Here is a 72,089-nt window from a genome sequence, read left to right on the forward strand (position 1 = left end):
TGTACATGTTCCACCAGCTCTGACATGATGTTCATGCTTTTTCCAAAACTAGCCTGATCTATTATGTAAAAAAATATGTATTTATAGTGATGTCCAGTGTATGTTTCTGGTGTTTCATGAAGTAAGAATTAAGTTTAACGGTTGTTTAAGTGTGCAAATACTCTTTGGGGTCCCTGATACCATGTCCTTCCCCTTTACTTTGTACACAGATAACGTTATTATTTTCAAATAAAGCTATGCAGCACTGTTTTTGACCAAAAGAAAGTTTAGGGGAAATGGAGCACAAAAAAATGGAGAGGATTAAGCAATGTAGGGAATTGTGGAAAGGAAGGAAAGTGAGAGACACAGAGGAGTGGTTGGAGTCCACTTAGGCTTGACATGTTCAATATGCTGCGCTGGGTACACACCGTTCTATGCCAAGTTGTTGTTTTCCCCACTGAGACCCATCGAGCTGCCTGCAACTCAGTGTGCCTCCTTACTGCTTTAGAAAGGTCAAAGCGGACTTCACAGTACAGCTTCCTAGAGCTGGACCAAGACTGCGATAAGTATATGGATGTATCAACAGGTCCCAGGTGAATGAATTTTTTGGGCATTATTGAGCTGTAAAGCAAAAATGGAGAGCACAGGAAGATCAAACTAAGTGCAACGAAGGCTAAGTGGGGAAGCCTTACTTTGCACTCCAGGTGAGGACTGACCAGAAAGGTGTTGATGCTAATCACCAACCAATAAAAAATTCTGACATTCTCACAAGTCAAAGAAAAATTGTAACATTTAACATGTTTTCCTTCTTTATAGCTGAAGTCATCCTGTACACTGTAATGTAGTAATCAAATGGAGTCTGGTAAGCTTTTTTTCTTAATCTGAATGCCAGTTTTTGTTTGTTTGTTTGTTTGTTTAATCAGGTTTGTTTAGCCATAATGCTAAAAAAAAAAAAAAAGAGGAAAAACCAGAGTCAGACTGCAGCTTATCGGTCTGGTAACCCAAACAGTCTCTCCTCCAAACTGTCCATACTTAAAAAGTGCTTTACAAACCCTAAAATTAAGACTAACAGGTGGATTTAGCCATTTCAATTCAGCTAACAATAAAGAACCACTTACTGCTAAAGAAACAGACAGTGAAAGTGGTCAGCATAGATCCAAAGCATTTTAACATGAAAGTCTTTGTTGTAGCCAGGGGTGTTAGACTGCTTTTTATTTTTAGTCATGTTTTCCACGGCGTTATTAGCAATGTCACTTGTTAGCTAACATAACCCAATGTTAGTCTATTAGCCACACCCAACCAAGCAACCCTTTGACGTCACATTCTGTACCAACACAAGATGGGGCTAAACATGTTCTAAAAACTTCTTCCAGTTTTGCAGACAGTGTTAAACCTATGTCAGTTTTTGAGAGTAGGGCTCCATAGTGTAAATTATCATAGTTTAAATCCATTTTAAACCTGATAAGATAAGGAAGGAGAGGATCTGAACAAGATGCAAGACTAAAAAACCCAAGGCTACACTATTTTCCTTATTGATTCCAAGTGGGACCATAACATGGAAAATAGAAAACAGTCAAACTTAGAGACTGAGACCATGAACTCATCAGAAAAGAAAGAGGTCATACATCAATGAAGCCAAAACATAATTTTCCCAATTTCTTCGATTCAATAAAACTTTCTTATGCTATAAAAGCAGTCACGCCCGCAGGCTGTTAGTAAGAATTTACTAACAGATTTAAGACCTTCACACACTTCAAATCCATCTTTTATATAGTCTATTCTCCACACACTCGCATACAAGTACAGTGGCTAAATTACACCAGTTCCCCCCATCTCTATCAGACTGCCAGTCGTGACTCACTTGAAATTAGATTTTTGAAGGCATTTTAATTTTCATTGGGAAAAAGTTTTGATTAGATTATCATACTTGTTAGTATGTTGAGGGCTCAGATGCTAATACAAATTTACTGGCTAAGAAATGTGTTGTTGAGTTTAAACTAGGGACCTGATCTAATGAGGATGCGATATCATGGAATCAGATGGCAGTTTAAATTTCAACAGTAATCACTGGGAGAAATTTATTTATATTATAACACTCTGGACCACACAGTTGGTCCAGAGTGTTGTTTCCATAGCAACAGGTCATTCTGCCAGAAGAAAGGAGGTATAAAAAAGTGGCTGCACATTTTAAAAACTTTCTCATGTTCTCTGTTTTTCCTGTCTCTCCAGTGTCTTCTCACAATAGCGTCTCTCTTTCGTTCTGTCAGAATCTCCTCTCTGTTATTCTCGCACTCTATCAAGACTATCACACGCATCTGTGCTGAGTGTCTTCTGCTTGATCTTATCTCAAAAAGCTCATCTTGAGCCCCGTTTGCCTTTGGATCAGACTCCACTGATTCTTTGTTCTTTTTGCTTGGCTCTTTTAAAGCTGACTGGATAATCAAAACTCTCTTCCTCTTTCCTGACTTTTAGGGACAGTCACAGAGAGAAAAAGTTAGTCCGTGACAGCCATGTCCGTAATGAGGAGGCTGTTTTTGTTCTGGCTGGTGCCTTTTCTTTAAAGTGAAGCAGTCAAGGGTCATCTCTTTCTACTATGTCAGTCCTCTTAATGAGCCGTGGACACTAACCTCACATTGTTGTTTGCTTTCAAATGATGCACCAACCAATTATTTATGTAGCTTGAATTTTTGAAAACCATGGAACAGTTGGATCAAATTACTCTGTACAGGTATTGTCCTCCGTAGAGGTTTGTCAGGTTGAATCAAAAGCCTTTTTAACTCAAAAAGAAGTTGTAGAGATGGATAAAAACGCTATTGTTAAAATGTAAATTATTGACAGTGACACTGTCATTTTGTTTCCGTCTCAGAGCCATTAAAGCATGAAATTAGCCTTTTGTCCTTCTCTGTATTGTCATGTTATGTTAAAAAAAAAATGCAAAAATCAATTCAGTTGGGAAGCACAAAGATAAATATGTACAGTATGTTGACTCAGAATGGGTTTCCAAACAAGTAACTTAACACAGCTAATAGACTCCACAAATTTACTCAAATGGACACAGCCAGCTGTGCACATCTGTCTGCATGCAGTTTGTCAATAACATCTTTGACAATGAGTCAGTCATTGTTTTTGGAAAAACAAAAATGTTTTCTGTTTTTTAAGGGAATGGAGACAATGGATTACAAATACAAAGTGTTAGCCTGATTGTACTTGTCAGGAGCACAACTGATTGTTTTTCCATGGCTGTCCAACAAACCTGTATACCTTTTTCTACTTGCCAGTGCATTGAGTATCAACTTGGTGACACTGACCAGAGTCTTTTTAGTCCTTCTTGCCACACTGAAGCCATCTTTGAAATGCTACCTTGTTTTAAATGTTTCACCAGGTAGAGTTGGGCAGATTGATCCAAATAGCCATAGTATGGATACCAATGCTGGTATTGGTATTCGATTGATACTTGTGCAATAGGATCGATACTTTGTTTCTATCGTCTAAGTTCAGTCCAGTGTATTGTGTTAAAAAACATACCTCAAACATACAGTGGTCACTAAAATGTGTTCATTTGCAAATTACTGATGATACATCTCATACGCAGCCAAGTGGCGGAGGGCTTTCGCTTTGGTGGCCTCAGAATCTCATCTCTGATTTTTGCAGATGATGTGGTTCTGTTGGCTTCATCGGGTGAAGGCCTCCAGCTCGCACTGGAACAGTTCGCAGCCGAGTGTGAAGCAGCGGGAATGAGGATCAGCACCTCCAAATCTGAGGCCATGGTTCTCAGCTGGAAAAGGGTGGAGTGCCCACTCCGGGTCGGGGATGAGTTCCTGCCACAAGTGGAGGAGTTCAAGTATCTCGGGGTCTTGTTCGCGAGTGATGGGAGAAGGGAGTCGGAGATCGACAGACGGATTGGGGCTGCAGCTGCAGTAATGCGGACGCTGCACCGGTCCGTCATGGTGAAGAGGGAGCTGAGTATAAAAGCGAAGCTCTCAATTTACCGGTCGATCTACGTCCCTACCCTCACCTATGGCCACGAGCTGTGGGTAGTGACCGAAAGAACGAGATCGCGGATACAAGCGGCAGAAATGAGCTTCCTCCGAAGGGTGGCTGGCCTCTCCCTTAGAGATAGGGTGAGGAGTTCAGCCATCCGGGAGGGGCTCAGAGTAGAGCAGCTGCTGCTCCACATCGAAAGGAGCCAGCTGAGGTGGTTCGGGCATCTGACAAGGATGCCCCCTGGGCGCCTCCTGGGTGAGGTGTTCCAGGCATGTCCCACCGGGAGGAGGCCCCGGGGCAGACCCAGGACACGCTGGAGAGATTATATCTCTCGGCTGGCCTGGGAACGCCTTGGTATTCCCCCGGACAAGCTGGAGGAGGTGGCTGGGGAGAGGGAGGTCTGGGCCTCTTTGCTTAGGCTGCTGCCCCCGCGACCCGGCCCCGGACAAAGCGGATGAAGATGGATGGATGGATGGACATCTCATACCTCATGACACATTGTTCTCCCCAACATAAGCTGCCACTGTACGTTAAAAACATCTGTATTGGTATTGGCAATGCTGTCCCTGTATTGGTATCAGATCAATAGGAAGATTAGCAGTACAGTGGTCCCTCGCTATAATGTGGTTCACCTTTTGCGGCCTTGCTGTTTCGCAGATTTTTTTTGTGCAATTTTGCATGTTTTTTTTTTCCAGCGCATTGTGTTCTGCATCCTGATTGGCTGTAGACCGTTGTCAATCAGACTCCTCCATGCCATCCAGAGGAAGATAACCATTGCACAAACAGTTGGACTTCCGTATTTTTCGGACCATAAAGCGGATTGGATTATAAGGCGCATTACGCCTTATAACAAAACAGTCAGATAAGTTGAACTTTACTCAACTCCTCTTCTGTACCATCTGTATCATTAATTTTGAATTCTCTGGCAGCTGCTCTATCCCCATGTTCTGGACCTGAAAACAGGGTTTGATCTTTGGTTTCTTTCTATAATACTGGACTTATTTTTCTACAAAGGTTTGAACTTGTGAGCGTTTAAACAAGAGAGAAAAGTGTGAAAATGTTCATGCCTGTCTGAGAAAGTGTATAAAGTGTGTATGGACGGGTTTTACAGCCCTAAAACATCTATAATAATCGTAAAAAAAAAGTGGCATTCACCTATCGCGGGTTATTTTTAGAATTTAACTCCCACGATAAATGAGGGCCCACTGTATAGCACAGCACTAGTAGCTACAGTACATGAATGAGAAGAGCCAAAAATAATTTCCAAAAAGCTTCTTTTTTCTACACAAGTCATACTCCTACTGTACATGTACACAGTTACAAAACTACAGCTCAGTCTAGAGTGCCACTACAATTGACATCCTTGGTTATCTCATGAGAGCACTCAAAAAATGGCATTCTAATTTCTATATATAAAGTAAGGAAAGGGAAACGCACACTTATCATGACAAGCAGTACAGAGATACACCTGCCACCTCACAGCTGAAACTGTGGTGATCCTTTGTGTCAGCACAACAGCATGATTTTCCACTTCTTTGGGGCAGGAACAGGGCTACTGCTGTGGTTAACATGTCATAAGTGTCCCACAGATTCAAAAGCCAAGTATCCTGTGCTCATCAGGAGCAACACAGACTGGGCACCACCGTGTTTGACAGTTGGTATATGGTGTTTTTGCTGATGTGAGTTTTGTTTTTCACAAATGTGGCCCTGTGTTTTATGACCAAACGTCTCCATGTTGGTCTCGTCTCTGGAAGAAGCGTTCTCCAGGCAACCTTTCCAAACAAGCCATGTTAGTTTAGTCTTTTTATAAGTGTACTTTCATGAACTTTAACATTATTATTATTATTATTATTATTATTATCTAATTTCAAAATTTCTGGCATGTTACTGGACCTCAGCACCTGAGCTCAGTGACCTTTTTCAGCAGCTTTGGTGTTCTGCTGATCGCATCCTCTAAATCTACAAAGATGAGATACAAGTCAACAACTAATGTTTTCTCCCCAACGACGGTCTGACTATAGAGAGCAGTCACTGTCATTGTTGTCCACTCATTGGGTTCAAGTGCAATTTTGGAAAGCTACACATGCATTCTGTTGGCGAAATTTTAAAATGTGCTCTCAAGCTGCCCTCAACAGCTGGTAATTAAATGTTTGATGTGTGTTGTGTGTGATCCAGATTTTAAATAGGGAGCAGTTCACCACCTTGGTCAAGAGAGGAAAATGGGCTTCATGGCCAGCAACTGTGAAAGATTTAATAATATTGATCACGCAATAGCTTTAGAGAGAGGGGCACGTCCTCGAGTGGCTGCACTGGCATAGATTTGTAGTTACCATCCACTGTCCTAACTATAGTCACATGTAATGGTTTACACATTTGCCTACAAAGCAAAAAAAAATCCCAGATTAGATTCCAAGAGGTGACAGAGATCCTTTTGGGTTGTGTCATGAAGGGCATCTAGAGATCTGGTGAATCAAACATGTGGTGCTCCTGCTGCAGTGACCCCTGGTGAATAATGGAGCAACCAAAAGTAACTTAAGTCACAGTAGGTTGTTCAGGTGGCTGAAAACAGAACCCTTTTACAGCTTGTGTAGGAAGGAAACTGAAACTTCTCTTACATTACTCGATACTCCCCTGATTCGGCTTTTGGGAAAACTAAGCAATGCACAAGAAATTCACACTTCATTCTTTATAATATGTCTTAGAAAACAATGTTAGAACATACCAAACCTTCATTCAGCACTTGCAGTAAACATATAATCAGAATATTAACACTGTGATGGTGCTCACAGAGCCAAAAATACAATTAAATCTAACTAGCTCTCAAACTCTGCAAGAGAGTAAATTGCTTTATCTTAGAAGCAGTTGTGTATAAGAAAACTTAAGTGTTTGTTTCATTTTTATCTCTGTTGTTCATGGATATAGTGCAGGCCACAGCATCTCTTTTTATTTGTGGATAAAATAAATACTTGCAAAGCAGCAAGTATTAAAGAAAACTTCAGTAGTTAAAAGTACAAAAGAAAGAAAATACACAAGCCAAGATTAGTACATAAAATTGTACTTACATAAAATGTCACATTACATTCAAATGATTATCCTCTAAAACTTTGATGGAGGCTCTCTTATGGTGGTTATAATGGTTATAATTTTTTTAATCTGTGTTATTCAGATTAAAGTAGCACATTTTGGAAGGCATACTAGCCCACAGATCATTTAAATGGCAAGAAATGTGCCATTAAAATTGAGAAAATCCTCAACGAACAAATAAACAAACCAGAACAAGAACAATCACCCACCTACTTCTGGTCTCTACTTCTCTGTTTGTTACTTCAGCCTTACTTTAGTTTCTTTCTGCTTACTCTTCTGCCAGTTTTTCAGTTGCTCTTTTTGTATTCAACTGGTTCTTATTATACAAGTATTCTGCCTGTAATAAAATTCATTGGCATGCTGAGTTTTTGGCATCCGGATTCCCCTGAAACATGAAGTTCTCTTCAAAGGACAAATAAATGCTGTACTCACTGTGAGACCCTGAGCAGGTGTTATAGATTTTATACATAATGTTTTGTTTCCAGTCTTTTTTTTCAGACAACTTTTCAGTTTCCCCATGATGGTACTGAGGTTCTATCAGACTGCAAATTGTCTGTTATTTGACTCTCACCTAAAAATTGATCGTATCTGAGAAAAATGTCAGACAAAAAGTATAAAATCTGATATTTGGCAGATTACGGAAGCCACACTTGGATCCACTGATTGGAATTAGCTGCTTCATTCATGCTTTACAGTCACTGCTCATTCTTCAGCTGTTTGGCAGTTGAGTAGTAATATCCAGTCATATTCACGCAGGTGTAGAGCTTGGCTGGTTTTTGACTTCCTCCTAATGTGGAACAGTTTTGATCACCCTGTGGCTGATTTGTGGAATCAGTCAGCTGTCTCAGTCGTCATTCACTGCCAGGAATTTCTACAACAGGAAAAATAATAATAACTCAAGTTATATAAACAGTGTACTTACTAAATTCCAGAGAGGATTTGCATTTTTTTAAAAGAAGAAATAGGTGTAAATCATACACACTCCCCTTTCACCCCAACAGCACAATAGGTGTTAAAAGTAAACTCTAAACTAAGTTTACTGTGCTTCTGTAACAGCAGGGGGGAGATATGGAGGCTTTTTGCTACCTGCTCTCTAAATAGGTTTGTTTTCCTGCCTATAAGTGAAAATTGAAATTACAGTATAAGCAAAGTTGGTGGCTGATTTTACCGTTAGGACAACAATTAGCCCACACAAAGACTTTACAGTCAATCTCACCTTGTGGGTTTGTATTTAGCTTTTGCTTTGCTTAAAATATGTTATTATAATGCTAATGTTGTTTTTCTGCCACAATGTTTTAATAGAATTTTTTCAAAACAGCTCTTAGAGGCTTGACATTGTGAAGTGCTCAAAATGGAAAAAATAACTTTTCACTTCTGAATCAGCCACATCCACAATTAACTCGAATGGTGAAGAGGGGCTGGCATATAAATCTGAACTCAGCATTAGGCCTTACACCAAAAAATATTTACTGTGCTGCAACCACTGTGCAGTACAGCAGGTATGACGGACCTTTTGTAGATTTTTCAATGGGCAAATGTGACCTAAATGCAGGACTTGCGAAGCACAACATAAAAACAGCTTTATTGCTGAAGACATGCAAAACATAACCAAACATGAGCCGGTAACAAACACACAGAAGGAACACAAGCACTAACAAGCGAAGTGAACACGACAAAGGGCAAGGAAAGACTGAGACAATATATACTTAAAGAGGATAATGAGGGAAAAGGCCAAAGGTAGGAACACAGCTGACACTTATTACACACTAAAGAGACAGGGGAAGCAACACTGAACCTAAGACTGACAAACCAAATCAGCAAATACTAAACACTGAACTAAAAACTAAAACATAAACTTAAGAGAACTAAACAGGGACACGACTGGGGAACCAGAGAGGTAAATAAGTGTAGAGACAAGACTTACTTCCATTGGAGATGCAGATGATAAAACACTGAGACGAGACTAGGAATAGACTGGACGAACAAAGGAACTAAGGTCACAAAACAAGAAGCAGGAACCAGAAATGTTGTTAAAATGGCGCCGGTGAGGTCGGCTGCCGTGCTGGATGCTCTGCCCTAACTTCTCCACTTTTTCGTCACTTTTTGCTATATCTGCGATAATCTTGCATGGGCATCATGCAAAACACACAAATCCGCTACAGTAGAGACACTTTGGTTTCTATTGGTCTGCAGTACACGAACATTTCACCATGTTTAACTCCGGACCCAACCTGGCCAAAGGAGATCCTGAGAGAGAACAAAGGACGCGACCCTAAGCGACGGCCTCGAGGTAAAAGAGCCGGCATCAGGAACAGGCTACGGGCTCGCGCACATCGCGCACCCATGCCCAGTATCCTGCTAGCCAATGTTCAATCCATCGAGAACAAGCTTGATGACCTCAGAGCCAGAATCAAGTTCCAGAGAGACATTCGGGACTGCAACCTCCTCTGCTTCACCGAGACTTGGCTGAACCCAGCGATACCAGACCACGCCGTACAGCCGACGGGGTTCTTTTCGGTTTACCGCATGGACAGGACAATGGAGTCGGGGAAGAAAAGAGGTGGTGGAGTGTGTTTGATGGTGAACAACAGATGGTGCGACAGCACAAACATCTCCCCACTCACACGCTCTTGCTCGCCCAATCTGGAGTTTTTGATCGTTAAGTGTCGCCCTTTCTATCTCCCTCGGGAATTCACTGCGGTCATTGCCTGCACTGTTTACATTCCGCCTCACGCGGACTCGGACACTGCCTTATGTGAGCTACATGAGGCTCTCACACATCAACAAACACTTCACCGAGATGCCGCACTCATTGTTATGGGAGATTTTAACAGAGTGAATCTCAAACGGACATTTCACAACCTTCACCAGCACATCAACTGCCCCACCCGGGGCACGAGGACATTAGACCACTGCTACACCCCGTTCAAGAACTGTTACAAGGCTCAACCCCTGCCGGCATTTGGAAAATCGGACCATTCCGCCATCTTCCTCATACCTGCTTACAAACAAAGGCTAAAGCAGCAACCACCAATCAGGAGGGAGGTCGCTCGCTGGACGGACCAATCGGTGGCCGCGCTGCAGGACGCACTGGATGACGCAGACTGGGACATGTTTCGGCGCAGCTCTGATGACATCAACATGTTTACGGAAGCGGTTGTGGGATTTATCGGGAAACTAGCGGACGACACAGCAGAAAGAACTATCATCCGAACGTTTCCCAACCAGAAGCTGTGGGTGGATAAAAACATCCGCAACGCTCTGAGATCACGCACCGCTGCCTACAATGAAGGGCTTGTCTCCGGTAATATGGACCTATACAAGGCTGCGTCCTACAACGTGCGCAGCGCGGTCCGAAAGGCAAAGCGGAGCTACGGGGAAAAACTAGAGTCACAGCTACGACAGTGCGACTCTAGGAGCCTGTGGAAAGGACTGCGGACTATAACGGACTATAAACGACCAGCTTCTTCAATGATGAATGCCGATGCTTCACTGGCTGATGAGCTGAACACGTTTTATGCTCGCTTCGACGCCGCAGCAATTAAAACAACAAACGGCTGCGCGCGCTCGGAGTGCACCAGTGAAGAAAATGCATTCGTCATCACAGAGCATGCCGTGAGGAACACCTTCAGGAGGGTGAACACCAGGAAGGCAGCAGGACCAGATGCAATCCCTGGCCGGGTCCTTAGAGCCTGCGCTGATCAACTAGCACCGGTGTTCACGGAGATCTTCAACCTCTCCCTGGCCCAAGCTGTGGTTCCCACGTGCTTCAAACGGTCCATTATTGTCCCTGTTCCAAAGAAACAACAGCCCGCTTGCCACAATGACTACCGTCCAGTAGCACTGACTTCAATTGTGATGAAGTGTTTTGAAAGACTGATGAGAGATCACATCACTTCTTCACTTCCTCCCACCATCGACTCACTTCAGTTTGCTTACCGGACTAATCGTTCCACAGACGATGCCATATCTCACCTGCTCCACACATCCCTGAGTCACCTGGACACTGGCAGAGGGAATTATGTTAGGATGCTGTTCGTGGACTACAGTTCAGCATTCAACACAATAATTCCCTCTAAGCTTTTCACCAAGTTGACGGATCTAGGACTCAGCTCATCACTGTGTCAGTGGATCCTCAACTTCCTCACAGACAGACCCCAATCAGTGAGGGTAGGAAAACAAGTCTCCCCCTCCATCTCACTCAGCACTGGAGTGCCTCAGGGCTGTGTTTTAAGCCCCCTGCTGTACTCACTGTACACTTATGACTGTGTAGCCACATCCGACACCACCTCCATTGTCAAGTTTGCTGACGACACTGCTGTTGTGGGCCTGATCTCCAACAACATCGAGACGGCCTACCTGGAGGAGATTAGGAACCTGGAGACCTGGTGCCAGGAGAATAACCTCCTCCTAAACATCAGCAAGACTAAGGAGCTGATCGTGGACTTCACTACAAAGCAGGCGAGGAATTACAAACCCCTCATCATCAGTGGCACGCCAGTGGAGAGAGTGGACAGTTTCCGATACCTGGGTGTCCACATCACTCAGGACCTGTCATGGTCCTGTCACATCAACACCCTGGTTAAGAAAGCCCGTCAGCGTCTCTTCTTCCTCAGAAGACTTAGAGACTTCCATCTGCCACTGAAGGTGCTCAAGAACTTCTACTCCTGCACCATCGAGAGCGTCCTGACGTCAAACATCTGCACCTGGTTTGGGAACAGCACCAGGCAGGACAGACGAGATCTGCAAAGGGTGGTGCGCTTGGCAGAACGCATCATTCAATCAGAGCTCCCTGACCTGCTGTCCATCTACACCAAGCGGTGCAAGTCCAAAGCCAGGAAGATTATGATGGACCTCTCCCATCCCAACAATGGACTCTTCTCACTGTTGAGGTCTGGGAAGCGCTTCCGCTCCCTTAAGGCCAAAACAGAGAGAATGAAGAGGAGCTTCTTCCCCCAGGCTATTCGGGGCCTGAACCAGGTGTAGGACTGGACTCTCCCAAACACGTCACTATAAGACTGGACTCTCACACACGTCACCACACGCACCACCACACATTTCCTATAATCCTATAATTCCTATAATTTATAATCCTTATCTTTATAATCTCTTCTGCTATTTGCACATTCTTTACTGTAAATTCCTAAGTTAATTTGTAAATTTTTGTAGTAAATTGTAAATATTGTAGAACTTTTCTTCTGTCATTTAATGGTCGGGCATTGTACAGCTACAAGCATTTCACCCCCATGTCATACTGTGTATGGTTGTGTGTGTGTGACAAATAAAATTTGAATTTGAATTTGAATTTGAAATACCAAACTCAGATGCACCGGAGAGTAAAAACTACAAAACTAATACAACTAAAACCTGAAAATCTCTTAAATCCAAAAGAACAGATCACAAGTTAAAAAAACAACATAAGGGGCACATAAAGCATAAATGAAAAGCTTCCAGTTTTCAAAAAAAAAATTCTGTACCCACCCAACGACAGAGTATTTTCTTAGTCTACCTTTTTTCTAAAGGAAGCAATGCACCAATTTGAAAGACTGTGTATGCCACGATCCCTGGTCTGTTCCTATTAAAGTTTTAGAAGCAAGGTTGCACCTCTATCATTTTGCAGCAAAAGTCTTGCAGCAACTACATCTCTAATCTTGGAGGAATTTCTGTTTCAAATCTGTGAGGTTCTAGTTGGACTCTGTAAGTATTTAATAGAAACTTCTGTGAATGTAGAAGGCAACAGATTTGTGATTTGTGCTAGTTTATTACAGTTAATCACAGTATTATCACAAACAGATTGCATATAATTGCCATCTTGACCCCCTTCAATCCCAAACTGATGGCAGACTGATTCCATGTTATTGCTGCTTCATTGCTTTCTTCATGTTGCAAACTTGCTTTGAAAAAGGCAACTGACTGCGAGTGGTTGTAGGTCTGGTCCCTGTCTTTAAAGTAAAGAGAGGGAGCTTACAAGTTTATTGCACACAACCACAATAACTTTTTCCAGCCTCCATTTTAACTAGCCTAACTGTAGCATGATGTTTTGCATTGTTTAGATTTTTGGATTTTGGCATTTAGCTATTGAAGCTAATGTTTTGTTTCTGACCCCTGCCTCCTTCTTCTGGGTCTCATCTTAAAGGATATACTTGGTGGGAGGGCTTAGAAAATCTTAACCAGTGGTGTATTTGTTTTGTTATGAAACATTTTTTAGTGTTTAAGACTATTGTAGTGTTTAACGCTACAATTTAGCCTAAAACTGTTGGTTTTTTCAATGCTGACACTGTGTCTGACACTTCGTTAACACGCGTCCATGCTGTTTTTCCTTTATAAGCTCACCCCTTAGATCAATCCAAAAACCTCCAAATCATAGACTAACTCATAAATAATTTCTGGCTCAACAAAAAGTGTGCACAGTAAGACAGTTACTTGCATCTCTGACACAAACATTCATCAAAGCTTTGTGTTCTCACAACATCTATTGTGGTGTGTAATGTCAAAACAAAGCAGCTAATGAAGCTTGAGGGACCTGAGCTCACTTATATCATTTTTAATTTTCAAAACACTGCGATTTGTACTACAGCAAACTCCACAGATAAAAAGTAAAGTAGTTCATAGTCTACATTGTAGTACAGTGTGGTGTACTAAGGAATATTTCAGTTATTTAAGTTAATTAAGTAGTCATAATAACGGTAAAGTAAATATGTCAGTTAAATCATTTCAGTGGCTATGACTGATGTAGATTGAAAGAAAAAAGAAGAAATGAGGCACAAGACCGACCAGGTCTATTTCTTGGATGTTTGAACCTCTCATAATGGGCTTTTTAAAAATTTTCAGACATTGCAGGTAAAACGGTCGCGATCTGATGAGACCATTGTTGTTTGAATGAGTCAGCAAAGCCAGATGAGCAGGTAGTCCTTCAGTGTGGCGCAGGATATATACAGCTTCAGCTTCTCTGTACGTGTGTGTGTGTGTGTGTGTGTGTGTGTGTGTGTGTGTGTGTGTGTGTGTGTGTGTGTGTGTGTGTGTGTGTAGACAAATGAGCAATGCTTCTTATTTTGGCATTCTAACTCCTCAGGCTTTAAAAGAAAAATTGAGTGATACTGACAGTGACCATCCAATTAATTCAAAAGCTGATACTTATAACCTTTTATATTAATAGGGAAAAGAATCCAACGCATGCTGAACAGATGCTTTTGTGTTATTGTGAAAATGTGACAAAACTGGCCTCTAATCTTGAATTCCAACATTTTAGACATAATAACATTTCTGTTGAAGGAGATTCTGTTTGAGATTCTGAAGGAGAAACTTTTGCACTGTTTGACAAAGGTTCTAGTCATATAATAATAAGATTGTCTGAAATTCAGCCTCCAACCCAGATATTCTCTTTCTTTATACTTCAGAGTTCTGAGCTGCTGTCCAGCTTTCTGGAGCACTGTAAAGAAAAGCATTCGAGTGAAAGTACAAGACAAAAATGAAGCTTTATTTTTTTCCATGCAGTTGATGTATTTGACAGTGCTTCTCTCACTCCGCTTCTCAACCAGTCTCTATTCTTTTTCCACATTTCCTCTCTGCCTCAGGTAACATCAATTACAGGCTGAGATACATTTGTGCAGTATAATGTTGTTCCATTACTTTTGTGGAAATAATGCAGAGCAGGGTTTGTTCCCTGTGTCCAACGAGAAAGAGATAAATTTGAAGAAATCTGCGAAAATGCGAATGTATGCCTGTTGAAAAATAATGAGCTCAGACCCAGACTGGCTGATGGACCATCTGCCAGGAGGGTTAAAGAGCACTTTGATTCTCCTTAATCAGTTACCTCCTTCTGTGGCATGTTTTCCTAAATTGATAATCAGAAATACTGGAGATCTGGAGTTCTATGCTGCAGATATTCCCTTTGTCTCTCAGTGGCTCATCCAGCTGGGATTGGTACTGAGGCCTGACTTTTTCTGACAAGTTGAATTGTTTTTAATTTTTGTCAGTAAAGAAACAGTTTGTGGACTTTATATGTAGATTTACTGGTGTAATAGTAGAAGCAGGAATTAGTCTTGGGAACAGCAATCATTTCTTTATCGTGCATAGAAAGATTTATTTTTTATCTCAGTTTAAAAAAAATCAGAGATTAATGGATTATAATATTAAGCATTATATACTTTTAGTCTCTATAATCTTGGGATTTCAGGCTACCACCCTGTTGATGTTTGATAAAAATTCAGTTCAAGTCAGGTTTACTTATATAGCACCAAATCACAACAACAGTCGCCTCAAGGTGCTTTATGCTGTGAGGTAAAAACTACAAGCACTTTGAAACAGTAGGAAGGAAAAACTCCCTTTAACAGGAAGAAACCTCCAGCAGAACCAGGCTCAGGGAGGAGAAGCCATAGGGGTGAAGTGGAAACAAAAGAGAAGAAAAAAGACAAAGATAACATAGGGAGACAGAGAAATAACACACCAAGGGAGAAAAAAGACAAAAAATGTAATGTGATGTATAAACATAAAGGGAGTGAAGAGGTGCTCAGTGCTTCACGTGACGTTCTACAGCAGTATGAGCTGACAGCAGCATGACTAAGGGTTGATTCAGATAACCTGATCCAGCCTATAAGCATAAGGTAAACTGATGGCTTCGAACTGATGAAAACGCACAGAAAAATTCAACGGCCCTAACAGTTTAACCAGTCTAAGGCCTTACAGTGAATGCCATTGTATCTGACATTGTCATTGTCATATTGTATTGGTCAGGAATGTACATTCAACCTCTCGTAAGAAAGAGAATGGATTTATATGAGAGAGAGCTGGCTCTCTGACAGAACTGAAAATGAAATCATTCAACAGTATGCCAATGCTTTTCACAGTGACGCTATAAATAGTCTGTGGGCTCGCAGTCGATAGCACCCAGGATGCCAGTAAAGTAGGAAAAAAAACAAAAACATTGACGCTGCAATATACAGAAATATGCTGCAGTGTGTAGAAAAAAACATTTATCCTGATTCCCCTGAATTTTGAAATAATCCTAACAGCCCAGTTTATGTGTATTTATGTGAATATTTTTATGAACATCTTCCAAATAGGACCCAAGTTCACACAGAAATGATGTTGCTGTCAGCTGGGACTGCTATATTTGTCACAACTGTATTTGTCTGTTCCTTATGTATAAAAAAAGAAAGAATACCGTACTCATAAGTATTCATAGAATAGGCTGTAATTACATCTTCCAGAATAACTAAGACACTCTCATAGTTATGTAATTAATCTATAAAAAATACATAGGAGTCGGTCTATGGGTTGCGGAAGCAACCATGTTTGCTTCCCATTATCTTTAAATACAGTGGTCGGGAAAAACATCTCCCTTCTGTCTAATAGTGTTTTATGTATGGGGCTAGAGATCAGCCATATATATAATACTCGAAATGTGGAGGAGATGAGAAGTTGTAGGCATTTTCACAACATAGGGGGGTTATTTAAATTTGGTCCTGCACCTTCCACTTCAAGATATGAAGGCTATGTTTTATCATCTGAGACGGGGTCATCGTCACCAAAGAAGCAAAAAAAATGAAGGAAAGAGACAACGTGGCAAACATCTTAATAAAATGTCATCCTCCTTCTCCTCACTTCAAGCATCATCTCCTAAACTGAAGTTGGGGCTTTAACATGGCACATTTATACACATTTATACACATTTATACATGTGTACAAATGTGGTGATTTATTCTTGATATTGATAAACCTTGAGTGTCCTACAAATCACACTTTCCCACAAATACATAGTTTGATGATTTCACATTACATGAGAGTATATTTCCTAAGTTTAACTATCACCAGCACATAGCAGGTAACAGAGCTAACAGTAGCTAACAGCGACAAAAACAGTTTAGCGCATCCTCAACAATTCATCTCAATATGGTGGTCATTGCTCATTTAAGACCGATTTAAGACTCTGTTTACAAAGTTTTACAGCCTATTGCAGAGTAAATAAAGGTAGACACATCACCATTGACAGCTGAGGTAAAGAGTAGACTCATAGGGAAAACCCTGGGGCAGATCTGGTTTAAACAGTAGTAGAAACACTCCAGCCAACCGTGGCCATTGTTAGATACAGAGTCGAGGGGGGGTGTCATATTTTTCATCTCTCTTGGCTGACTAATCCATGTTTGTCCTATAGCAGTCACCTATCCTATAGCCAGGATTGTGCACTTCATTTGGGAGTGGTAGGAAAATCTAGTGGTGAGAATTTTACACACTGTAACATTATTCCAAGCATATCTGAATGAATAAAACTGTCATTTTTATATATTTCAGTTGCATTGCACAGGCTCAATACTACTGACATGATGCTAAAGCATTTCATAAGAGCATACACTACTGTATAGTTTGGAATACATTTAGCCATGTAATCAAAACTTTGCAAAAATTTCCTCATATTTATTCTCCTAGTCTTTGCTCTTCTGTATAGGTAAGTGATCCTGCAGGGATCTTCTTTATTGATAAATGCAAGTGAAGGAATTGCCAATGGTACAGAGAAGGTATCAAATGTGTGTTTGTACCCAGTGTGGTGTATCTTCTGCTTGTGTCTAAATGCTCTGCACCACACCCTGAAAAAGAAATCTTTCTTCTTCCATCTGGCTGGCTGTGCTGTGGGCTGAATGGCTGATGTATCTGGGTTTCACTTTTGATGACAGCAAGGCGGCTAGAGGCAGCCGAAGCTGGCAGGGCCTGAGGGTTAAGACAGAAGAGCTCCCACACAAAGATTCGCTTTCCTCTGGAGGGGCTCTACAAATGTTTTCCTCCTAAATTAGGCATTTGTTTAAAAGTCTTGGGGAAATCCTCTCAGAAACAATTACCTCTGCTGTCTGAGATACAGTCTGTGGAGGCTGGAGGAGGAAGAGAAGGCTCTATGATTTTTCTATTTAAAGATACTTAACACATCCCCTTAGATAGGTATTTTGAAAGAGCCTTGGGTAGGAAATCCTTTTCTTCCTTCAGTCCCTTTTATGTTTTCCTCCATTTTGTCCTTTCAGGTCCTCTCCTGTCACCTGCTCCTTTGAGGTTTTATTGAATAATGATCTTGATTTGACTTTTCAGTCCTTCATTTTTAGCATCTCTACCAACCTACATCTCCTTTGCATGGCATTTCAAAGACTGAATTGGTGCTTGGTGTGATTTACACTGAACGAGGAGCTCACCTATGTCAAACCTTCAAGGGTTGTAAGAGGTTCTTTCCATCCATGAAAGCATTCTGCTGCCTTTTACAAGGTCCAGAGTGGGGGGGGTTTCTCAAAAGCCTATCACTCCACATTTTTGTTGATAAAAGCTTCATTTGATATGTTAATTTTAGTTTGATCTTGTGGTTTTGTTTACCCACACCATGCCTTCAGTTTTAAACACACCTTCCTATTAAATGATATGCATCAGTCAGATAATCATTTTTAATTATAAGCAGCTGGTATCAAATTATGCTAGAAAGTGTATTTACATGAAAGAATTTTAAAAGCCAGTCCAATTTGTTGGCATCGTGCAGTCAGTTCAAAGAGAAAACAAAACTTTCTCCACAAACAAAGCTGAAACAACCAGACAGGGATGGAGGGTCAAGGCACCAAAATCAAGTTAAAAATAAAGTATAAAAATATTAAAGTATTGATTTAAAAAGTATTTCACTGATTAAAAAAATTGTCTGGGATGTGCCCTCCTGCTCGCCCTATGAGAACTGGAATAGGCCCCACCCCCTTTCAGTTCTTCAGGTCTTTATATTCAACCACGCCCGCCTTCAAAGTCAGCACCTTCTTCCCAAGTGATGCAAACAATAGTACACACTGTACAAAACATTTCTTCACTACTGTCTCAAGCAGCAGTAAGCGTCTACTGCTAACACCTCCCCTCAATGTATCCAGGAGCTGTCAGCAACAGCCACTGCAGGCAGAAATAAAAAAAAAAGAAAATGATTCATGTGATGTTATGTTGTGCTCCTCGGTAAATCAACCAAGTAAACAAATTTATGTTCCTTCCACAACATAGATTGTGACAACTGAGGGAAAAATATGAGTGAAAGGTTTTTATTTTATCCTCTTTGTCCTTCAGGAGTGTGAAAGCTGCTGATATATGGGTCTGCTGTTGTTTTTGGTGAGGCCGTGTGTGTGTATGTGTGTGCGTGTGTCTGTGTTTAGGTGTGTTTTTATGTGTGTTGTCAGAGGCTCTACCAGACAGCAAGGCTGGCATTGCTCTTTTCTAGCTAGTCCACTCGGTGAAAATAAAATACAAGCATGGTCAACAATGTTGGAACTCAGAGTTCTGCACCTAAAAAGAAAACACACACACACATAGAGACACAGGCATTAGACACACACGCAGACGCCTCAATTACCAGGCTGTACACATCCGTCTACATTCTCTGGGACTCTGTATTAACTCCCAGATTGTGTCTCACCGTTCCCAATTCTCTCTTCTACTATTTCATCACATTGTCTTTTGTCATGCCGAGCCCACACTTGTCACCATTAAAGCGGCCATCAGATTTAAATCCACTGTGAATAACGTGCCATCTCCATTCAAGCCCACATCTGGAGGAAGGGAAATTCCATTCACTCCTATATTTACAGTTAATGCTTCCCACAGCATTCCCCAGAGTAGTGTTGACATGCTGATATCCACTGCCCCCCACTGATTCTGCCTAGAATCACATGCGCTTCCTGCACAAGCAGACAAAAGGTCTGCAGTATGATTCATTGTGGAGAAAGAACGTGCACGTATTGTAATGTTCATGCTTGCCCAAGCACTTATGGGAGCAGTTTTTGAACAGTGATTAAACAAGGTATGTTAAAATTTTAAAGTGGTTAAAGTAAAAAACCACATAAAATATTAGGTTGGAAGTGGCATATAATTCCCTCAGTGTAGTGTTTGCAAATGTATGACTTTCATTAACTGAAGCAGACATGCACTATTTAATACCCTGTGGCAAGCGTGTCAAGTGTGCACGGGCACCGAGGGCAGAAAAGGGGAGGGGGCGGGGTTGTAATTAGCAGTTCCAGTAATTAGACTAAAGGTCAATGTTAACAAGACAGAGTATCTAATTTCTCATTGGGTATGAATCTGTACGCAGACCACCATCTGAGAAAACAGGCATGCGTGCGCGCGCTCGGACGCCCTATTAATCACGGCACAGATAAAAGTGAGACAACATTTCCATTCTAGGGGTGAGCTGATCTTGCGCATGACATTTTTCACCTAACTCTTAAACCCCCACCCGCTCTCTTCCTCTCTTCAGCCACTGCATCTCATTAATGGTGATAGCCAATTAACACGAGCAATAATTACTAACCTTTTCCATTTCTCTTCCATGCCACTAATGACCCCAGTGTGCTCTGCTCCTTATCTTTATCCTTGCTATCCAGAGACACGAGTGAGTTTATTTCTTTGCCTCAAGCTGAAGTTAATGCAGCAGCGCTCATGAGGAAGAAGATGAATAGAGTTGTGCTTCTGTTTATTGTCTTAAATGGCACCGCCACCTACAAGGGGGCTTCATGAAGATGATATCTAAAGGTGAACTACTCACCCGTGAGGACTCGCTTCCAGCCCGCCCGATCATTTCTTTTTAATGTCTTTCATTTTTTATGTAGATGGTGTCAGCCTCTGTGCCATAACCCTCCACATCTGTGTTTCTAGTTTCTCACAATAGGTTAGAACAGTAAGCTGGGCTCCGAATGAAAGGAGAGATGTTCAAAAATGTCATACAGAGAAGTGCTTTGCGTAATTCAGTGCTTTTAGAAGGGGTTTCAAAACCAGTTTCGTAGGTACAAGCTTTCAAGAACTCGGTGAATGATTAATTCAATTCAGTCTTTCTGAAAGAGCACCAATTTACAGCATAAGCAATCTCAAGGCACTTTATATTTTAATATGAGGACTTTACAATACCAAAAGTACAGCATTCACACTCTCCCTTTGACAAAGCTTTGTAGGAAGTGTTGGTAAAGCGTACTAAAAGCTCAGCACATTCTCTACATGCTTTGACACATTTTTCAGTCTCCCACACAAGCACAGAGAAAGAGACACACTCAGACAATAATAATAATAATAATGGATTGCATTTATATAGCGCTTTTCAAGGCACCCAAAGCGCTTTACAATTCCACTATTCATTCACTCTCACATTCACACACTGGTGACGAGGAAAGGAAGAGATATAGGGGCCAAGCCTTGCAGCCACTATCCATCACATCCTCAATTAACATTTGACTGGGCTAGATGGCCGTCTGTATCGACATTTCATTAGTAGCAGAGTCAGTACAGTACCATGTCAGGTATGTTAATGGCTTGACTGGGCTGGAGCCTTGCAGCCAACAGTACAATTTGAAGCGTAGAGCTAAGAGGAAGCCAAGAAATCTAATGAAGATATCCTCCTCTACTTACTTTATTACAGTGCAGTACTATGAAAGGTCTCCTTGTTGGCTACTGCTTTTATATTACAGTCTCTGGTGGGAGTAAAAATATGTTCTGTAACCTATAAGGACATATTTTGGGGCCCATGCTAAACACAATGCTTACATATTATTACTTCTTATTAGCACTTTTTAAGGTGATAAGATGCTGGCAAAAGAAAAAAAGAAAGACTGCAGACATACAGCGCAGAAAAGGTAGCAATGGTGTTTTTTTGTTTTGTTTCTACACAAAATATTGAGAAATGTTTCACAATTTTGCAAAACAGCATGTGGAATAATTTCATAGGAGTTGCTTGGTTAAGAACAAACAGCTGTTGCAAACATCATCATACAGAAATAACATGGGAAACCTCCGATCATGATTCCGATCATGTCTTGAGATAAAGACATGATAGGAATATATTTTAATATATCAGTTTATGTGAATCTCCCACCCCATCCCAAAGCTGCTTTGTTGGATAGAGGTGTGGTGACTGTGGAGGCTGTTTGAGTACCATGAACTCACCGTCATCTTCAAGAAATCAGACTGTGGTCATGTGGGAGTGACATGGTCAACAGCACTCAAGTCTGTAGTGTTTAAATGAGGCTAGGTTGGCCAAAGTGTGTCAGGAAAATATACACAACAAAAATTACAGAACCACCACCAGGAAGGATGGATCCATGTTGTTTACATCAAATTCTGACTTCCCATCCAAATGTCACTGCAGGATTCAGGACTCAACAGACCACGCAATGCTTTTTCCAATTTGCTATCGTCTAGCCTATAGTTTCTTGTTCTTAGCTGACAGGAGTGTCACCCGCTGTCGTCTTCTGCTGCTGCAGCCCATCTGCTGTGCACCTTACTTGTACTGTAACAAGTGGTTCTTTGAGGTTTGTTGCCTTCCTATCATCTTGAAGCCGTGTGTCCTGCTCTGACCTCTGTCATCACCAAGGTGTTTTCACCCAGAGTACTGCCGCTCACTATATATTTTCTCAATTTTTCCTGGGCTTCTCTGTAAATCCTACAGATGGCTATGTGGGAAAATCCCAGTAGGTCAGCAGTTTCTGAAATACAACAACCATGCCACGATAACAAGCAGTTGAATAGGTGTACCTAATAAACTGTCTGCAAATGTATATCCGTCTGTTGTGCTTCATTCAGCATGTTTTCAAGGCCTTTTCAACACAGATGAAAGAAATACAAATAGAGCAGCAAAGCTGTGGTTTACAATAAAGAAAAGAAAGAGCAGAAAGAATCTTAAAAAAAAGATCTCAGTGTAGATGATGAGAACGAAAAACCCGTGAAATAATTCTCAGAAATTATTCTCAAGGGTCTCGTCCCTACAAGCAACCACTTCATGTTGCATGTTGTTATTTGATCCAGGGCTGTTTTGAAAATTATTGATTATGGCTGCTTGAACAAAACAAATGGCCTTGATTTAATAGGTCACTGGGAAAGACAAACAGATCTATCAGAAGCCGGTTCGTTTACATAGCCATCATCTCGTGAACCACTCACCATTTGTCAATTCATCTGAAACCAAGTGTGAAAAGGCACCTAATTACCATCTACGAACGACAGTATAAGACTGTAAATTATCTGGCCTGTTCAATCAGCGATAACGATGTTTCTCTCAGTGACACTGGGAGCTCTTTCTGTGGAAAAGAAAAGACAGCCGTGGGTAACCAGACCCACTCTGAATGACACCAAAATGAAGACATCTGGAATGAGACTGGTGCAGAAGAAATAAGAGGTGGCTGGCAGGAGGAGAGTAAGAGAAGTAGGTGGGGATATGACCTTTACTCCCAGCACCTGCAGGCAGGGATATTACTCAGCAAGCCACTCAATGAGTGAATCGATCCAGACACACAGCTCAGCTGCAATCAATACTGGCCTTAATATAGTCCATACTAAATATTGGCTTTTAAATGAGATACCAGTGGCATTTTTTCACCTCACTTCTCTCATTAATACCCATCATGTTTCATTTTACTCCTGTTCCAACCTCAGGCAGCTCTGAGCAACAGCAAAACTGAAGTTAACAATTTAGTCCCGCTGGCACTAAAGCAGTGCGTTATTTCCACCTTTGGATTCTAAAATTATTGTAATTTACCTTTGCATAGCAACGCTGAATACCAAACTCCCTTCAAGGGCCCTATGTGAGAGTGTGTAAGCAATCCTGTGGGTAAATATGTGTGTGTTGACACTAAATGAATAGATCTCCTCAGTTATGTTTTTGTCTTCTGCTTCCAACAGCTATTTAATAACACATACACAGGCATGTGTCGCACGTCATTATTCGAACTTCATGTCATCTCAGCTGTTCTGGAAGCTGAACAGTTCATGCTGTATGACAGAGTGGCAACCATCTAACAATAGCTCCCTCATGTGGTGGAAAAGCTTCTCTGTTCCTCTAATATTACCTACATGTTCTTCTAATGTCTATTCAACAGGGAGAAGGTTTTTTTTTTTTTCCTTTTTCTTTTCAGTTACAAGTTCCTGCTTAAATTAAAGCAGCCATCTCTGTAGCTGGATCACTTTTACAAAACGTCAACATTTGTCCGGACCACTGAAGATTATTCAAGCTAAAATGTCACATTTGCATTCTTTTGGAGAGCCAATTCCCCTGCAGCCCTCTGCTAAGATACACCCTTTTACCTCGAGGCGAGACATTTAAAGGGATGGGCCTATCGCCAAAGCAAACCTTTAGTCAATAAATCTTCAGCATGCTGTGAAGTGATGTACACCAATAACGCTCGCCGTTCATCATAAGTGGACCGAACCTGCTGTGACTTTAAATGAAGGTGCTTGTCTTTAGCTAATTCGTCAATTCACTATGTGCAAATTCACCCCTCCCCTGCATGCACAAATTCTCATAAGGCCTTCAATAGTCTGCCTGGCAATCACAGCAAACACACAGATATTGTGTATGAGCGCATACAACAACGCCAACAACAACAGTCTACAAATACTTCTCCAGCAAGCGCTCTTAGGAATCACACTTCATATTTCTCAGGAGACGTCTGCTCTTTCAGTTCCTGGCTGAAGTTTGGAAAAAAGGGAGTCCGTTTGGAGGACAGAGTCTGCGACTTACCTCATTCTTCCTGGTACTTCCTGCCCTCCTGGCATGACCTGGATAAGGTCTGATCGCGCTGCCCTGCCCTGGGAAAGGGGAAGCCATTAACAGTCTCGTGAGAAGGACACATTCAAATAGGAAGCCATACAGAATAAACACAGTGTGAGTGCGCCGTCGCGTTCCCATGACCCAAAATGACTGGATGTGTAGGTGTGTTTGGGCATGTGTTCAGTGTCAGCCAGAAATCAGGAGTGCTGTGTGTTGACCCAGCCAATTTCCAGCGTGAGTTTAGACTACAGGTTATACCTTCCACCTGATTTTACCATGCAGAACTTTTGGGCTTTTAACGTGAAGGTAACCACACCTCCACATCAGAGAGTTCACTATAAAAATTTTGAGAACTTTGGAAGCTTATTTAAGCTCATCTTGCTAAATATCAACCCAAACAGGCCCTTTGGGTCTTTCCTGATGTACTGCTTAAACACAGCAGTGTTTTAAGGCTTTAAACAATAGTTATTTTCATTGCTGATTAATCTAATTTGTCAACTGTAGTCATCGTTGAATCGAAAACATGTCCGCAGTCACATAAGCCAAAGAAAAGCACATTAGAGAGTCTGAAACTGAGTGATTGCATCTAAAGATTTAGATGTTAGATGTAAATGATCAGTTAATTAACTGACAGATCCAGTAAGAATTAAAACTTTGCGCATTAAATTCAAGTATTTCTTTCATTACCCACCATTCTCTCATTTATGTGCTTTGTATCTTTTCCAATCTGCTCTCAGTTCCAGATGTAAAATTCAAATAAGCCCTCTCTGAACTGGGCGCTTACCACTGAGAGGCAGTAGAGTTCCAGTGTTAAGCGCCTCACCATACAGTCCTAAGTGCCACCTTCAACGAAAGCCAAGCAAATCACAAACACATTCAATATTTCTTGATATACTGCAGACAAAACTATATTTACTCAAGGCCCAAATTCACTTAAATACAGGCACGACATACCGAATCACCACAGTGAGCTGAAAAATCCTCACGGTGTCCAGAGTGTGCATTTACAGGGCATAAAAAGAGCATTTCTATCAAAAGAAAAACACACATTTTGTGCAAATCTTACACTTGTGCTTTGATTTACGGTCACACCTTGGAACAATAGCAGGTTGCTATTTATTATTTCATGAAGATTTACTATGTGAACAATTTTAAGTGCAGTGATTTCACTTGGTGATGAGCCAGGGTAGTTTGCCGGAGGTTGCCAACATTATTTCATCTCCCTCCCTGTTACACTTCAATGGATAGAGCAAGATTTGCACTCCTAAACATGGGTCACAACCTTAGCTGGGGCAATCTAAGTGCTATATAGATTGTATAAAAGTAAATGTGTGCCTAGACAAAAGTAGACGAGCAGTATTCAGACCTCGGGGGGCTGGGGGTTGTATTAGGAGCCTCTGATTATACAATAATGAAGGATAAGGTTGAGAGCAAGAAGGAAAAGGGTGGGTTTACCTCTTAGTGAACAATACTATTAAACAAAGAATCCCATTTGCATTTAAGTGGATCAAAAGCTTGGTTCTCTAGTAATGTATGATTTATAGAGTATATAAGAGAAATATGCTATTACAATGGCTTTATTCAATTCCTGCCAGAAATCCAAATTGAGCAGGCACAGACAAATTGATAGGGGGTTTACAGGCTCAGAGATGGTATTATCATGGTTATCTTTATAGGCCTGGTGTGTGTTTGTGTGTCTGTGGTCATGTAGCTATATTTCTGACTGCCTGCTTGTGTGTGAGAGGTTCTTCATACGTGAGTGCGCGCATGCATGTATTGTGTGTATACATAAAGAGGGAGGGGGTTGTCACTGAAAGCATGGTGCAGATTAAAAAGGGTTGGGGGTGGGGGGGGGGGGGGGGGGGGGGATGTGCGAAGGAGTAATGACAAGAAAGCCGAGGGTTCCCAAGGCAACCTGCTGCTCCCTGGCCCTTGGTGTGGGGGGGCCTTGTCTCATCTTGTGTTGTGCCTGAGCACCTGCATAGTGTTTGCACAGGCAACAGTGATTATTTTGATGATCTCTTGGCTTGCTAGAAGCCCACACTGCAGACCGTATCCACTGATCCAACATCCCCTCCTAGATGTCATCCATTTACTCAGCTGGAAATGTGCTGAAGAAATGCCTCATATGCGGAGACAAAAAAGATTGAGCCTAGAAAAAAGTAACAATGATGGGAGACCTTGAGTGACAGTTGTGACATGGTTGGTGCAGCCTTTAGCAGTGGATCCCCAGTTACATGTTACAGTCTAATTTCTACACTATCATCAAAGTGAGGTAATCACAGTGGGAATATGGCTGGATGATTTTGAACTGATTACATGTGGAGGGTATAAAAGCACTGACAGCCTTTGGTGAGTCGCAGTAAAGAAGCGGGGTGAACGATCTTTAAACCCCAGACTTTCCGGAGTTTCACTGTGTGAGCGCTGTGCTAGTGGTTATGATCCTTTTCAACAGAAGTTACATCATAAGACTCAAATGTAGGATGGTTATTTAGTGCTACTAAAGATAGGTAACATATGAGCTAGACAGGCAGACAGCAGACAGACAGAGAGAGAGAAAAGGATTAAAGCATGTTGTGAGAAATTAAACCTGCATTAACTTTTTTTTCACCTATTGTTCACAGTACTGTGTAACCATTTAAGCTGATATGGTTAGTTATGGGTAGTGCAAACTGAAACCTATAACTAATCATATAGGTTCATTTTGAGTTCAATCTAATTTGAACTAAACTTATTGCTCTGCTTTGTGTCTCAACCACCTCTTGATCAAAAGCTCCTCCGTGCTTTGCCAGCGAGCCAATGACTCACTGCCCACTGTTTGATTCCTAGCAGGCAGTGTTTGTCAGAGCTTTGTTTGTGGTATATTGATGCTGATGAGGCCCATGAGAGTCAATAAAAAACTACAAAGTTGCAAGCCATAAAAGCAAAACAATGGGCTGAAATGCTAAATGCTCCCTATAACTGAAGGGAACTTCTTCTGTGTCTTGGTCAGTAAAAATTCCCATTAGCATACACTAGATTGATTATTCTTTCCTTTCTTTTTTACAATTATGTTACATTGGTTTTTTTTTTTTTTTGCAAAAATGCAAATGCCTTCTATGTGCGATAACAACGAGCTACTGTTTACTGACCCAAAGTCTTATACACACACTTTACCCCTTCTGAAGACCTCTGCATTTCCTGTTAGTCCCGATAATGCAGGAACAAGCAGTTATACTTCCTGGTTCTCAGGCTGGCGCGGAAGGAAGCACAGTCTGGTCACACGGTGCTCCCTCCCTCCCCTCCCTTCATTCTTCAAACTTCTCCTTCATTCAGTTTTTCTCCCTCATTCTTCAGCTGTCTTATGTCATTTACTTTTTCCTCATTGCTCTCACCTTTGTCTCCTTCTACCTCCCAAGCAGGGCCACACAGATTCAGGCAGTGGGAAGAAAAAAAAGGGCTACCTCTTGAAGGAGAGGGCACTCGAACAAACAAATAAACTTTTCTCGGCGATGGCAGGATGTTCCCCAGAACGAAGGATATTTTCACATGTCGTGGAGATGGTTTGAGGAGCGAAAAACACGAGCTCTATCTTTACAGGCTGTGTTTATCTCCTGTTGTGGAAGTAGGACGTGGAAGTTGTATTTAAAAAAGACAGCCTTGTCCTATTCTAGGGCAAGGCAAGAGCTATTGATGGAGATGTGTAACAAGAGGGGGGAGAGAAAGAAAAGGTTAACTTTCAAAGTGCTGTTGCAGTAGAGTGCTAGGAGAGTGATCTACTGTACACTTTCCTGCTAAAAAAAATGGCCACTCAACACCCGAAAACTTTTAATAAATCATTCATTCAGGCCTCTAGAGCACCATATGGGAACTTGCTGATGCAGTTCCAGAACAAGTGCCGACAAAGTAGTGCACTACGCGGTTATGTGTCCCCACAGACGTGTTATAGCATCATTGTCTGGCTGTAAGCGCCGCGCTCTTTGCTCATACTCCCCGTGGCGTGTCCCATTAGTGGTCTCTTGCAGGCCACAACTCATTCCCGGCACAAGCCAAAATAATGCATTATTAACCAGCCTTGCTTGTTTTTCCGTATGTGATCAACCTTAGAAGCAACCAGCATGGTATGGCCACATACAGCCAGGCATCAATGCATTCACTGTGCATACACACACACACACACACACACACACACACACACACGTTATTTACTCTCAAATGCAATGCCCTCCAGTTCACAAGACCTATGTGAAAAATTGGAGCTCTGGTTACGGACAACAATGGTGGCATTTAATATGGGTCATGGTTACTAGGCAACCACAAGCCAAGTGGACTGGTGTTGGATTACTGATTGTTTCATAATTAATTATGGATTATGAATAATTGATTGAGAAGTGTTGGGTAATTTACAGTCGTGTGTAAATGGGACCTAATCCACCGCCTTACCCTCAGAGTGTGCGCGCGTTTGTGTGTGTGTCTGCATACAAATGGCATCAATTTATGCATGCAGCTATCATCTCTATTGGTGCAAGTAATATCTTGAGCGAAAAAAATTTATTTTATTTTCTTAATTTTCCATACAGTCTTTGTACATTTCTTTAATAATACAGTTCTCTATATTTCAAAAAGGAAGATGATATTTCTCATTTCCTTAATTGTTGTTAAGGAATACTGAACTGATACTGTCACCTGCAGTTTGTGGTTTCTTATGGAACCTAGAAGTTTAATTTTTTATTTTTTTTATTTTCTAAAATAGAAAGTTATAACTGGAAACTGTTATTTTGGATGTTAGCATGGACACATCAATGAGTAGCTGGTGAGAGGGGGTTTCGAGAAGAGCGTGTGTTAACAGATAGAAATAGAGAGTTAGAAAGAGAGGCAAAAGAAGAGAGGAGGATGTAGGTGAGAGGTAGATAAGCAGTGTGTAGGAGTTTGAGTGGGCTGGAGAGAGTGGGAGAGAGAGAGAGAGAGGAAGGGATGGAGCTGAAAGCAGATCTGGACGAAAAGACCAGCCAGGAGGGAAACTGTCCTCAATTCAAGCTGAATTTAAATCCAAGATTAGCTTTTAAAAACATTCACAACTCGACTTACTAATATCTGTCACAAGTTGATTAATGGCAGCACTTCAACATCTGTTACACAAAGGAAAACAGACAGGAATGACTGAAGGAACAGTGATTTAAAAGAAACTGATCTTTAAAAAAAATAAAATAAAAGTAATTAAAATTGTATAGTATTCAAAAAGATGCTGTTATTGGGGTGACCAGTAGGGGTCAATGACATCACAGAGGGTAAAGAACTACAGTGTATTAGATAAAGAGATGGAAAATCAATGGAAAAGAAAATATGTTATTGTAATAAAATGTTATTAAAACATGTGCAAACATACAGAGTATAAGGCAAAAAGTTTGTACAATTCTAAAAATATTCTCAAATGTACTTCGTGACATCGTCATTATGGCTAATCAGAATTGAATCAAGAAGAAGAAGAGGGATGAACGTTTATTGTCCCTTTATTTGTCTTAGACATAGAGTGCTAACATAGCAGCATTTACATAACAGCTCAATAATAACATCAATTAAATTAATTAATTAATACACATTTGTTTCCCATAATACGACTCCACCGCACATTCAAGTACATGTTGATGTGACTCCAGAGCTTTTAGATTTCCCTAAATAACAGTTTGTTTCACAGCTGCTTGCTCTATGATAGATAGATAGATAGATAGATAGATAGATAGATAGATAGATAGATAGATAGATATCCACTACAAGTCTATATACAGAATAACTGAAATAACCTCCATCATCATTTTTAAGTAATTGTGCTCAGTTGTTTTCAGTTCCATTGTGGTCCCCAAATAAAAATACTGTATTACACTCTAAAAATGTGAGCAGCTTGCTGATGATATTTGTTTTCCTAAAATATGTCAGTATTTAAAGTATTCAGTTGTATTCACACAGAACAGTACACGACTGCGCTAAATAAAGGCATATCAAATCTAAATGTACCGTATTTTGACAGCAATTTTTTATAGAGTCTTGTAACACCATTGTAACAGTGTTTGTTCTCCATGTTTTTACTACTTCTGAAACAACTGAAAACACCAAATAGAATTAACAGGCATAGACCAAATTATTATATATTTAAGAAAGGGCAACAAAGTAAAGGGTGGAGACAGTAACCTAATGGAAAGAAATGCACACCAGTAAGGGTGGTATGAGCGGGAGATGCATAAAAGGAGGGAGGGGGAGAAAAAAGAGCGGCAGCTGAATGAAAATAAAGGAGGGAAGTAAAATGAGAAGTTAGATTAGTGTGGTATCACTTTCCTCCTTGGACCCCCATTATCACGCCTTCAGATCCCCTCTTTTGGCCTCACACAAACACACTAAATCACGTTGAGCCTCCCTGTTATGAGTACTTGGTGACTGTTAAGATTACAAGCCTTTGTGTTACAGGGTACAGTAAGGGAACAAACACTCAGAGCCTCAGTGTTTCTTTGTGTGAAGTTAACAGTCTGTAGGGATCAGAAATATGAGACTGAACGAACAAGCTGATATAAACATTCAGAATTAACCTTTTCAATATGCAAGTTTTCCCGATTACAACACAGATAAACAAAGTTTGAGACTGAATTAGTACTGCTTCAGTTAATTAAAGTCTACTGGGACCACCACGAATGAGAAAATATACAGAAATTGTGGTCTGTAAGACAATAGCATAAACAGAAGCTCAGCAACAAAAGTAGAATAAGTAAGAAAAATCTGTTATAAAAAAGTATGTTCGTCCAGTTTAAAGAAAAAACACTGAGTAACACAGCTAGTGATCTTCTGAAGTCAAAAGTAGTTACAGATATGGGCGATAGTTCTCTTATACTAATGTTTCCTCATTATGAATGCATATGAATACTTGCATACTTGTTATCAAGAGTGTTGAATGTAACATGTTCCAAAGTAATGTGTGACTGTAATTACATTACATTTTTCAATAACACAGTAATGTAATGTGTTTCTGTACTAAATTCACTAACTACATTACAGCGACAATGATGTAATAATAATAATAATAACTTTATTTATAAAGCACTTTCAAACAAAGTGCTGTACAAGTATTTGAAATTAAAGAGATAAATAAAATAAAAGCGATACATAGCAATACAAATAAAAAACACAATACAATGTCATACTAACAACAACTTTATTTCTTATTCAATGGATTCCACTTTGTGTGCTGGGAGGTGGAAGATGGTGGAGCAGTCTGTAGCTTTTGAGGAGTCGTAATTTGGACGTTATTTTTCATTTTATTGCAAGAAAAGACAAGAGCACGATGACAAAATGCAGACTGTGTCCAGGACAGAAACAACTGCATTATACTCCAACACAACTTCTGCTCTTGGAAAACATCTGTACAGACAACATGCTAACACAAAGCCAGTGAAGAATGATGTTAAAGCTGAGTGTTGTTCAAAGCTTACAAAGTTTGCAGGATTGCGATAAAGTTCACAGTGATGCATTATGTGGGAGTGGCTACCCCTAAAGTACACTTACTAGGTTACATCAAGGGTTGCAGTTTAGGTTAGTTAGGTAGGTATAGGGCTAGGAAATCAGCAATTCTTTTCCCCACGCCTATACCTAGTCTTAGTGTCCCCCCCATTTGTTAAATCCCAAATTAACTCCTGCATGGAAAGAAAGAACATATCTGATGTTGATCTTTGCTTTTGTCATCAGAACAATGATTGGTCACAAAAACAAAGTAAAAATAAACATATACATATATATATATATATACATATATATGTATGTATGTATATATATATATATATATATATATATATATATATATATATATATATATATATATATATTATTTTTACTTTGTTTTTGTGACCAATCATTGTTCTGATGACAAAAGCAAAGATCAACATCAGATATATATATATAACACTTAATACACAGAGGATCCTTTTTTTTTTTTTTTTTTTTGCTAAACAATGCAATAAGTAAAGATTTGGCATTACTGCAACCTGCCAGTTTAGCTCACTGACTGAGCAGGTGCTTACATGCCGTATGGCTGAAATGTACCAGCTCAGTTTTGAGTCAGGCAGGGGGCCCTTTGCTGCATGTCTTTCCTGTCAGCTTTTCACTGCTGAATTGTTGAATAAACAAAAGTCCCACAATAAATCTTTTTTAAAAAAGAAATGAAACTGGACATACTGAGAAAAGCAATCTAAAAGATGCAAATACACTGATAGTTGGGGCAATGTCTGTGCTCTCTGGTGACAAGCAGTTGTGGTGGATAGAAATATAATTGGAGTGAGTTGCAGGTAATAATGGATTGCATTTATGTAGCGCTTTTCAAGACCCTCAAAACTCTTTACAATTCCACTATTCATTCACTCTCACATTCACACAGTGGTGGAGGCAAGCTACAGTTGTAGCCACAGCTGCCCTGGGGCAGACTGACAGAAGCAAGGCTGCCATATCGCGCCATCGGCCCCTCTGACCATCACCAGTAGGCGGTAGATGAAGTGTCTTGCCCAAGGACACAACGACCGAGACTGTCCGAGCCAGGGCTCGAATCTGCAACCTTCCGCTTACAAGACGAACTGCCAACTCTTGAGCCACGTAATAGACTGTGGATGTTTACTAAGCAGCAGTAAAGCTGCCAAAAGTCATACAAGAGGCATAAAATACTCTGGCAGCACCACAGATAAACTGCAGGCCTGCTGTTCTGCCTACTTATGTGTGTTTTGTGTGTTTGTTTATTAGCAAGGATCTGAATGTAATGGAAAGTATATATTGCGGACAACCAACCATCTTCATGTTTGTTGTTCCAGATACAAGCTTATGTAACATTCCCGTTAGGCAACAATCTAGAACAGATTCAAAAGTTTCACTAGTATGAGCTGGTTCCTCTTACCATGAACATGTTACACTTACTACTTTAATGTCAGGTATAAAATCAAAGAGGAGAACTCCACCTTTATTTCAGCGTGGCTGTATTTACCTTTGATGGGGAGCCATAAGGGCTGCCGTCCTGCAAACTGCATGCTCGTCTCCTTTTACAACCTATTAATTATAGTGCCACTATCTCAGAGCCTTTGGCAATCTTTCCATCAGTCCATCACCCACTCTGTCTCTCCTTGGACAAATAATCTCTCTTTCGATTTCTCTCCGTCTGACTACTTTAAGATCTCTTTCTGTTTCATTACACTGACATGACTCCCTGTGTTTTTCATTTTCATTCCGTTAAAACTGGCAAAGAGTATCACATAACAAAGCAGACATGCATCCACAAAAGAAACCACTACCTTTGGCAGTTTCAAATCCTTTTATGTCTCTCTTTCTTTCGTTCTTTCTTTCACACAAAGCGATAACCACATGATGACTACAGGTTTACTGGAAAAGTCAGGAAGGATATACCTGAATAAACATGTAGTGTGTGTGTGTGTGTGTGTGTGTGTGTGTGTGTGTGTGTGTGTGTGTGTGTGTGTGTGTGTGCGCTTGTGGTTTAATGTGTGTACATGCATCTACAAAGACCACACACTTTTGCAAAAACTGTACTGAAATGTATGTCAGCGTGTAGATGCAGTTCTGCACAAACAATGTAAGCATTTGCTCACATGCATACTGTGGTATATGACATTACGCTCTACAGCGAGGAAAGTATATTTCAGTTTTAGCTCATGAGTGTTGTGTTTGCACTGGACAGGTTGTAATTTACAGAAGGAACACAGTGGCTCACAAAGGGGCAGGACCCAGGGGGGCCATCAAGCTGAACTTGCTGTTCCCCGGGACGTGCCCTGGGAAGAGACCCGATGTCACATGGATAAAAACAACACACACGCCCTGTCAAACAGCAGGGGAGGATGGATGGATCGAAAGAGGAGAGGGGAGCAATAAAGAAGACGGAAAAGAGAATAATGGCGGCCAGAGTTAAATGGACAGTCGATAGAATAAGATGGAAAAAGACAAATAAAAAGGAAAAAAGTGACTGTGTGAATGGTGCAACCCTGGAAGTACCATGCTATCATCTGACAGTGAATGGAAGAGATTATAATACTATAACGGTAATGTATCACTTGAATCCCTGCTGGGTCTGCACTGTTAACAAGCAAAAATAGAGGCGTGGTCTGGCGATCTGGAAATAATATCAGCGTGACCCCCTCAAAAGCCACAGGGGAGTCACAAGTTGGTTTTGTATTTGAATGTCTTTGTTTTCACAAATGCAACCCTCTTGTTCTCCAAATAATTCTGCAATAGTGCAAACTAACAGTAGAGCAGCAATACAAGAATTCTAAAAAATGGACCTCAGTGACAGCTGAAGCGCATAAAGCGACAGCTCGGGATGAGTCAGTTTACTTGCTGTCTCTCTGGCTTGTCTCGCTTTATCGCTAAAGAGAACCAGTTGTGTAAGGAGGCATAAAAAGGCAACATCTGTAGAGCCTCCACTCTTAATGCTGGAATGTAAAGATTTATGAGAAGTATTCAGACAGATGACTCGTACAGCGTTAGAAGCCAGGCCTTGAATTTTATGTAGCTACCTTAAATGTGTGGAAAGGAAATTCTAATTTAGCTTTAAAACTTGTCCTATCTGCATTGAATTTTTGCCGCCCGACTGCACTTCAATTGCAGAGACTTGCTAATGGATATCCTCTTGTCTCTGCCCTCTGATGCTTTACTGCTCTTCTGGGGTGGAGCATGTTTTTCTGAAAGTGTGTGCGTATATGTGTTTACACTGCAGTGTCTCTGGGGCTGACCACTGCATGATCAGGTGACCTCCTTATTCGATGTGTAAATTGACCCTATGTTGGACACTGGCCTCTTTTCTTTCGATTGAAGTACTGTATACCACTTCTATACTACTTAATGTCTGTCAGTGAGGAAAAAACACTCAGTCTGTGCAGCTGGATATGCTGTGACTTCCAGGAAGAGTGATCAAAGCTTCTTCCTTTTCTTTGGGATCAAACGACAAGGGAATATTTACTGCTTTGTTTGGTACTAGGTCAGAGAACTGCATCATTAGATGAAGATGGGAAACTAGAGACACTTTAGTTCCACTGAAAAACAGAATGTTACAACAGAAACAAAAAGCATGTCCACAATTTCATGCATCCAGAATTATATAAAACAGGTGACAAGGACAAGCAATTATTTCCTGTATGTTATACAGATGCTGTATATCGATAGTAATATGACTTAGAATCTTACAGGGCACAGAAATGCTCATATACATACTGATAACTACTTCTACTACTACTAGTAGTAGTACTACTACTACTACTACTAATAATAATAATAATAATAATAATAAATATGAAAACAAATCTGTTTTAGCAACTGAATTAGAAGACCTGCCATCTCTTGTTTCCATCTTCAGTGTCTTTTTCTACTTTAATGCATTGTATACAAAAGTCAGATAACAAACACAAAGAGTAATCTGTTATGCCCTGTGCAATTCCTCACACATGTTGGTTATTTTGTCCAGAGGTCAGGTAGGCTACTGTTATCTTGGAAGATGTTGGCTCATTGCATAGTGGGTTAATACTGGTAGCATCTTTTTCATGATTCCAAAATAACCTTGATAATTTTGTTGCAACTCTTTGCTGTAACTCAAGTATCATTCCACCCCTCATCACCAGTTTTATGGGGTTGTGCTCACAAATGTTTACAAGTGTTGTTGAGTAAATAATTGCTCACTATTAATTACTGGAGTTAAAAAATATTACTTTTCGGTGGCCCTAGTCCTGTTCTAAACCTCTTGTGTACATGACCAATTTTACTTCTGTTTTGTCCTACCTGCCTGTTGCCAGCAAGATCTTCTCTTTCATTTGGCCAAACTAACAGTCATCACAGTGCAAAGCTGTCAAAGTTCAGTTTTACTGATCTTTGACTACAGTAGCCCCTGAGCTGGGTAGTGCACTTTGACTTTCCTTTCTCCAGGATCAGATTTTCATTGTACAGCAAAAGCCTTTCAAAAAAATGGGTGTCAGAGTGCAGCACGATGCGTACGAAGGCAATAATGTTGGGTAACATTACTACCAAGCATGCTGGGAGGAGTGTACATTAGTTGAAATCTAGTTTGGACAAAAACATTTACATTTATATTCAAGTTCTAATTCTCCCAAATTTTGACGTTTTTGGACTGTGGATGGAAACTCGTTTACACAGGCAAAACCCACTCAAAGCTAAGGTTCCAATGCTGTGGGTCTACAGAATGTTGCTCACAACCAAACCACTTTAACCACTTTATTGTTTCAGTGGTTTGTTCAACCCTTGAAACACGAAAGTTTTGCTTCATTTCTGGTCATTTCAAACAAACATATAATGTCAGCTGTAATTCTTGACAGATAGACAGTTGACTTCATAACATTTACTTAATCCTTCATATGTCTGACGTCACCTCGTTCATTGTAAGGTGGCCAACTAAGCACTCGCTATAAAAAGGTACAATAAAGAAGCAATATTTTGTACAAGAGTGAAAAGGAGCATATGGGCAGTAACATTTTAATGGATCACAATCAAACAAAACATCTCCATAAGTCCATTATGACGAGAAGAGATCAACAGAAACAGCTGTTTTATGGCTTGTGTTTGCAGTTGAAACACGCCAATGTGTTTTTCCAGATCGCAATTAGAGCACAGGGTGATCACTGCTGTTGGTCCAGTTTGTCATTTTATAATACATTTGTAAGAGACGTGACAGGTGTTTCATTATGTCTACATGGTCGGTTATTATTTCACTGAACAAACTGCATACAATAAAAAAAATAATAAAAATGTAGCACAATAAGGTTTTATAACTGCCATTTATCAGTGTGATGTTCCCTAATCTCTACAGTATCTTGGTTCTCAGATAAAGGCCTGGCTATCAGTCTGTTGTGTATATGCTGAAATCAAGCTCAAAAGACTTCCCAGAATTCAAATAAATTTTGAAAATGTTTGCTCTTGCTGAGAGTCTCCATAGGTTCAAGGGACAAAACATTCTGGTTAAAAAAAAAACTTCTAACAACACACAAGGTAATACTGATTCATTCGCAAGAGATGTAGAAGAAGCTGATTGGCTTTGCTTAGTAACAGTTTTTGTTTTTCAGGGTTTGTTTGTTTGTTCTTTTGTTTGTGTGCTCCAACTGTTGAATGGCATGAAAATAATGTCGAATCCTGAAATGTCTGGTATCTTAAAGCAACTGCTAAATCTAATTTAATACCATGCCTGAACAAGGAAATAAACATTTTATGGAGTCCTTAGTTTGGCGTTCTATATTAAGGAATTAACTGACAACATAAAATACTACCACACAGTACAAAAACAACAGTTCTGGGGCCATTGCTGTGTTTGTGATGGATATTACCATATTTTTATTTCATGAAAAAAAAAATTGGATGGATTACCTAAACATGTCTCTGGCTCGTGAATCCAGTCCTGCTCTGGCAACAGTTGGTGAGCTTGGCTGTAGTGGCCATCTCATCATCCAGCTGAATAGCAGCCGTTCCAGCAAGCAGTTGTGGGATGTGGGCCCTGGGCCCCAGGCCCCAGCTGCTGACTTAGCTTCACTGTGAATCTGCTGAGTTTGAATATTCATTAAGCTGGCCAGATAATCATAGACTCACCAGTGTTTGCGTTGCTACCTCAGGGGTTGAAGGCCCCATTCAGACACATGAGGTTTCGTTTTTTGCCAGCAGACACTTTCATGTGGGCTTAGACGTGACTCTCGTGACGCACTACATCATTGTACCATACACACTGTTTCACTGAAACCAATAAAATAACAGGTCATCACATGATGGGATAGTGGCTCATAATTATTATAAAGTGTTGTCCATGACCTTTGATCCAGTCTTAGAAAATGGAAATAAACCCACAAATTGCCTGGCATACTTATTATTATGATTATACTGAGCATGTGCTCAGCCTAAATTCTCTTGCAACATTTCCCCACTAAATTTCATCATGGGAGCTGGCTGGGCAGGCAGGAACCAGAATAAGTAGCTCTGGGTCTTTCTGGCTCTCATGAGGCTTTGTGATCCTGGAGTCCTCGATGGCACACGGAAACTGAACAACCTTGGTATCCTGCTCTACTGAACCAAGTAATTCCCTGTCAGTTGGAGGCTTATAGAGCAACTCTGCTCCCTGGGAAGATGCTTTTCATTGCTACAACACCCACAAATCACCATTTTCATGGTCTGACTTCCCCTGCAGAGCCAGGCCTTTTGCCCCCATTGTATACTTAGGGAGAGGGTTAATTTCCAGGTGTCCTTTGCCCGATGCTGTTAACAAAATTGGGACCTCTGACTGGACAGGAAAAGACTCTATTTTTGGGGACCAGATGGTCACATGCCCACAATTAGCTTTCCCCTGCAAATTAGGTTGGATGACATCAAGGCAGCTGCCGGAGAACCGTTGGGGATTATGTGGACACTGGAAGTTGATGTGTTTTCATACAACCAATAAGGGACACGCTAATTTTGAGAGAAAACGTTTGGAAATTTTAAGCTGACGCTGTAGTATCTAATTTCCTCTCAATCTTTTAGTGATTCTGAGAATTAGTCTACAGAGAATTTACAGATTTGGAGGTCTACAAATAGCATCTTTGGTATTATATAGCATCTTTGGATTATTCATTCAGGCTGTTTAAGGGAACATACCACAGAAACCAAGTGTGGTATCTTCTTTCCTGCCCAGTGGTCTCCCTTTCTAGTTGTTCTCCCCTCTTAGGAGCAAGTGGTGGTGAGCACGGTGGCAGAACAGATCCTCCAGGTGATTGAGTTTTCAGCCAAAGCACCTTGAATAATTAAGCACGTGTTGTGCGAGCCTGCTCAAGTTTCGCAGTCGATTCAAATTACCAAGTGTATACAAACAGATGGAAGCGCATACGTAAGCACATGTGTACTCATACAAAATCTTCTCTGTGTAAAGTATCCACACACACACAAATACAGACACACTCCCCAGTATAGAAAGGCCCTTGGCTATGCAGCTTTGTGGGAGGTTATCTCACTCTTATCTGGTCTTCTCCCTCCCTCTCACTATCTGCTGCACAATCAACTGTGGTTTCAAAACAACTTAATCCCTCTGACTGCACTGTGTTGTTGCTATGCCGGCTAGATGTCCTACACCAGGGTACAATTTCACACCACTGTATCCTACTCAGTCCGGTAGTTATGTTTATCCTTGAGGGCATTATGGAAATGCATTTTTGATTATGAATGATGGTGAAAAGCCAGGTGTAAGTCTTTTGGTTATTAATTTGGGTTCAGACTTCCACAGGTTTAAGTAAAACCTTTGTATGCCTACAGTATCGTTTAGTGTGAAAGCATGAGGAGAATGTGTCACAATTATGACGATGCTGCTGCCACTGACCCTTTTTGGGATAGTCTCCAGCATTTTTTGATTCCTCGCTGTTTAATGCCAAGAAAAGGCAACAACTGCCTTACAGCACAGGTTGCAAAAGATTCTTTCCTTATTTTATCTAATTTTAGGATCCAAAAAGTGAATTTCTCCATCTTCCAAATAAAAAGAAAATGTCCTGATGTCAACCAGCTTTCTTAACCAGACCTCATTTAAAAGAAATCTAAGGTGAGGCTTATGTGATTCGTATGAAGGACAGTCAAATCTACAGAATAACCTTTCATAGGAATCAATAGTGTAATTTTTACAGAGAATGAACTTTTCTAAAACACAGGGGTCTAAAATATTAAATGTTTACGTAGAAAAAGAAATTCAGAAAATGACGGTTTTGCTGAGCTACAAAAACAAAATAAGATAAAAACATTCTAAAACGGTCTCGGTCTTGCCCTCCTTCTTTCCCACTTCCTGCTGTGTTGCATGGCAGCCCGGCTGGCATCACCCATCTGGGCTGTGATACTCGATGATGTCATGCACCTGGCTGGGCTCTGCTGCCACTGCGACACCTGATCATGTTTGGCATGGTCCTGGAGCTGTTCATGGATGTTGGTACAAGTGTAATGTGACAGCTCATTCCTTTCACATTGCATGCATCTGATGTCGTCTCTGCACACACTGATAGACTTATGCTACTCAGTTACAGCGCTCTTCACATGCCAGGGTGCAGGAAATGCAGATCCATTTGGATCGCTCAAGTTGGATCACATGAGCAATTTGGGAAAAGCAAAAGATGCTAAGCGCAACATATGTGCTGCATAGAAGTTGGTGTGAGTGACTTGTGATCTCCAGCGGGACTTTAATTCATATATATAAACTGTTCTTATGACAGCCACAGTCATAAGAATAGAGATAGTCTACAACGCAGAGCTCACTGATAAAATAAAAAAGACAAATATTAATAATAAGAGGCAGCGACTGTACAGAACTAAAATCTGTATGATCTCTCACAGCATCTATAATGTACAAACAGATTGTTTTCAGCTTTCCGAGACAACATGGACAAGAATTCCTAAACAACTTTTTTGCTAAAATGAAGATATTGGTAGCTGTAGTTTTGCAAACCATAGCCCCAGTCTTATTCAATATATTTCAGATGCTTAAATTTTTAAGGACCTACATCTTTTGTGTTATTGTTTTATTGCACTAAATTTTATCAGTGTCCATCAGGTCTGGCCTGCAGGTGGGCCAGAGTTTCATTCTCTTTCTTTTACACTGGCCTCATGGTGTTATAATCATGGGTGAAAGTGGGATTTAATAAGTGGAGAACTCATGATATGTATGTGTCGGCAAAACCATTATTCAAAAGTAAGACATGTAAAACTTCCTATTGTGAGCTTCAGTAGATTTATTGACTTTGGTTGAAGTGCGTGATCAGCTGACCTCTGCTGCTGCTGCTCAGAGGTTTTCTGCTCTGTATGAATTTAACTGAATTCAGCAAGAAGCAAGCAAACAAATCAGTTTCAATTTAAATGGATGTGTCTTACCTTTGACATAATCTACAATTGACCATAAACACCACAGCGGCTCTGCACAAGTCGATCACAGTGCATCACTGTAAATTTAGCCAAATCTATTTAATAAGATATATGCAGATGTTATGCAAGCTATATGGCTAATATTCAACTGTTTGATACTATAAAGCTAGTATAAAAAGTAGAATTCAGTGAGTTAATTAAATTAACATATCACTACCATAAATATAAATGTCTGCTAACATTGAGACAACCTAATAACAGTACCCTAGATGTAAACAGTCCAACACAATACGTTAGTGTAAACTTCATCACAATACTGTAAACTAATCAGTGTAGTCTCCACTAAACTATATTAAACTGCCTAGTACTTTCATGCAACATCATTACACATCAAATTGTTTTTCAAGTATTTCACAACTTGATAAGAAAATCAGACACAAATATATGATTAAGCAATTTCCTGTTTGTCAATGTGACTGAGCAGTCCTCACCTTTAAAAATAATCTGTCATCTATTTCTCCTGGTAACTCCTTTTTACATCTTTCCTCCATCCTCACCATCACATATGAATGTATTTTTCTTGCTTTGGAAATACAGCCTCTGTAACTTTAGCTTGACATTATGGTCTAAATTGCAGTTTGTGTTTGGTATTATTTGTTGAGCTCTTTGAAGCATTTGAAATTGCCTTGAAAAGTATAAGCATCAATTAAAAATTCTCCATTAATGGTCAATAATCTTCTTTACTGCTAGCCAGAGTCCTCAGCGAAATGCTAATTCTGTGACAGCTTTATTGACATCTGCAGCATTAACGTATCACAGTCACAAGAAGGAAAAAAGGTTGTGCTGAGGGTATAAGTGGGCAATGGGATAACATTACTTTCTTAGTGAGAGAACAGTTAGTGAGCAAGCATCTCTATGCAATCAGCTGGAAGAAACACTGGGGTCGACACACAACAACCTGAGAGCATCATGTATTAAACTGGCTATCAGATTTGCTTACTCATTAATTCAAGGTGCCCAAAAGGCCCCTCCGTAGTCCACTTTAACTCCTGGTTATCATAGGTTTTACAGTTGGTTATACAGTTTTATTAAAATGCAAGCCTTCCCTGAATGGCGCATTATGTTGCTCCAAAATCTGTACATGTCACTTAACGTTAAAGGCGTTTCCACAGATGTGCACAGAATCATATCTTTTCTTAATGCAGTGCCAACTATGGCTCTGAAGGTCACAAATGTTCAAAACTGGCTTTTGGTCTTTTTCCTCACTTACAAAGATTTCTCCAAAATCTCTCAATCTTTAATAAAGCATAAATGATTGCACATCCAATTATGTAATTTTACATTGACATCAATGTCAATCAATATGTTAATCAATATTTGTTTAATTCAATATTTATATTTACCCAAAGTTTTCTTATATGTCTTCAAGAAAAAACATTGTCTGACTTAAGAGTTGTTTGATGTTGTACTTTTGTCACAATTCTTTCTATTGCAGCGTCTTGTGCTGCAGTATATCATAACACCCATATCTAACTGTATAACTTAATTTCATCAGTCGTGTTCACAGTCCATGCTGTCACACAGACAGGATGACAGAGTGGAATGACTTACACCTGTTAAGGAAACAACCATTGGCTGAATGTTGCGATGGGTATGGGAGAGCCTCTGGGCTTCCACCACCTGCTCCATTTCTCACATTCTGTCACACCTTAGGGGACATATCTCATCCGGTCCACAGCCCAATTACTCCACAACACATTTAACTGCCATCAAACGCTGCACAGCAGGGGTGCAAAAGAACCATGGAGAGCCAGGCTGTTGCCATGGCCACTGTCACTCAGCAGATTTCCAAGGATGGAAAAAGATACCGAGAGCTTTCTGATTGGTTGCTGGGCTATTTTGACCAACAGAGATATAGCCAGTACTCACAACAATCACAGACACTGTTGTTATATAATTGAACAATTAGAATATGCACATTTGTGAACACTGGCTGGTCCTATTTGTTCAGTTGGAAGCACGTCAGAAAAAGTGGTTGGACACCAATTGTAGTATCTAGTTCACATTTGCATTTCAGCTAAACTATGACTAAATACTCTGTGCTCTCTCATAGGATCTGTGAAATTACAGTTTAAGTAAAAGGACTCCTTGTTAATCTCAATGTTAGAAATGTAGTAAATGATTCAATTTGCACCTGTAGCATTTAAATAAATAAACAAAAGGAAGATTATATCTGAAAGGGTTCTATTCAATGCTATCAACAGGGTATTGCATTCTTGGAAACTTAGAATTACCAAAACTAGAAGACTAAACTGTTACAGTGCTTGATACCAAATACATAGAGGTTTTTCCACCTGAATAACAATCCTGCTGGCACTGGCAAATTGGGGAAGAACTGGTTGCTTAACGTTCTGTGACAATCCATCCATCCATCCATAAGCATGGGGGCACACCAAGTGTGCCAAAATCAAATAACTACATGCATCATTAAATAATTAATTAATGTTTAGCTAAAACAAAAAAAATAATAATAATAATAATTTCCTTCCATCACGCCTAACACATCGTAGTAGATGTTTGCCCCTCTTTAAGCCAGGCCCTTTTGGAGGTTTCTTCCTGCTGAAAAGGAGTGTTTCCTTTCCTGTGTTACCAAGTGCTTGCTGAAAGGGGGTTGTTCGATTATTGGGGTCTTTACCTCACAATATAAAGTACCTTGAGGTTCTTAGTTATTACCTGGCCAAGACACTAAAGAGTCCAAATTAAGGTATAGGAATATATAGAATTATGTAGACTTTCAAAACTTCTGTTTTAAACTGATGTTTAAAATACAAATGAATACATGTAAATAAAACAGATAATCTGACCATCTCTGAACCAGACTTGACATTACTTTTCTAGATATGTAGAAATAGTATCAGCATGTCACAAACACTAGTGAACCTGATTCATGGGTAACTATACATGCCGATGCCATAATATTGCCACCATCATGTTTGACAGATGATGTGATATGATTCATATCAAGAGTTGTTTCTCTCCTTCTCCATGTTTTAAATTTTCAGACAGCTCCCAGAAGTGCTCAGCAGGCAATTGGAAAGTCAGAATATAGAAAGACACAACTGTTTTATCAGCCGGAAAAGGGTGGACTGCCCACTCCGGGTCAGGGATGAGTTCCTGCCCCAAGTGGAGGAGCTTAAGTATCTCGGGGTCTTGTTCGCGAGTGATGGGAGAAGGGAGCCGGAGATCGACATACGGATTGGGGCTGCAGCTGCAGTGATGTGGGCGCTGCACCGGTCCGTCATGGTGAAGAGGGAGCTGAGTGTAAAAGCGAAGCTCTCAATTTACCAGTCCATCTACGTCCCTACCCTCACCTATGGCCACGAGCTGTGGGTAGTGACCGAAAGAACGAGATCGCGGATACAAGCGGCGGAAATGAGCTTCGTCCAAATGGTGGCTGGCCTCTCCCTTAGAGATAGGGTGAGGAGTTCTGCCCACCGGGAGGAGGCCCCGGGGCAGACCCAGGACACGCTGGAGAGATTATATCTCTCACTTGGCCTGGGAACGCCTTGGTGTTCCCCCAGATAAGCTGGAGGAGGTGGCTGGGGAGAGGGAGGTCTTGGCTTCTCTGCTTAGGCTGCTGCCCACGCGACCCGGCCCCGGATAAAGCAGAAGAAGATGGATGGATGGATGGATGGATGGATGGATGGATGGATGGATGGATGGATGGATAAATACATTTATGTACAATACTTTTTATACCACTGTTAAGTGTATGTTGTTAAATTATTGTGTATCTATTTGTCATAACTGTTAAAATTAAATTAAAAGCAAATCTTACCTGTGTTCTTGACATATTTGAAGTTTGTATTACCAAACTTCCAATATGAACCTGCCTGTATGAGCACAAACAGCATCAAATTTGAAACCCTGACTGATAGAAAGTGAAGTATAAACTATACGGAAGGTAGAAGGAGGCCAAAATCCTGTCAAACGGAGGACGTCATCCCTGTACAATGGTAATGAAGTCATGTCCATGTTCCTGCTTGCTTCTTGGTGGTCATGGTGACAATATTGACAACAGGAACAGGACCTGACTAACTCATTTCCCCCAAGCTTTGTTTTCTCTGACTCAGTGGCTTGGACCATGAAAGTATGACAAACACAAATTTACCTCCTGGGTATATATAAGTTTGTACTAACCAGTCCAACAACCAGCATTTGTGCCTCCTTCTAGCTCAGGGTAAAGAAAACAACTCTCAAATGGAGAGTAATAAGTCTATCCTTTCTCTAGCAGGAGACCTTGCTGAGCATCAAAGGACTGGAAACTCAGTGCAGCTCAATAATCATGGAGTGTTGAAGGGCAATGGCACAAATACACAGCTGAAGCCAGATGCCAGGCAAAACTAATGCAGAACGGAACCCGTATGGGTGTTTTAACTAGTGGACTCAGAGATACTCTATGAGGATAGGGGGGACTAATGGAGACCAAAGGCCTGTGGTCTACGTGATGCTGGCCAGAGAGACCAGACGACTGATGACTGATCTGGAAGGAGGAGGGAGTTGTCGTGTGTGTGTGTGTGTGTGTGTGTGTGTGTGTGTGTGTGTGTGTGTGTGTGTGTGTGTGTGTGTGTGGAGGCGGGGGGGGGGGGGGGGTAATTAAGGAGCTACTCAGGCTCTAATCATAGAATAACACTCCTTCTTTTATCTACATTTAGTTCCATCTCACAATGAGAAAAACCAAGAATGTAATCCAAGTCCCTGCTACAAATGTTGAGTTTTCACTGATGAGTCTTAGCAAGGAAACATCTGCAAACCATCCACTTGGAATGAAAGTCATGAAAAAACAGAGAGGGGTTCAAAAAGAAGAGGATCAGTTGGATTATTTCCAGGACAAGTTGTTTGCTCTAGTGATTACTTGAATCATTATTTATATTGTGCAAGAAAGACATGGCTGTAATGTATCATTTCATAAAGTTAACCCTTGTCCCGCTTTCCAAAAATGTACTTATAAATTATAATGTTAGTTTGACAGCTTAAAAAAAGCTTGGCGGCACATACCGTGGAGAACAGACATGCTTCTGTGCAGCCCCGAGAGGATGTGATTTTAAAAAACTTACTCTTAATACGTTAACTTTAATATAACTCTTCAGTGGAACTTCTATTTACCTTGACACAAAATGTCAAATTCCGATCTAAACCAGAATGCTTGAGAGGAGGCTGCAAAGCATCGCAACCTGTTGAGCCAACAACATAGTCGCTCTCACTCTCATGAAGCTATCCTCACTGCTGTGCTGCGTCAAATCATGACTGACTCTTTGAAGAGCAATGTATTTGGGAAAATTAATGCCCTGTCTATGAGCCTACATTCCGAAATAGCATCAGTGAGACATGAGCTGTACAATTCAGTTGAACCACTTGAGTGCAAGGTCAATGCACATGAACTTGCAAGATAAAAGTGGAAAAGCTTGAGCAAGTGAGAGAACTTGGGTAAGCAGCCTCCAAATCCTCGCGCTGGATGAACAGTGCCAGGATCTGGAGGCCAAGATATAATACATATATGCTTGTACCAGAAGGACTGGAGGAGCCCCAACCCACTCACTTTATTTCCCAAGACCTACTTGGTGTGGAGGAGAACCCCGTGCTAGACCATGCACATGCACCTTTGTGAGAAATCCAGGGAAGGCAGCCCACCGTGGCATTTTACTGCAAGAGTACACTATGTCTGCCACCAGTCTGAAATTCATTGCTGCAGCAAACTGAAAAGTCTTTTGTATGTCTACTGTTCCATGTTCCTCTTCATTTTTCCCCAGAGGTTACGTTTGGTCTTCTCCACCCAGCAATACTGAGAATAGCCGCACCAGTCAGAATGTCACACAGTTCTGATGACCCTGCTGCAGCCACTGTCTTTACAAAACAATATCCCTAAGCGATTAACCTTCCGGAACAGACTTATCTTCTTGTTTTGTTTGTGTTTTTTGTCATGCGTACCTGCCAAAGACAAACCTATTCAGATTTCTTTTGTACTGGACCCATATGGTTCAGTCTCAACTCTATCAACAACAAAGAGGAAATCCACTTTGGTTTGTAAACTGGAATTGTAAGGGGCTAAATTCCCCAACAAAATGTAGTAAGGCCCTGCCACCTTCAATGATTAAAAGCTCATGATGTTAATATACAAGGAATGCATCTGAAGCCTTCTGTAACTCTTAGTGTGAGAAGTTGATGGATCCATCCCAAGACAGAAGGCGGGGTAATCCCTGGACAGGTTGCCAGACTGTCGCAGGGCTAAAAGCTAGATCAATCTACTACAGAAACCTGTTTCCCCCTCACATTCAGCCAGGGTAATCAAAGCCTTTATGAATGAGTCCTTAATTTCAGACCCTTGAAGTATTTTCAATCCTAGAATGAATTCACAGTTACAACATAAATATAGATTATTTCCTGGCTATTTATACTGTAAAAAAAATTTCCTGGTTGATAGCAGGAAAAGGTGGAGTCATATTCATATTAAACCATAGTAATCTTTGATCACACCACTTCTTAGTGTTTTGACACATGGCTTCTCGATGCTGGATTTCATAGAACTGATTTGTAGTCAGATTGATATATTTTTGGGAAAAGCCGACATACAAGGATAGATCATAGCTTAGGTTATAAGAAAAAGTGTAAAAGAGATAAATTACATATGTAGAGAGAGACAGGGGGGGGGTTATATGTATTATGCCCTGATATGGTTGAAGAGTTGGATTGCCTTGTTGCCATTTGAAAATTCAATATATATAATTTTTTTATATACAAGCTTTGACGTAAACCTAATATGGAAACTGAAATCCACAAAACTGCATAACGTCTATAGTTGAAGAAAGACAAAAGGCTGCTTAACTTTTTATGTTAAGTCAATGTGTCATCAGCTTGTCTTGCAAATTTTATGCTGGCAAATAAAATGACAGCATAGCCGACAAACACAAAGAAAGCTATAGTGAACACACTGATATCCAACACACTTATGTGGTCAGAAAATACACATGGGATGTGTGAATCGGCTATTCAGATCATTTGCTTTGACATTTTTGTTCCTGAATGGTTAGTAGCTCCAACACAGATCTTAAACTGATTAAGCAAGCCGGGGAAGAGAGTGAGGAAAGCATTAGTTAAGAAAACAGAAGCAAGAGCTGAGCAACAGAGGTTTGGCTTATCGACATTGTGAGTTGGGGCACTCTTAATTCACTCAGAGCTAGGCGACCCATGTCGTTCCCTTGTTTATTTGTACAGGCCGTGGCACAAGCCTTTATCTGGCTAGCTAGCTTTGCCAACTCCTCCCAGGCTCTGACATCGACACTGTCTGCCTTAAAACTGAAAACTGAGTGCTGATGTGACAGGAAGGATAGGACAGATGGTCACTGAAAGCGGTTTTACAAATCAGACAGAAACATCCTGGCTCAGAGTGATGCTAAAAAGCTAGTTCATTAATTTATTACTTCTAGGCTGGACTATTGTAATTCATTATTATGAGGCTGTTCTAAAAGCTCCCTAAAAAGCCTTCATTTGATCCAGAATGCTGCATCAAGAGTACAGAGAGGTACTAGAAACAGAGAGCATTTTTCTCTCATACAGGCTACATTTTATTGGTTCTCTGCAAAATTCAGAATCAGATTTAAAAATCTTCTCCTCGCATACAAGGTTTTGAATAATCAGGTCCCATCTTATCTTAAAGACCTTGTAATACTTTATCACCCCAATGGAGTATTTCACTCTCTAACTAGAATATTTAAAAGTAGAATGGGAGGCAGGGCCTTTGGCTTTCAGGTCTCTCTTTATTGAAACCAGCTCTTAGTTTGGATTTAGAAGACAGACACCCTCTCTACTTTAAGATGAGACCAGACTGGATCAGGTGACCCTGAACCCTACCTTATTTCACTGCAATAGGCCTAGGCTGCTGGGGGAATCCAGAGAGGAGTGTTTCTTCTTCTTTCACCTTTTTTCACTCACTGTGTTTATATACCACTTTACATTGAGCAGTTATTATTAATGTCTGTATTGTATCTTTGGTCCTGTTGCTGAGCCAGGTTCTGTTGGTGGTTTCTTCCTGTTAAAAGGGAGTTGTTCCTTACCACTGTCACCAAGTGCTTTCTCATAGGGGGTTGTCAGATTGTTGGGCTTTTCTCTGTATTGTTGTAAGGCCTTACCTCACAATCTAAAGCACCTTGAGGTAACTGTTGTTTTAGCGCTACATAAGCAAAACTGAACTGAAGTTTTCTGTAAGCTTTGGTGGACCATCAGCAGTTACTGGACTGGGTAACTGACTAGCCCTGTGGGGAAAACCTGCCTGTCATACAAGTAGTTTTAACAGCCCTAAAATAAAGGAACTTCCCGCCGAACATCTTACCTCAAACTACATTACTTGGCCTTGGCATGACAGGCAAATAAGACTGTGATTTTTTTTTTTTTTTTTTTTTTCTAAATGACATCAGAAACAGCAGTATGCGACATTACGTGATGGCAGAGCTTCAGTTCATCCTTTGTCATTTTTTTTTTTTTTTTTTTTTTTTTTTTTAATAAATAGGACAGGGGGAATGAATGAGAGAGAGAGGGGGAGAGAAAGAAAGAAAACCAAAGGGGAGAAGAGACGGTGAGAAGGGGGGGGAAGAGAGAGAAAAAAAAAAAACTCCTGGGTCACCTGTATGGAGAAAAAAAAAAAAACAAACAAACAAACAAAAACAAACAGAGGAGACAGCAAACAACAAAGAGCAACATAATAATAGAGAAAACAAAGCACCATCACAATAAACTAGCTAGTCATAGATATCAATATTTACTAAATAATAAACGATATTGTGCAGCACGCAAGATAGACAGCGCACAGTGTGCTTTGAGGCAGCAGCCAAGAAAGCTTTAGTCCGCGTCTGTGAATACCCATGTGTGCATACCTGTGTGGATCAGCATGCTTGCATTCCAAAGGTTTCTCCATGTAATGATCTGCTAGGGAGTGTGGGGGGGCCACAGCCCCGTCCTCCAGGGTGTGAAGCGGGTATGGAGGAGATCAAAACTCCAGACATCCAGAGGCCCCCAGAACACAAGAGACCATGGAAGACCAACAGAGGGGCAGCCGCGCCACTGTCCCAGTAAGAGCTGAGGAGAGTCCCAGATGAGGGCTCGCCCAGCAGCCGCGGAGCAGAAGTCAGGGGGAGTTGCAGTGACGCGCCCGTGAGCTCCGCCGGCCCCCAGCTGCGCCTGAGTGACCGAGCCCTAGGCCGAGAGGCCGGGGGCACCCCACCTCCAAAGGGGCCCGAGCGAGCCCCAGGCCCCAGGCCCCGACAAGCGGCCGCCAAGGAGTGAGCCGGTGTGTACCCGGACGCCCACCCCCAGACACAAAGAACCACCAACACACCGACACCTGAGGGAGTCCGCCACCGGCAGGGGAAGTGGTGGTGGGTGGAGATAGGCCTCCAAACCTAAGACTGTGATTAAAATGTAGTTATTACTCCGTACGTAGAGTGACAGCATGAAAACTGAAATGAAACATTAATTGTCACTAGAGCAGCTCAGCTTTTAAGCATAATAACACAAAGACATGTGCCAAGTTTGACAATTTGTCTCACACTTCTGAGCAATATATAGATACGTCAGTAATGTTTGCTCCAAGGCAAAGCGCTCCATCATCATCTATGACAAATTTTCATTCGAAATCAATCTGGATTGTCTACATGTGCGAGCACACCATGAAATTGTGCACAGCAAGCCTCATTAATTTGCAGATGTGCTGACTGATTCACTTATAAATATCCCAGAGACTGAACAGAGCCGATTACATGGACAATCCAGACATCAGTGCTCTGGGTAATTATAATAATCACTCAGTGGAAGAAAATAGACATCTGTTGCCACACGTTTAATGAAATAAAGCAGGGGGAAAAGGTTTTGTGAATTATGGAAAAATGAAACAGTGTAAAGCTGTGTGGATTTCTCTTCATAACATTTATAGGGCATGTTAAATGTAATACAAAATCCTTCTAAATCTATCCAACTGTGAGTCACTCCGCTTTTATAACTTGTTTAATCCTCTTCGAGTCCCATTCCTCACCTCTGCCCCCATGAACTTGCCGTTTGCATGCATATCACATTGGCACAGAGTATCCATTTTGATTTTACATTGTGGCTGAGTCTGTCATTAAGAGTGCAGAAACAATGGGTGGAATGAGTGGTGCCACAGTAAACAGCTCCCCTGTGAATCCCAGCACAACAGTTCCACACTGCAAGAATGGGGGGGGACCACGCCGCACACTTACTTGAGCTGCAAATCATCTAATGACATTATTGCAACCACTAAATTCTCATTCCCACACAATGGTTTTAAATCGCACTGTAACGGAAAATGGTGGGTGTATTTGCAAAGATGATAAGTGAGAAAGCAGCAGGCTCTGTCTTTTGGCGCTCTGCGCCCTCACTTTGACCTCTCTGCGGTTAACTGGAATTGGACAGATTGCAGTGTTAAGGGTGTGGAGGTCCATATGTCTGCCAGTTGCTCAACAAAAACTGCGTCACAGTTCGGGGTGATTTTTAGAGTTTAAGCAACAAGCTCTTCAAAGAAGCACTTCTTAGTTATATAGCATTGCTTTGACATAGAGAAAAAAACTGTTGCTGGTGAATCTTTATGGTTCATCAGCAATGTGCTTGTACTTTCATGCGGCTTCCTTTTTCATAGATCCCCAATTCTTTTGCTCACTGCGGTGGTTAGATTAAACATTAAAGAGTAAACAAATAATGAAATACCCGTCTCATTTGGTGTGTTCTACCCAATGAAATAACCCCAAAGGTCATCGCTCTTATTGTGATCTATGACTGTATTGTGAAGCTACACTACTGCAAATCAAAATGTAATTAAATGCACATAAAATACGCAATGGTGTCCATGCCATTGAGATGGTGTTCTATAGATGCTTAACCAAGAATGTGGATTTTCCTAACATATGAAACCCCTTGTGAAAGAGTATACAATAACCCCAATCCTGATCTTTTTCTAACCCGTAGTGAAAACTAAAGTAAACACCAAAAGTAAGTGCTTTCAGAATGCACTTTGCACAGTGTGTTGCACAGAAGTCCAGACTTCTCATTTAGGTTGGTTTGCCTACCAAAAGCAGACATTTTCACTCTTCTGTGGAAACTCACTAAAATGTTCTTTAAGAAATACTTTCATGGCTAAAACTACTGATTCAAGAGCTTGGCTGAACCTGTCAGTCAACATGCAGAAATCAGTCAACAGGGATTGTCATGAAAATGAAGCTTGAAAAATGAAGTCATGTTAATCAGACAACTTCTAGATCGATCATAATTTGATCAGTTCTGACAAAATCCCCAAAACCACTTGCTGAAATGGAGCCCCAACCGGATTCATCACTCCACAAGACCTGTTGCTACTGATTTTCAGACCCGTTTTTGTGTAATTTAGCATACCTCAGCATTTTCTCCCTGTTCCCATTCCTTTATAAGGTTTCTTGACAGCCACTCTTCCCCTGAGATCATTTCAGTAAAAAGTAGCTGAATCAACTGAAGGTTGCCAGATGCATCTCTCATGTCTTGTGTCAGGTCTCTGTTGTACTTTTTTAGATGTTGTAGATAGTTTTTTATGCCTGACACTTTTTTGTAATCCACTTGTCAGGTTCATCGCACACCATATTGAAATATGTGAAGAAAAAAAGAAGACAGACACACACACACACACACACATTGAAAGACCTTCACACCCCCTGGAGAACAACTGCTTCTATATTTCTACAATGTATTAGTATTGTTGGAAGGTTCAGCTGCACCACAAACAGAGCAGCACATGTTGGTCAGTATTTTGCAAACACTTTGTTGTAGCTGTTTTCTCCTGCTGGAAGTCGTGAAGCAGTTGGACAGGAATATCCGTTAAAAGACTCATTCCCCAACAAAAGGTGAACTCCTGCTGGGCTCACCTGTCAGTAAAACATAAATATAATACTGCCTGAACCAGCTTTTCCACTCAATTAAATGAACCTCCTGACATTTCCCAGAGGAAACGCTGCTAAATGCAGCGTATGGTTACAGTCATGTCAGGAGACAAATGTGTAACATGCAGGCACAAAAATGCACATCAAAACATTGTAGTATCGCAAAATAGAGATTTACACCAATCGGTCATGACATTAAAACCATCTGTTGACTTGTGCCTAGGTCCCCTTTGTGCTATCGGCTAAACACCAGATCCGTTGTGTCCTGTAGGTTGCGTTATGCATCATACGGTGGAGTGTGCTTGCTTTGTAACAATGTGTAGGTGTAAAATCCACATGGTTGCCAGGACTTGACCTTTCCCAGAAGGCATTGCATTGTTTCACCTATCAGAGGTCTAAATGTTGTGGCTAATTGATGTAAATGCTCAGCTCGTCACCATCAGGGTTTCCCTTTCAGTGACTCAGAGCAGAGAGCGTGTGCCAGCTGTCCGCAAACCACACCACCACTACTTAAAACTTCAACCACTCTCTCACATTGACACACACAGAACTGCAATCACAGAAGGATCCCGCTGTTCATTTGTTATCACACCATCCGAGCATGTGCATGTGAAAAAGTAGGATAATGGCATCCCAATCTAAATGCAAAAATGTCTTTAGAAGTAGCGTACTGTTGCGGTCTTTTATTTTGGGCAGTGATACAGTCTAATTACATCGAATTGTGTTTTTTATGGTTCATTCTGCGTAAACCAACACAAATTCAGTTTTACAGGGGAGTTGTTCATTTAACTCAGGAGAGGAAAGGACGGTTTTAAGCTATGTTTGCGCAGAAATTCACATTCATCACTTACTTGATGTCCACTTACTCCTGTGGATTCTATTTTGGGGGTTTTTTGATGACCTATATTCATTTCTCTCTTTCCCCCTCACTCCTAAAACTCTAACAGCAGGTGGTTGCCCTCCTTGAACCTGGTAATGTTGGAAGTTTGTCACTGGTAAAACAAAGTTCTTCCTTCCTTCCATCGCCAACTCCTTGCTCAAAGCAGACTGTATGATCATTGGTGCTCTCTCTAATCCTTTTTGAGCTTTACCTTATAATATAAAGTACCTTGAGGCAACTGCTGAAGTGAACTTGCACAATATAAATAAAACTAAATTGAAACATCATGGATACATATGATGCAGGAGAATAATAAGGAAAAAGTAGAAACAAAATTGAAAGGGCCCCCCTCAGAGTTTTTCAGAAGCTTGAAATGTGACAGTTTTGACAGTATTTTGGACAGCAACCCTATCATACAAATCCCTGCACGGCTAGGAAGTTGAGTGAATGTAAATATTTTATAGTATTTAACAGTTTAATAGAAATGATTGGCCTAGCATTGCTTGGCAGTTACACCCATAAAAGTTTTTAAATGTGCGGGGATCTTGGCCTCTGTTCCATCGTTTCTGGTCATCCTTTTTTAAGAAATTCTCTCCCTGCTCCTTTAAACGTTTAAAGTTATCTGGTTTTCTTGCAATGGTTCAACTCTTATAATAATTACAGCCAGTATGAGCAAACAAGTATATCCCATATAATGCCATGGACATGCTTATTTTGCTGGTTATTAGTGTTTACAAGGCATTTTTGCCTACATTTGACACTGCAGCAGTTTGGAGAGAAAAACAGAAAATGTGACAAGACTGACAGTCTTGCCTGAATTTGAAACAGAGCCGTCACAGTTACACACTTCATAACTTAGTGATCAAGCCACCATAGTGAGTGCAACTGTCAAATTCAGTCCCTTAGCTAATTCCTGTGTTGTTTCCATTTCTTGGCATGTTCTTGTTTTATAGTGATTTTTGGACAGCTATGACTTCATTAATCTTCACTAATCTTTCTTTCAACATATTTTCTTTAACGAAAAAAAAAAGTTGGATTCAATCTAGCAGGAATCACACTGAGGCAGCTGTCACTGATTATTAGAAGCATAAAATTATTTTTAAAAAAAGGTTCTGGAAGACACATGTCTTTAGACTTCGGCGATTCAAAGGCACATTAAAAAATATTGAAAAATAATCATTTCCGGAATTATATCACCAGGAAGATCCTCAAAGTGGACTAAGATCTGTTTTGTTGCATGCACGCTGCAAAAAAAGTATACAATATTGACAACAAAAACATTTATTACATTTTCAACCAACTCACCACTTGCACACAGGTTGTTTGTCAAATGTTTCCAATTGCATTGAATTAAATGACCTTTTTGTTTGAAGAGGCCTCTGCTGCTTTCTGCCAAGCCTCTCCCATGCAAAGTTAAATGAGAACAATCTGTATCTCTGTTTGATGATAACACAGATCTCTGTGGCTAGTGAAGCACACCCAAGGCATAATGTGACCTCCTCACCAACGAAAGATGAAGTCAAACTTTGTGGTGGCAAACAGACATCGGTAGACAAAAAAAGATGACACTGATATAGATATTGCACACACACATTCACACAATGGGTATCCAGCCCAAGAAGGAAAATCGCACGAGTCATTTCTCCTAGAGAATATGTTTAATAAACATTTAAAACCTTACATGCATATTTTAATAACTTGAAGTATATCCACAGTAATCCCTCCTCCAAGCAGAACTAATCATTCAAGCTTTCCTTTTGTGCAAAGGCCTTGTTCTGGTCACGGCTTGTTTGCAGCAGAAAGCTCTCAACAAAAAGTTCAATCTTATATTGGACACAGGTGAAGATATTTGCAATGTCACCAACAACACCTCCTATCATTCTCGGAACAAAAGCACACAGCCTTCCCATCTGGCCCTCTGCATCGACACAGTATGTCACAAAGAGTTAGATCCAAACCTTTAAAAGACTTCCTGTGTTTCAGCCAGCATCTGCTTTCTATTTACCCGCCTCTAAAAGCGCCTGGCCATGGGTAGGGAAAGTACCTGAGAGCGTGTGCTAATCACACTAGTTTGGAAAAAAGGCTTTTAATGTTTCCAGTTTCCCTCGGTCATGACCAATAAGAAACATTCAAAAGCAAGTTTTATGTTTGCTGCCTCCATCTACCTTCTATAGAGCTCCAAATCAGGGGCTTCCAAGTTACAGTGCTATGCAAAAGTCTTGAGCCACCTCTTATTTCTTTTTTTTTTTTTTTTTTTTTTTTTTTTTTTTTAAATGACATCAGAAACAGCAGTATGCGACATTACGTGATGGCAGAGCTTCAGTTCATCCTTTGTCATTTTTTTTTTTTTTTTTTTTTTAATAAATAGGACAGGGGGAATGAATGAGAGAAAGAGGGGGAGAGAAAGAAAGAAAACCAAAGGGGAGAAGAGACGGTGAGAAGGGGGAGGAAAAAAGAACTCCTGGGTCACCTGTATGGAGAAAAAAAAAAAAAAAACAAACAAAAAAAACAAACAGAGGAGACAGCAAACAACAAAGAGCAACATAATAATAGAGAAAACAAAGCACCATCACAATAAACTAGCTAGCCATAGATATCAATATTTACTAAATAATAAACGATATTGTGCAGCACGCAAGATAGACAGCGCACAGTGTGCTTTGAGGTAGCAGCCAAGAAAGCTTTAGTCCGCGTCTGTGAATACCCATGTGTGCATACCTGTGTGGATCAGCATGCTTGCATTCCAAAGGTTTCTCCATGTAATGATCTGCTAGGGAGTGTGGGGGGGCCACAGCCCCGTCCTCCAGGGTGTGAAGCGGGTATGGAGGAGATCAAAACTCCAGACATCCAGAGGCCCCCAGAACACAAGAGACCATGGAAGACCAACAGAGGGGCAGCCGCGCCACTGTTCCAGTAAGAGCTGAGGAGAGTCCCAGATGAGGGCTCGCCCAGCAGCCGCGGAGCAGAAGTCAGGGGGAGTTGCAGTGACGCGCCCGTGAGCTCCGCCGGCCCCCAGCTGCGCCTGAGTGACCGAGCCCCAGGCCGAGAGGCCGGGGGCACCCCACCTCCAAAGGGGCCCGAGCGAGCCCCAGGCCCCAGGCCCCGACAAGCGGCCGCCAAGGAGTGAGCCGGTGTGTACCCGGACGCCCACCCCCAGACACAAAGAACCACCAACACACCGACACCTGAGGGAGTCCGCCACCGGCAGGGGAAGTGGTGGTGGGTGGAGATAGGCCTCCAAACCTTGGAGGGCCTGAGGTGTCCCCAGAGAGGTGGCGTCTGATACCCAACCTGACATATAGACACAGACATACAGGCACACACAGACACAAACATCCATTCCCACCCTCATGCTCTCATATGCACTCACTCCACACTCAACCAACGTGGAGACAGACATAAAGAGACGCTGTACACACAATCACACTCCCCAAGCGTACTCTACAAACCGGGTCAGGTCTTATTTCTTTATGTTTTACTAGGAAAATGGGAAATAGGTGCAGCAATTTATTGCCATGCCCAAATTTATATGGAAATACAGCATATAAGGCAAAAACAGAGCTGAATTGGAAAGAGGTTTTGACTTTAAAGTCAATATTTGGAATAACCACCTTTATTCTTCAACACAGCTTGGACTCTCTTAGGCAGCTTTTTTGTCATTTCTTTAATTAGTCTTCAGGAATAATTCTCCAGGGTTCTTGAAGGACATTCAAAGCTCTTCTCTGGATGTTGGCCGCCTTTTGTTTGCTTTAATAATCTTTAGGTCTAGGCTCTGAAGAGAGCAGTCTTTGCTGTTCCACTGTGTGTTTTTATCCAGGTATGCTTTTACTGCAGTCGCAGTGTGTTTGGGATCATTGTCAAGCTGAAAAATGAAGCTGCTGTCAATCCAGATGGTATTATATGGTGGATCAAAATCTGATGGTTCTTCATAATTCCAACAATTTTAACAAGAGTCCCAACACCACTGGCTGAAATGCAGTCCCGAATAATAACAGAGCCTCCCCCATTTAACAGATGGCTGACACACTCACTGTTGTGCATACTGACAACAATTTGGAGCAAAAATTATAAAATTTGGCTACATCAGTCCATAAGACCTGTTACCTGTTTGTTACAAGTCAGCCTTTTCTCCCTGTTTCCTTTCATTAACAATGGCTTTTTGGCAGTCACCCTTCCACTGAGACCATTTCTGTTGAGGTTTCAACGAACAGTTGATGTATCAACAGAGGGACCAGACACATCTTTCAGGTCCTGTGTCAGGTCTTTGTCTCTAAAGGACATGACTTTCAGATCCTATTCAAAATACTATTTTATGCCTATCAAACTTTGTTACCTATATCATTTCTGATCAATTCATTAATTAGAGAATTTTTGTGACAGGCTGCTGATAATAAAGTTCCTAAAGATACAATTTACAATTGATTCTTTGCTAAGTAATCTCTATGTCTAAACAAAATTATTCACAATTATTCATCCACTGATTTAGGTAGCTTCTTTTTTTACTTGAATAATTTTTTATAATGCCCTGAAAATGGTCAGATACAAGGACTCGACTGAAAAGCTGCCAAAATAAAATCAAAAATAATTGGAAGACGTCCAGAAAGCCTGGAGAGCTATTGCTCAAGATATGAAAAAAGTTTTTTGTTTAGTAGCTTTTTGGAAAAAAAATCTTGTAGGTTGTTATAATTCTGAAACAACTGAAGCTGTTAGACACTATGGCTCGGTTTTTGTAAGAAACATGTTTCATTTTGAGGTTTTTACATGTTATGGTTAACTTCCCATCTATCTGAACATCTACGTGAGAAGAGATTAGCTGTAGTAACCAAGGTCAATAAAATCCAGTAATTTGCATTAACAAAAATCATCATTTTTTATTTTTGAAGAGGATCAGTAAAGAAAATGGCAGCAAAGGACACTATTGATTGACTTATTTAACTACATTAAAGCGTTTTCTGCACAACAGGAGCCTGAACTGTCCGTGAGAAGCTGTAAACCAATGAGCTACAACAGCTTTATATCTGGATGGGGCTAGTGAGCAGGTACTCCAGCATGTGGTTGTGTGAGCGTATAACCCTCTGATATATATCCCACTCCATTGGTATCGTTCTGTGAAATTGTTCATGTTAAAAAAGATTAAACTTATGTCATTTTTATATCACTTGTCTTTGACAGCACCTGCAGTTGAACTCAGATACAGCATTGCTTTGAGTTTAATGTTAACATCAGCATGCTAGCAAGTTCACAATGGCAATGACATGAAAGGCTGATGATTTGTAGGTCGAATGTTTTCCAAATGTAATAAAAACATCTTTATTAAATCATACTGTTGAGGGTATAAGTGTGTCTAGCAAATGGCATGAGATCAAAATATTTCAGTCAAAACCACTTACTTTAACCGACATCTGCTAGATATAGTTTATGACATCTGTAGGCTTTATCCTCTGGGAAGCATGAATCACAGTTAAATAAATGTTCATGGGAATCTCTGCAATAAAATAATTTTGTGCCCATTCTGGTAGCGGGGGCCCAGCTGGTGTGGTGGTGGTTTTGAAACAGGCGAGAGTCACTGATACATCAGAAAACATATTCTAGAAGACTTTAAAGATGGAGCAGAAACAGCATCAGGTGCTTTCTTTCTTTGCGGCAGACATGAGGAATTTTCAGAACGCTTTCCAAACTCAAACGCGTTGACTGAAAACAAACACATTGACTTGTTCGTCTCCAAATTTTCCTCTGCTTCTTTTATGACTGATTGACCTCCAGAGGCTTTCTAAATGCAAGCAATTTTTCCCCTTTTGCGCGGCTTGTTATTCAAGACGGTGTTTGAAGCCTGAGTTGCCGCGTCTCTTTTGTGGCCAGATTGCACAACAGGCAATAACGCGTGCTGCCTCATCATATTACAGCCAGGCAGGTCAGTCAGGTCAGGCACAGGTAACACCTCAAAAGCTGCTTTCTTGTAAATTGTGAAAGTAAAGTTAGCGCTGTCCGGTTCAGAGGGACAAGAGGCAATTTTTTTTTTAACATTATGATAATTCAGCTTAACAAAGTTTCCAACTTTGCTCACAGCTCTTTGCGTATCATCCTTTTGCAGAACAGCAACCTGTACTCTAACAGCTTTACAATATTTATGATTTACAGATTTCAGCGTCAGTCTTTGTAGGATCAAACAACACCATACATCCAGCTCTATAAGCCATCTGAAATGCCGCCGAGCTTCCCATGTGTGAGTCGTCCTTCATTGTCAAGAACTTCAAGGCGCGGGGAAAGAACTGTAAATATTCACTCTATTATTGTCTGCATATTTCGGCAAACGCAGACAATAATTGACTCCCCCTGCACATGCTGTGCCCTACCAGATTTCTAGACTAATGTTTTAAACAGAGAGCGAGCCACCTGAAGTAGGGAAGGTGTTTAGGACAAGCTACCACATTGTAGCTCCAGGAAGAAGAAGGAAACTGAGAGCAAATGAGCTCCGTTTTACACGCGAAAAAATTAATTCAACCATTCTGTTAGAAAAGAAGCCCCATAAAAGGTGTTTAAAGGAAAGATTTTATGATGTGTGCATACCCCACCTCGCAGAGAATTGCCCAATAAGCTGAAACCCAATCACTGCTGCTGTAGCCTGGCGTCTGCCAAAAGCACTGAAGTCTCAGTTGAATGAGGAGCTGACTCGCAGCTGTTTGACAGAGCAGAACATTTTCAAACTTTTTCTCTCCCCCCCCCCCCCCCCCCCCCTCCCTCCCTCCCGGTTTTCTTCCAGGTGTCCATCTGTGTTTTCTCTTTCTAAGTACACCCATTTTGCATGCTCTGTAGTCCTGAGCTGTATTTACAATAAAAGCCTAGAAAAATAAACCCCACTTTGACCTGTCACACTGTCATCAGCCATCAGAAGGCTCAGCTTTTCCACTTCTACCTGCAAGAGCTCGTGTACAGTACACACCTGGATATACCCAGAAGTATATACACGCCAAAACACCAAGCAACCGTACTGTACACAGATAATCCTCCATACACACACACACGCACACACGGTTTTCAGGGGCACACGCGCACGCACACACAGATCACACTTTGTTTCCTTTCTTTCTTTCTTTCTATTTTTTTTCTAATTCTCATTGTGCCATGGTCTGTTTGTTTCAGGGGCATGGTGTCAGGAAGATAAGAACAACAATTCATGAGGGAACACAAGTGGCAGAGAACAGTTTACGAGAGCGTTTTTGTGAAATGTGCATGCCATATTTCGATAAGGGACAATATAAACTATTTGGACTGTTCTCAATAAACATGCGCTCATGCAGCGATTTCAACTGATGGCAGCTGTGCTCGGCTTACAAAGGAGCATACTGCGTCTTTAAAGAATTATGTGACAAAGACTTTTTTTTGGTGTGTGTACGCGCAGTAAGCCACTGGAAACCAATAATCAACTGGAACTTCCAGCTGTTTATTGAGTGACCTTCAATAGTAAGACATAGTGCTGCGGGCCTGCTCGAGGATGGAGTTTTGTGCTCAGATAAAATGTTCATTGAAAGATTTATCAATAAATGCAAGCAAACTCAGTTTTCTTCATCACTGCTAATGAATTAGAGCAAAAATATGAATACTTCAGCACACCCTGCAAGAGAGCTCTGGGCAGCTGTGTTTGCCTGCAAAGAAATTCCTTGTATGTTTCTCCAAGCATGTGAAATATTTTGGCCAGTGGTGATAAGTCTTTAAAATTTGCTGGGTTCATTTTTCCACAGTAGACTGTCCACTAAGGCATACAGTCACAAGAAAAGGGGGAAAAAATGACATTCACATTACTCTAACTGCACCCCCCCCACCCCCCACCCCTCCCCTCAGAAGTCACTTGTTGCTTTATCTCAGAGGAGTAATGCTTAACCTTTCTGTAAGTTAACTCTGACTTAAGTATTTATATTCACTGTGAATTTCTTAAAAAAAAGCAACAGCAAGATTTTTCCCATCTAATAAAAAAATTCTTCGTTTTGAAGGCTCCCTAACCCCCACCCCCATTGATCTTTGGCATGCTGTGGGGGTTTTTTCTCCCTCTCTCTCTGTCCTCCGCTCAAACTCCAGATCCAGACAATCACCAGGCGAGCTGTCATTCTTCCAGCCTCAGGAATGTCTGAAAACCTCCTCCTGATTTCACATATAAAAAGAAGACTGTAAAAAAAGAAGAAGGATGGTTTGGTTGTCCCATTTTGGCATCAAATGAAGACACGCCCGCATACATTAAAAAACATATAATCAACATTACTGTGAAAAATTGTATATTTAAAAAAAATGCACATAAAATTGCACCAGCATACAGGAAGGTTACTTTTCACTTTGACTTTGGCTGATTAAGGCCAGAGGCAGCTCTGTGGGGCTAGTGACGACGGTCTGCTGCCACACGCTCATTTGGGCTGCCACTGTTATTTTCTGCTTTGCCCTTGTGAGTCGAGGAAATTCAGCACACATGTCACGAATCAATGCCAGGCAAAAACTGTGGATAACATCAACTGTAAGGCTTCTAATGTTTCACTTTCTTCTTAAAAATGTTTATGTTATGAGCAAATATATGTGCTTTGTATTTATGTACAGTGTTGTGCAAAGGTCTTGAGCGCCACTCATTTCTTTATATTTTGCTTCAAAGGAGCCAGACTTTTTATTTTATTTTTAACATGATCTTCAACAACAGTTCAGAGCTCAACTGAGTGCTCAGTTAGAGTAAAAAAGCTCTATGCAAGAACAAGTCCATTCATCATTTATAATATCTTTGCAAAGTGTGTGGTGTGTTCTTAGAAAACTATCAACAGCATCTCAAAGTCGTGTCGTTAAGAAGTAGGAATAAATCTGGCAAAGACCTGATACAGGACCTGACAGTTGCATCTGGAACTTCAGCTGATCAACCTGCTCTTCACTGAAGCTTCATCAGAAATGGTTGATGTCAAGAAGCCATTCTTAATGATAGAAAACAGGGAGAAAAGGCTGAGCTATACCAAATTAGACAAGAACTGGACTGAAAATCAGTGTCAACAGGTTTGATGGAGTGAGGAATCTTTTCTTCAAACTGTTATCAATATGCATGGAGAAAGTCAGGGGAGATGTACAATAGTGAGTGTCTACAACCATCTTTTTGTCTTTTGTTTTGTTTTTTTAGCTTGTCGTGTCTGGTAGCTCGTGCAATCAGAATCAGTATCTGAATGCACTGCTGAACAAAACACGTTAGCCTTTCCAAGATGAGCTCTATAGATCTGCTATAGGCTTGGCTTGTTTGTGTTTCTATTTTGATTCTTTTAATTATTTACCTAGCGATTCATTTCTATTATTATTCATGAGTGCATGTGTGATATGACAATAACAGAGATGACAGGCAGGAAGAAAAAGAGTAAAGAAAAGGGGGAAAAAACAGGTGAAAGCATAAGAATACAGAGATCTGTAAAACACAGTGGAGGCTCTGTCATGGTTTATACTACATTTCAGCAGGGATCACGTCAAAGTGACGGAATTGCAGAAAAACACCATCAGATTTTGATCCACTATAGACCACCATCTGTAAAACATCTGATTGGCAGCGTCTTCATTTTTCAGCATGTCAATGATCCAAACACACTGCCAAACATGAATAGAAAAGTACACAGAGGAATGCTATCAGTCATATGAAGCCCGGACCTCCGAATTACTGAAGCAGTTTGGGATCATCTTGACAGAGAACAGAACAAAAGGCAGAAAACATCCAAAGAAGAGCTTCAAGAATCCTGGAGAACTACTCCTGAAGACTACTTAAAGAAATGACAAGAACGCTGCCTAAAAGAGTATTGAACAATATAGGTGGTCTTACCACTGTATTTCCATGTATGTTTGCATGTTTCAATAACCCACTGCCCCTATTTTCCTTTTTTCTAGGAAAGCATAAAGAAAGAAGAGCTCAAAACTCAAACTCTGTTCGTCTTTTCTCATGCTGATTCTAGAGAGGGGTTAAATCAAAACACATATAGCACTGTCCTTGCACTTCCACATAAAAGAAAAACTCTGAACTTCACAAAATCCCTCAAGCTGTGTGCAGATTGCCAGTGCAGGACATGTTTTCGAGAATCAGATAAGAATGCTTTGAAACATGACTGCACGTGCAGGCCAAGAGATAAGGAAAGTGTCCGTACTGTGCGGCATGTGTAGGACTATAACAAAGCAGGGATTTTTCTTTAGTCCTTAGTCCAAAGAGACTAAGGACCAAAGAAAGTCCCCTGACACTGATCTGAGATCAATAAGATAGAAGCACTACTGATGTCATTCTTACTGCAAGTTGGTGCAGGATGGCAAACGTGAAGTTGAAACTGTTAGTGAAAGTAAAAAGTAAAAAGATTCAGACAGATAAAAACAAAGACCAGAGCCAAAGTATTGTTTGATCTCTACTGGAAGTAGATGTAGATTTTATGTGTGTGGCTTTACCTTGTAAGCACTGTGTGCAAATAAAATTGTAAATAATACTAAAACAAAATACAGAATATATTATTTTATTTTGCATATTCTGCGATTGGCGAATAATGTTTAGATCACAAATTTAAATGTCAGGACATTAAATCCAATTGGTCAAAAGATGGGCTAAGAGCGGAGAGAGCAGAAAACATATTGATGCTACAGAGAGTAACATAATGACTGCTGTGATATTCAATGATTTCTTTATTTTTAATGCAAATATGTATTGCTTGGAGGTCTTTTGGATTTCATCTTTCAACCAGCCCTTGAATAAAAAGCCAACTGTTGCATAATTAAACGGCCTGGACATGCCATGGATTTCTCTAGAATTAAATCTACTAAGAAAACAAATATGGATGAATTAATTATTATATAAGTTATAGCATATAATAAGTATATTGAGGTCTGTGGAGTTCACATGATGTCATCTCTCTGGTTAAAAAAAGAAAAAGAAAAAACTCCCTGGGGCTGTTTTTAAGGAATCTGCTCGTCTGTGGTGTTCATATGTGAGCAGTGTGTCAGGTCTCAGCAACTCCACAAGGTTCAGCCCCTCAAGAGATACATTTCCCAGATCACTCGAGGAAACTTCTGCATACATAATTCTGACATGAAACTAGTGAAATATTTGTTTCTTGCAGCTGGAATATTTCAAGATAATTGAGCCAATACCTCAGTAGGTCCAGTCCACTGCTGTAGACTGACATGTCATTCATAAAGTGATCCAATCACGATTACATCTTCATGTTTTTATTGGAGTTAGAGGAGACATCTTTCATCCTTTATAGGCAATCAGAAGAGAAATGTATTGCTCATTTGTCTCCAATAGAGTATACATCATTGTTTTAATAATGTTGCACTATGGCTTCAATTTCTGAGTGACGTGAGGTGAATTGGAGTTAATTGACATTTGCCTTGCCCAGATGGCTGTGTGTGTGTGTGTGTGTGTGTGTGTGTGTGTGTGTGTGTGTGTGTGTGTGTGTGTGTGTGTGTGTGTGTGTGTGAGAGAGAGATTTTGTGCGTTTGAAAGGCCATGTGTTCCACTGTAAGATCCAGGGACTGTGTTTCTCCCACCAAGTCACACTCTGGCCAATGTTACTTTTCTGCCTCAGGGGATGAATATCCCTGGGAACCTCTACAGCCAAGCTCACACGTGCACCTTTATGGGTATTGGGAAAACAATAACACAAGAGAACCTATGCAAGAACATACCTGGTACAAATCTAAGCTTTGTGAGGTGTCTCCACTAGGTCATCTGTCAAATACGAAGCACTGGATGCAAAGTTGACTGCTCTGACTTTTAATCATCCTGTTCCTGCCAGCTCCACACACACAATTAGCAGCCACAGCATCATTTGTTGTCATCCAACTGGGGTTTACAGATTTTCCAAGTTAAGCCCTCACAGGATCTGGAGATCACTTGGGACTTGAGAGAAAGGGGGAGGCTTAATTCACAGAGAGACAATTAGGGGCATATGCCATTTGCCAAACAAATGGCATCAAAGCATTGCCCATTAAAAAGGAAATTGCACAAAAATTGACCCCAAGTCAATTAGGCTCATTATATTTTCTTCAATAGTGTGTCACAGGCGGTCAAAAGAGGAGGAGTTGGGGTTGGAGGGTTTAAAGGCTTGGTCTGAATACTGTACAAAGAGCTAGAAAACGGGCCAGTTTACAAGAATGAAGCAACCTGTGTTTGTTATGCACGGCATCCGTGTTGTGAATTAGAAACAGAAAGCAACATGTTGACAAAGTTAAAGGCATTTGTGATTGTGATGGGAGATTTAGTGAGTGTTTGTTGCAAACCAGACCATAGCGACAACATCAGCTTCGATCCCAATGCGATAAGGCTCTGCTTAAAACATGTTGTGCATACCAAGCTGTCTGGGACTAGCGTTTTTCCACTGCCATTCCAGGACTCCAAGTATTCCTGTCTCAGGCCCAAACTGTCGCAAATTGTCACAAACAATGCACAAACTGGCTTTTGTTCTCATGTTTTGCCACAATTTACTGGTTGTCGAAGCTTATTGAGGACCTTTAACTGTCATTTTTCAGCAAGCAGATATTATGTTGTGAGGGGGCGTAGTCCACCCTAAACCACAATCTTTCCCTAAACCTAACCACTTGTTTTAGGTGGATAAACCTAACCGAACAGCAAGTGAAAACTAAAATAAACAGAGAATGAAAACAATGCACAATACACAAAGCTATCATGAACTGCAGCTTCCAGGTCAACAAACTGGCGATTAAAGCCACTGCCACCCTTCCGACTTGGTCAGTCTTTCATACAGAACCGCTAGCTATGGGGGTCCAATATTGCATGGAGGAGGCAGAGGTGTGTAATTCTAAAATATCATCAGCTCTTTTTATTAGAACATATTGTTACTGCATCCACTGTACTTTCTAGTGCTGTAGCAAATTATTTTCTTTCAAATACAAAGGATGGGGGGGGTTTAGTCTTGCCTCCTTGTGTGGAAAATCTCCATAGTGTACCGGAAGTCCTGCTCAACCATGGAATAGTTCAGCACCTAATCCACTATAAAAACAACAACAACAACAACAACAAAAAAGAGAAGAAAATCAGTTGCTGCCACAACCTTTTTTCTCAGCTCCTACTAGGGAAACATATAGTCATAAAATACTGAACTACTGATTTAATCTGAACAAATTTTGCAATTTTGCACAGAACGGCACCACAGTAGTGTGCTAATTAGCACTGTTGCCCCACAGCAAAAAGTGCCAGGGTTCAAATCCAGGCAGGAGAATTTACATGATCTCATCATGTCATTGTGGGTTCTCTCCAGATACCAAGGCAAGATGGATCCATGTTCATCAGAAATTCTAAACCTTCCATCTTGATTCCCAAAAGTTGATTCTGTTCATCTGGACGTAGCTTTTTCAGTGGGAGAAACGTTTCGTCACTCATCCAAGTGACTTCTTCAATCTCAGCTGACTGCAGGTTTCCCCAACCTTATAAACAGTACATTTGCATAATGACTCAATCTAGCACCACTGAAAGAACAATGGGCTGGGAGGTCAGGTCCTTGATCATTAATATGCAAATTCTCATGACCATTGATCAACAACCACTGATCAAAGCTCATTGATCAAAGACCATGAGTACCATTCACAGAGAGTTGGGGAATGGCTGCAATCACAGCATTGGCGAAAGATGTACCCTTAGGCCCCCTCCTTGATTCAGAGATGGTCTTTCCCTTTTCATGTAAATGGCCTCCTTGTCTCCCTGCTGAAACCAGAGTTCCTTCCTGTCCAGGATGCGTACATCCTCATCATTGAAAGAGGGTCCACTGGCCTGTAGGTGTGAATAGACTGCGGAGTCCTGGCCTGATATGGTAGCTCTTCCGTGTTAGGCCATCCGCTTTGCCAGAGGTTGTTTGGTTTTCCCGATGTATAAATCCTGGCAATCCTCCTGGCACTTAACAGCGTGCACTACATTACGTGCTAGTTTCAGTCATTATGCAAATGTACTGTTTATAAGATTGGGGAAACTTGCAGTCAGCTTACACTGAAGAAGTCACTTGGATAAGTGACGAAATGTTTCTCCCACTGAAAACGCTACGCCCAGATGAACAGAATCAACTTTTGGGGATTTGCTTACCTGGATTAGTGAGTATGACATCAAGACCTACCATCTACCAAATTGAGAATTACATATCGGAAAAGTTTTGGTAAGCTCATGTGAAAACTGTAGCTATTCAATCTCTAGCACCAACAACACAATGGTCCTGAGAGCTGTAACTTTCTGGAAATTCTCTCTTTTTTGGACCAATTTTTGCAATAAGAATTGAACATGTATACCTAATGGAGATGCCTGAGAGTGCATACAGCACTTAACAATGTTGAATTTGAGAATATTCTTGAAGACAATGTAGGAAATATAATGCATTATGCACTAAACTGACTTTCTGTAATTCTATGATACCAGTCAGTGATCAGATAGACTTGGAATACTTGCAAAACAAACATAAGTGAATAGGAATATATCCCATCTGCACAAAATCCAATGTATTTCTAGTGTATGAATTATTGGGTCCACATCAGCAGTAAGTAACATCCTTGTCATGTCATGAGTCCTTTTCTGAAAAGAACAATAATTGTGGGGGTAATAAATGCAGAATATGCCTATATGTCCAAATCAATACACACAAAGAAATAGGCTTTTACCTCTTTTTCTTTTGAAAAGAGAGACAAGATTGAGGGCACTTTAGACTATTGAAAAGCTAGCTGCAGATCCCGCAGTCTTCCTTAAGTGTAATGACAGAGTGTTATTCAGACGGCTTTCTCTGAAGACACCATACCATTAGACTGAGAGAAAGGTGGGGGCAAGCTGTGTCACACACAAAAGTAATTGAATCACTTCCTTTAAGCCAGATTCAATTACTGCCACTCATAAATGGTCAGGTTAGCTGTCCTATGGGTCCATTTATCAAGTCAAAGAGACAGTCAGGGTTTTCTTAAGGAGTAACACTAAGTATAATTTAGCAATGCGAACAGTTATTGTCTAAACACAATTTCAAAGGGAATTTATATACAGTGTTGGTGAAGGGGTGGATTTGTCCTTGTCTGCGCAAGGACAATGAAGAAAAAGTGCTTTTTCAGCCAAATTGTTATTACTGCTAACTTTCGCACACCTGCTGCTCTCTGGTAATCTGACCTTGACATGAGTACAATGACAGCTGCATGCAAAAGAGCCCACTTTGTAATTATACCAGAAAGCTTCATGTATAACTCAAGTGCCCAAGACCACAAAGCAAATAGGAGGTTATGCTTTTTAAGTTTGTTCGACATAGGTGACTTTTACAGCTTGAATGCTTTTAACTGACCTGGTCACTCTTTAAGGAAATGGAGTTTGTCAGCAGTCATTAGTGTTACCCTGACTCTTGCGGGAAATACTGTCACACAACTATCTGACTGTGTGTTGTGTGTTTGCTAAATCTGTCTCTGTGCTCTCACAATCATCTAATTCCCCAAATGATGTATGCAGCAACCCAGCTGGTCTCGTCCTGGGCTTGGATCAGAGAATACAGTAGGCCGCCTTTGAAGGGATCAAGGAAAAGACTCCTGCTGGTAAACAAACACAGTTCAAAACCTTGCTTGCTGGAAGTTTTTTAAGGGTGCATTTGCAATAAAAGGGACTAATTTAAAGAACTGTAGTGGGTTTTATGGATCAGTGTTTACAGGAATAAGACAGATGCAGGGAGGGAGTAAATGTGTTGTTCTGTTAGGAACAGCAAAAAAAGAAAAATAAGGAAAAATATCACAATTTGCCCTTTTTACTTTGTTTTACTTCAAATCCAATAAACCTAAATGATTAAACGTTGGCCCCATTAGATGCTCAAATATTACAGAAAAGAATAGAGAGGATGATAAAAGGCTATTACAGGAGCACAGAGAGCAAAATTCAACACAAGGATGAGAAGAAGACACTAATGTCTGTTTGCCAATGGCAGCTATAAAAATTCAGAACATGCAGGGTCAAAGCAGTCTCTTCTGTGTCTTAAGTGGGTTTTAAAGTGATAATTGTTTTTTACAGACTGTAAAGCCTGTGCAGTATTTCTGTACTCCAATTTATCTGTCAGTTTTCCTGGGGGCAGGTCATGGTAGAGGGAGGCTCTACTTTGTGGTACTTCTTAGAGGTCTGAGCTGTTTCACTGTCTCTTTCTTAGTGAAAGCTCTGCCACCGTATAGAAAAAAATAATGTCAGCCTCCTCTTTCTCTCTATAGCTAAAGGAAAATGCTGAGTAAGACATTTTTTAAATAACAATAAGTGGAAAATGCTACAGCTTGTGACACTTTGTTACCTTTGTTAAGATGTAATAAAAAATGCAAAATTGTATTTTTCCTACTAGTCAGCTGGTCATGCCAGAGATTACAGCCTATGCTATTTGAGCCTTTTGGTTTGGGGCAGGGGTGTCAAACAAAAGGGCCTCTGAGTAAAGTATCTGGTTCCAATGGACAGCTTTTGAAAACATGAAGAAAGACATAAATTTAGGACTAGGAATCTATTTGCATAAAGATCTCTTACATTCATGCATTAATGCTACAACAATGTAATTAGGCAATAAATTAAATTAAAAACAATTAATAATGATAAGGTTGCTGTTTCAGTATCAATTATAGAAATGTCAGGGGGTTTTTAGACTGGATACGCAGCAAAAACTTTCCATTTTATAATTACGGGACACTAAAACCTTTTCTGTAATTTTACATTTTAACTCTTACAATTACAAAGAGCACAAAGAGTTGTGCTAACAGATTCCTTTACTTTATTACTTTTCTTTATCATTTAGAAAAGAACTGACATGTCCAGTTGAAATTGCACTTCTTTTTCTTATATTAAGACATTTTTAGTGATAAAATTTGTAATGAAACATATTTATGTTGACAGTATGGGTTTGACATGCCTGGTTTCAGGGATGTCAAATTCATTCAAATTCTCTACACAGAGTATGGGTCTGATCTTTAGCCAGATCAGCTAATCTTAATGTCAGTCCACATCAGTGGTCAGCTTAGCTCTTTGTAGCATCCAACTGCTAAACTTAAGATGGGACAAAGTATTTAAGCTGTAACAGTACCTGTGCATCTGCAAGCTCCTTTGCAACCCGACCTCCACCCTAGATGCTGCTTTCATGTCACATCTTCCTTAACAGATTTAATTTCGGTTGTCACTGATGCCTGCTGTGTTTAAGTAATGGGGGTCTTGCTGCTGCTCTCTGCTGTCCCAAAGCAGACTCATACAGCCATATACATTGCTATTATATATTAATACTAACAATCATCTTTTGTCTATAGTGGTCCAGGCTGAGTTAGGTCTTCTATTTTGTTAGATATATGCTCAAACACTACATAATTTACCCACATGCATTAATCCAGACATCTTCCATTTATACAACAGTGAAGCCTGAATAATAATAACAAGAAGAAGAAGAAGAAGAAGAATGGTGGACACAGAAGATGTGTGAAGAAGCAGCTGCTCTACAGCTCAATGAGCAGCAGCAAAGGAAGAGGAGGAGCTTACATCAGCCAATCCCTGCAGGAATCGGGGAGCAGCATGTGATGCAAACCAGGAAGCCACCTGATGTGAGAGGGGTCAGATAAATGCAGCAGAACTGACGGTCACACAGGACAGGTGCTTCCTTAATGATACACATCCCACTCATACACACACACACTTGCATACTATATTAGGCCTGTTGCTCATCCCCTCCCTCAGCTGTGTCCGAGGCTTTCCCAGACATCCAGCCCACGCTCACACACACATTCACACACACACTCATGCATCTTCAGACAGGAGGGGCGGGGTGGGAAGACAAGCAGGCCAAGGAGGACGGAGGAC

This window comes from Mchenga conophoros, linkage group LG15, assembly GCF_057382185.1.
Source record: "Mchenga conophoros isolate Kocher_MC1m ecotype Shallow Benthic linkage group LG15, M_conophoros_male_GT1.1, whole genome shotgun sequence".
Taxonomy (NCBI): Eukaryota; Metazoa; Chordata; class Actinopteri; order Cichliformes; family Cichlidae; genus Mchenga; species Mchenga conophoros.